Source organism: Cyprinodon tularosa, unplaced genomic scaffold, assembly GCF_016077235.1.
Source record: "Cyprinodon tularosa strain WSP-4 unplaced genomic scaffold, ASM1607723v1 ctg102, whole genome shotgun sequence".
Classification (NCBI taxonomy): domain Eukaryota; kingdom Metazoa; phylum Chordata; class Actinopteri; order Cyprinodontiformes; family Cyprinodontidae; genus Cyprinodon; species Cyprinodon tularosa.
The window spans coordinates 1,707,048-1,779,136 of NW_024037805.1; the positions used below are offsets into that span (position 1 = coordinate 1,707,048).

General features: G+C 40.8%; 1 protein-coding gene across 1 annotated transcript; it reads left to right on the forward strand.

The window, feature by feature from the left end:
• Positions 1 to 26,523: 26,523 nt before the first annotated feature.
• Positions 26,524 to 60,414, forward strand: LOC119779937 (transmembrane protease serine 9-like). Its single transcript, XM_038279804.1, has 23 exons — positions 26,524 to 26,616; positions 33,715 to 33,735; positions 33,818 to 33,977; positions 34,543 to 34,811; positions 34,922 to 35,067; positions 35,151 to 35,388; positions 36,391 to 36,411; positions 38,377 to 38,536; positions 38,810 to 39,081; positions 50,777 to 50,931; positions 51,022 to 51,283; positions 51,649 to 51,808; positions 53,260 to 53,534; positions 53,751 to 53,905; positions 53,996 to 54,257; positions 54,623 to 54,782; positions 55,388 to 55,662; positions 55,861 to 56,015; positions 56,100 to 56,358; positions 57,064 to 57,235; positions 57,995 to 58,248; positions 58,368 to 58,465; positions 59,529 to 60,414. Exons 1-23 carry the CDS (start codon positions 26,562 to 26,564, stop codon positions 59,856 to 59,858), a joined length of 4,314 nt encoding a protein of 1,437 aa, XP_038135732.1. The 5' UTR covers positions 26,524 to 26,561; the 3' UTR covers positions 59,859 to 60,414.
• The last annotated feature ends 11,675 nt before the right edge of the window (positions 60,415 to 72,089 follow it).

Sequence of the window (72,089 nt, forward strand, 5' to 3'; positions counted from 1 at the left end):
TATTTATTGTATTTTATGCACTTTTGGTAGAATCCTCGTGATATATGAATGACACAGCTGGTTGAATTGTTAGTTTCTTCACAATTCCTCTGCATTTTTTATATGTGTTTATGACTAGTTATTTTTGATGGTTAGTAAAGTTCTTAACATTTACTGTATGTTTAAAAATTTTTTATTTCTTAATAAATATGCAATTGACTAAAACTGATTTTACATTTTTTGGGGTGAGTAAGGGGTAAAGACTGTAAAATCACAGCAAATGTATTCTTTTATGGTTGCACTGGAGCACAGTTATCCTTCCAACCAATTAATATGCTCCAGGTCTAAATTCACTGTCGACAAATGTCATCTATGTGAGCAAGAAGAGAAATGAACATCTTTTTTTGTTATTGTAATAAAACCCAAACATTTTTATTCTCATTTCCTAACTGGTTTAATTTGTTAATCCTTAAACATAAGTTTTCTCTCCTTCTCAGCAATGACATTTGATATTAATGAACAAGATAAATAAATAGATTTTATAATTAATAATAAAATAAAAATGGTCAAAATGTTTCAAAAGTCGTCTTACATTAGCTCTCCCTACAATCATGGCATTTAAAAATGAAATAAATATATGCTCACTTTGTCCTTAAAGAAAATGTCTATCACCAGATTATGTTTTTCTGTCCAAATGTCATTCTTAATTACCCCTTACATCTTATATTCTTTTTTGTTTCCAGTGATTGTTCCTTGTCAATATTTATATCTTTATTTGATGATCTAATTCACTATGAAATAGATTTTATTTTATTTTTATTAATTATATTTTAGGTTTTTAATTGCTTAACTATTTTTTGCTGTTGAAAATAAGAGATTTTGCAGATGTATTTTTATACATACATCGTTTAGATTTACGTATATCTTTCTACCCCTTTCATATTATTACATTTGCTTTATTATTTCATGCTCCTGGTGGTTATCACCTTTATTGCACTCCGTATTATCATGAGTGTAGTCTTTGTTCACCCTACAATGAATAAAGAAAAGAAATAAAAAGAAACAGCAGTGAGAAGTTTGGTATTAATTCTTTTCCTGCTTTTTATTTCAGCTATCACGGTTGCTAGGCAACAGAGCATACAGTCAGTGAAAGATAGGGAAGGCTGGAACAGTTTGAATCCACAGCCAAAACTCTTTCGGTCTCCTTATTCTCACAGACCACAAAGGATCCAGACCAGGTGCTTGGAGGATGCAGCCTCTGAAATCGAGCACACACGTTGTATTAACGCATAACCTGAGCAATTCAAATATATGCTCTGCTGGAGGCTTGACTGCCGCGCCTGCACCAGCATGTTCTAGGTAACAAGTACTGGCTGTTAGTTTTAATACAATGAGGTATGTTTAAGTTTTCGGGCAGCAAACATGTGTTTTGGTCTCCAAAAAGGCGGGGTGCCCAATATTTGACTCTGTCTTTTCCTCTGAAGATGTAGATTATATATCTTTATATTTCCACCATGGCATCTGTGTATTTGAGTCTCTGTCTGTTGTAGATCTATGTGTATCTAACTATTCTAAATTAATTCTACACTTCATATTACAATATAACAAGTCAGATATTTATTTAAGTTCTTCATATTATCTTTAGCAACACCCTTATTATGGATTAAACTACTTCTGGCATGAATTAATGTGGACATTAGGATACCTGTTCAGATGTAGTTCTCACAGCAATCCAGCAGATGTCACAACTCTAAACTGTAATAAGTCATTCTAGCATGCTGTCTAGTTTTGGCCAGTTATGTCAAATTGGTTCAGTGGTTCACAGACCTTTACTATTAGCACCAGTTGCTTATCCAGTTATCCAAGCCTGTTTTATTAGTTTATTTTTTAATAAACTAATAATGTTGAAGCATGGTTGAAAATTTAGATATATATAATAAGTAAATACATTTTTTAAAATAATTATATATATATATATATATATATATATATATATATATATATATATATATATATATATATATATATATATATATATATATATATATATATATATATATATATATATATATATTTTACAAAAGTATGGACACTGTTAGAATTTGTATTATAGCAAGAAAAAAGCAGCTAAGTGATGAAAAACGAGCAGCCATCATTACTTTAAGAAATGAAGGTCAGTCAGTACGAAAAATTGGAGAACTTTGAAAGTGTTTCCAAGTGCAGTCGCAAAAACCATCAAGCGCCTCAAAGAAACTGGCTCACATGAAGACCGCCCCAGTAAAGGAAGACCAAGAGTCCTGCCTGCTGCGGAGGATAAGTTAATCTGAGTCACCAGCAGAAATTCCAGGTTAACAGCAGCTCAGATTAGAGACCAGGTCAATGCCACACAGAGTTCTAGCAGCAGACAGATCTCTAGAACAACTTTTAGGAGGAGACTGTGTGAATCAGGCCTTCATGGTAAAATAGCTGCTAGGAAACCACTGCTAAGGACAGGCAACAAGCATAAGAGACTAAAGAACACAAGGAATGAACATTAAACCAGTGGAAATCTGTGCTTTGGTCTGATGAGACAAAATTTGAGATCTTTGGTTCCAACTATCGTTTCTTTGTGTAATGCAGAAAAGGTGAATGGATGGACACATGCCTGGTTCCCATCGTGAAGCATAGAGGAGGAGGTGTGAAGGTGCGGAAGGGGGTTTGCTGGTGACACTGTTGAGGATTTATTAAAAATTGAAGGCATACTGAATCAGCATGTCTACCACAGAATCTTGAAGCTGCATGCTATTCCATCCGGTTTGCCTTTAGTTGGACCATCATTTATATTTCAACTGGACAATGACCCCAAACACACCTCCGGTCTGTGTAAGGGCTATTTGACCAAGGAGAGTGATAGTTTAGTTTAGTTTTATTAGGATTCCATTAGCTGCGAAATAAATGGCCACTAATTTTCCTGGGGTCCTCACATAAAGAAATGACATTAAATTATAAACAAACCTTTAAAAAATCACATTAGGAAATAATAGTAACATGAAAAAGAGTAAAAATATACAACATATATACACAGGTCAGTTCATCATTTCATCTGCAGTAGTTCTGAAGAGAGTATCTTTTTGAAGCTTGTTCTGTTCTGGACTCTTCGCATGGTTATTGGCAGTTGGTTCCAGTGACATATGGCTCTATAATACACTGTGGATTTTAGATAATTTGTTCTGGGTCGAGGGAGTTTAATGTCTCCACCTAGTGCCCGCCTTGTTAAATAATTATGACTTTTTTCAAGAAGGACTAAATGTTCAACAAAAAGTGAAGGCTGTTTTTTTAAAGAAAACATTCCATATAAATAGGAGAAGTCTTAATTTAAGTTTATAAGTAACTGTTAAACATGAAAGCCATCTATGCATTGAAGCCACATTTGTTCTTTGTGAGCACTGAGGGACCACTCTAGCCGCCCTGTTTTGTGCCAGTTGAAGCTTGTGAAGCTCACTCCGTGAAACAGATGACCATATCACCGGGCAATACTCCAGATAACTCAAGACAAGAGACTGTACAACCTGTTTAGCAATAGCAGCGGGTATGAATGAAACACATTTCTTCACCATCATAATGCCTTTACCCATTTTAGTCACAATACCATCTATATGAGCAGCCCAAGACAGGTGTGAGATGACTCCCAATAATTTAGTTTCCTTTACTTGCTTCAGTTTTAGCCCGTTGACTAACAAACATAGTAAGGTTTCATTTTTTAATTTATGATTACTTCTAAAAGTCATGTTTTTTTTTCTATATTTAATTCCAATTTATTTTCTTTAACCAACCTGTTCACTTTTTCTAAATCATAATTAAGTAAGTTTGACACACGGTCAGATGTTTGTGCTGCACAATACAATGTGGAGTCATCTACATACATAACTATAGTTGTATTCTCCAGTGTGCAGGGCAGATCATTTGTAAAAACAGAGTACAAGAGGGGAGAAAGGCAGGTTCCTTGTGGTAATCCGCAAAGAAGTGTTTTACTGGACGAGTATTCATCATTGAAAAATACTCTCTGCGTCCTCTCTGAGAGGTAGCTGCCCATCCATGACAGAGCAGAGGGAGAAAATCCATAGCATTCTAGTTTTTTCAACAATATTGGATGGACAATCAGATCGAAAGCAGCACTGAAATCTAACATTACTGCCCCTACTAACCTGTTCGAGTCTATTTCTTCCAGTCTGTCATGTGAGTTAAAGCAGTGCATGTGGAATAACCCTCTCTAAAATTAGTAATTAGCCCATTGGTGGTGAAATATTTTTGCATCTGTTGGAATGCAATTTTTTCCATAATCTTGCTCATTAGAGGAAGTACACTAATAGGTCGACAGTTTGGTCCTGTAAAAGCAGCTTTTTTATTTTTAGGTTATGGTGTAATTTTGGACTCCTTTCATTTACCTGGAAATATGGAATATGCAAAGCTCTGTTTGAATATATGAGAAATTGGACAGGACAAAGTTTTAGCAGGTAATCTGAACAATCTTGAATCTAAATAATCAATTCCTGATGATTTTCTATCTGGCAAAGATTTTAGAATATTTTCAACAGAAACTGTATCCACTTGATGAAATGTAAAAGAACAATTCTTTTTGTTCATAATTTTGTCTAAGATTACATTATATAACTCAGACCCACTAACAACAGGAGTCATAATAGCCAGTGGCGGCCGGCCCAAAGGGAGCGCTGGGGCACCGCCCTCCCTCATAAGAAGAGAGAAATGTAAAATATATTTTTAGAAATTAACTCATAAATGTCAGTTTTACTCTCTAGAGCAGGGGTGCTCAAGTCCAGTCCTCAAGAGCTACTATCCTGCAACTATTTCATGCAACCATTTTTAACACACCTGAATCAAATGAGTGGCTCGTTACCATTCCTCTGATGAGCTAATTGGGGGGATTGAGGCTTTAGATGCAGGTGTGCTAGAGAAGAGATGCATCTAAAAGTTACAGGATGGTAGCTCTTGAGGACTGGACTTGGGCACCCCTGCTCTAGAGTGTGTACCTATAAGCAAAACAAATTGTATAAACTACATTTCCCTACCTACTGTCATTCATTTGTGGATTTCCACAGACAGACTCCTACCGTCTCTGTCTTGGGGCTGTGATTAGACTGCACCACATTTGCATAGAATCTGCCAATCATGCACTATTGCTAGGTCAATTTAATAATTTAATGGCCAATCAGCGTCTCAGAATTTTATGGTCTTGGGGCTCTGAAAATACTGCCCTTTAACAGGCTTCTGAACCCAAGCGCAGGTGCAGACAATTAGAGGGACGATGGCGAACGTAACGAACGAGATGCAGCTTCCACCAAATTCGGTGAGATCCTTATTTATCTACCCGTTTGCCAGAAGAACATCCCTGTTGTAGGATATGAAAATTTCCTGTCATGGTTATTGTGACTGTGACGAATCCACCTCGTCACTTAAAATAACCTCTCTAACTTTGCGTGCCACACACACATTCCTGTCATACTGTGCTTGTGAGGACCAATACACTCGCGCTGAGCCCAGTAGCTCCATTAACTTAAAACACACAAGCTGTTCCTGGTTACCTGCTGGCGTATTGAGGGTGCACACTTAATATTTCAGTGGGGTTAATGGTGTGTGTGTGTGTGTGTGTATGTGTGTGTGGGTGTGGGGGGTGTTTGTGTGTGTGTGTGTACGTGTTTATGCTACGGGGACTTGTCATCTTCAGTCTGGCAGTGTCTTTGCTGGGTTCAAACCCGAGGTAACGCTCAGTAAGCGGTTAAAACGCCACAGTTGTTGGAATGCGGAAGTGACGTCACCAACACTTGACTCGCTAAATGTTTGTGAGATTATATATTTTTTTTTTATTTTATGTTTAAAAGTTTGGTGTAATTGAATAAGTCAATGAATCTGTGTAAAGGAATTAAGTTGTAAAAATAATTAGTTTTTTTATATCAATTGTTTGTGCAGGACCTCCACAAGGTCATGGAGGTAATATATGGACAAAACTGATTTATGAGAAGAAATCAAAAATAAGAGAGCCTGAGGGGAGGGGCTTAAACTATTTAATGAGGGCTGTGGGAAGAAGAGCGGCCATTTTTGTTTCCTGTTTCTTTGTTACATTGCTGGTAACTGGAGGGAGGCTGAGGCCCAGAGGATCTTGTATATGTTTAGTTTCTTTTGCACCCTGTTTTGAGTTTTTGAGCACAATAAATCACCAACACCGGTAACCCGACTGAGCCTGGATTCTTGGAGGCCAAAGAACCCCGTCACAGTGACCAAAATCATCACTGTTACTGTTATTATATAGTAAATTAAATCATTACTGTTAAATTGTATTTCATTTCCATTGTTTATTGGAATTCTTATTCTGGATTAGTTGGAGACATACACTAGGCTATATCAGCCCCACCAAAAATATTTTTCACCAGCCGCCACTGATAGTAGCTCTTAAATTCTCAACTTTGCTGGTAAAATAATTATTAAAATAATTTGCATTTTTTTGGGTTTTGGTAATAAAAAGTCCATTATGTTCTACATATGACTTAACTGAATGTAGGCTTCTACCCATAATTTCATTTAAAGTGCTCCATAACCTATTACTATCGTTTTTTGCTTCCTTAATCTTGTTTAGAAAGTATTCTTTTTTCTTTCTTTTTTATTTGCTTAACTACATTAATTCTTAAACCTTTGTAGTGTTCTTTATCTACTGATTCACCTGAACTATCTGCTTTTGTCTTAGCACTATCCCTATTATGCATCAATTCCTTCAATTCATCATCCAGCCATGGTGTACTTCTATTCTTAACTGTACTTTTCCTCAACGGGTCATGTTTATCACCAATTTTCATTAATATTTCCATAAATCTGTTTAGAGATGAGTCTGGGTTAACATCAGTGCACACTCCTGACCAGTCAGCAGCTTGAATGTCATTGATATACTGCTCCTGATTGAAATATTTAAATGATCTTCTTTGGATTACTCTTCTGCCATCTTTAGGTAATTTTGTTTTCCTTTTGACCCCTATAATGTTATGGTCACTACAACCAATTGATGCTGAAACTGCCTTTGAGCACTGGTCTGAAACATTTGTGAATATATGGTCTATACAGGTCGAAGATTTACCCAGTGTAGTCGTGCAGACTCTAGTTGGCTGAGTTATCATCTGTTTAAGGCCACATAATGCGGACAAAAAATTTGTTTACCAGGTTGCTACAAAATCTACTTAGTTCAATTGTAGATAGCAAGTTGATGTACTAAATGGGATTTCACAGATATTTGCTAGATTTAATCTTGACAAAATAGGGTGCTGCACCAGATTACCTGGCCTCCGCAATCACTGCACTGGAAAAATGATCTGGAAATAAGTAAAAATATCCTAAATTAAGTATATTTCGCCTTAATTTGAGTAGGTAAATAAGATAGTTTGCCAACGGAATGAGTAATTTTACTCTTAAAATAAGATCAATAGATAACATGCTCTTGAAATAAGACAACGTCATTATGTTTTCTTATTTTAAGTGTAAATTGTCTTGTTCCATTGGCAAAGTGTTTTTTTTAACCTCCTCAATCCAAGAACAAATGCACTTATTTTATGAAAAAATGACGTATGTAGATTTTGAGTTTTTCCAGTGTGGACCTGAACCCAATCAAGATGGTTTGGGTTGAGCTGGACTGCAGAGTGAAGGCAAAGGGGCCAAAAAGTGCTAAACATATCTGGGAACTCCTCCCAAGATGTCTACTCCAAGACTGTTGGAAGACCATTTCAGGTTACTACCTCTTGAAGCTCATCAGGAGAATGCCAAGAATGTGCGAAGCAACAATCAAAGCAATAGGTGGCTACTTTGAAGAACCTAGGATATAAGGCCTATTATCAGTTGTTTTACACTTTTTTGTTGAGTACAGTATATCATTCCACATGTGTTAATTCATAGTTTTGATGTGAAGATTCTGTGAATCTTCAATTTTCATACTCATGAAAACAAAGAAAACTCTTTGAATAAGAAGCTGTGTCCAAACTTTTGGTCTGTACTGTATATATTGTGACAACCTGCTTGCTGCCAGAGCTAGCTGCTGTTTTTTCTTAACCCTCCTGTACGTTGACAGCTCAAGGCAGGCTTTGATTATGCCCCTTCATCTCATGCACTTACCTGATTGGTAAAATGTCAGTTTCCCAGCAGACAACATCACAGAAACAACCGCTGCTACCACTTTTGTGTTTTCCAGTTATTCAAACAGAAACAAAGTACATCCGAGGCTGTTTAATCCCTCATGCTTTCACTCCATTACCTCTGTTCTGGTAAATCAGGCCCCTAACGATTAGAAATGTGTAGTTAGGAATGAAAATCCAATGATAAAAAATATCATACCAAAAAAAGACATCAGCTGTATTTAGTCCCAGGTTATATATAATTATTATATAGCATAATATATCAGCCGGAAATAAATCAGAAGATGGATTCACAGCTTTCTAACTACTTCCAGCAACTGTTTGGAGAACAAAGTGTTTTACACTCTTCACTCATAAGTGTAATGTTGTGCACATGAATCTGCATTGCAGTTACTAGTGTCTTAGACTGCGCATAGACCTTCACCCGCTTGAGGAAAGAAATTAACCCTATTTCTGATATAAACATTATCATCAACCAGGGAGATTGATGAGACATAGAGTGATAGCAGAACACCTTGCTTAAAGCAGCAGCCCCAGTAGTGACGCATGTAAGATGTTTCGTAGAATCCCCCTTTATTGTTCAGCCATTAGCAGACACCGAAAAAACAATGGGTCTCATGCAACGACACATTCTTATTGTAACTTTTTCTTATATTTCCCCCACCTACCTACGAGCGTCACATCAAATTCAAAGACTGTTTACTTTAGATCAATGCCTGATCCTCGTAAACATGATACTGTCCACCTGTGCCTAAGAGAGCATGTATTCATGACAATTGCAACTATGTCAAAACATTTACCTTTACAATTGATATCTTACATTGTCATTTACCAGTGTTAATGAGAAGGGTTGAAAACTAGAATATTGACTCTACTTCTGAAATATGTCATTTCTTGTGTACTTCCTGTTTAGCTGAGTAGGGTTTTGTATTCTTCTTTTTCACACAGTATTGTATCACTACAAATTTGCTAGCACAAAGGTGAAAAAAATGGAAGAAATTTGTCATTTCCCTGTTGTGTTCCTTTTATTTTGAAGTTCGATATCTTTTTTCTCTGTACCTTTCTTCTGATGACCTATCATCTTCCTGCGCTGTCATGTTATTTCTAAGGGATCTGACCTACATGCAGGAAACCACTCAGAGAACCAGAGAAAAGGTTTAACAGGTTTATTGAAAGCACGATGAGTTGGATCCAGTGTTACTCAGAACGCTGGTGAACCGGAACTGGAAGTGAGAAGGGAAGTTCAGGGTTTAGTTCAGGTTCAGTGGGAAACTTGAGCGACGACTTGCAAAAACAAGATTGAAACGGGACTCACGTTTCCAGAAAAAAGGTGTCCTTCCCAGAATCCAGTCGGTGTGGGTTATTCCAGAATTTGGTTGACTCGTTGGAGGGCGGACAGGGTTTACTCAGGTTTGGTTGGTTGCTTGAGGAGCAATGGAGCTGACTGCCACCTACATTTCCTGAAGTACTTGAATGGTTTGTGTGGATATTTATCCCCTGTTCAGTGTGAAGCTCAAACAATTCTTTCAGGGGGAGAAGGTCCAAACATCCAGTTTGCATCCCCTGCTCAGTGTGAAGCTCAAACGATCCTTCCAGGGGGAGAAGGCCCAAACATCCAGTTTGCAGAATGACTTCCTGCCAAGAGGCTAAGACAAAAACAACAAGGTTTGGGCTCAGGGAGGCAAAGACTCAGTTAGACTCTGCTAAACTCAGCTTGGCTAGAGTACCCAAAACTGGCAAACACTCTGTTGTCGAGGTAGTGGCAGTCAGCAGCTTAAGAGTCCTTAGATAATGAGCCAACCATCCACAGGTGTGTGGAAGGGCCAATGAGAACCGGGGGGAGAAAACACACACAACCCACACAAACTGGATTCCTAACAGTACCCCCCCCCCCCCCCCATCCCCCCCCTCCCCCGCCTCAAGTCTCCATTCTTCCAGGGCAAATTTTATGGCTAATAGCTCACAGTCACCGACGTCATAATTTCTTTCTGCAGGGGAGAGTCTGCGAGAGAAGAAGGCACAGTGGTGTAATATGTCATCAGCATCAGAAACTTGGGAGAGAACGGCTCCAACTCCCTAATTGCAGGTGTCAACCTCCACCACAAACTGTTTGGAGAGGTCCTTAGTTTAAGTAAGGGCAGTTAGGGGTAGAACAGTTTGGCTGTAGTTTCGAATGAATCTGCGGTAAAAATTAGCAAAGCCCAGAAAACGTTGGAGCTGCTTCCGGGTCTCAGGTGTGGGCCAGTCCAGAACAGCCTTAATTTTTTCCTTAGTGGGTCTTACCTGTCCGCCCTCAGGAATAAATCCAAGGAAGGAAACTGAAGGTTTGTGGAGCTCACATTTCTCAGCCTTGACAAAAAGCTTGTTTTCAAGCAGAAGCTGTAGAACTTGGCGGACGCGGATCCTGTGCTCAGAGAGGTCTGTGGAAAAAATTTGGATATCATCAATGTACACAAAAACGAAGATATTCAGAAAATCTCTCAGGACGTCGTTGACCAGGGCCTGGAAACAAGCAGGAGCGTTAGTTAGACCAAAAAGCATCACCAGATACTCGAAGTGTCCAATGGGAGTTTTGAAGGCAGTTTTCCATTTCTCTCCCTCCCTAACGCGGAGCAGGTGATATGCATTTCTGAGGTCCAGTTAAGTGAAGACTGTGGCACCTTGAACAGGTTCAAAAGCAGATGACAACAGAGGCAACGGATATTTGTTTTTGACAGTTATCAGAATCAAACCTCTGTAGTCTATACAGGGTCGAAGTGAGCCATCCTTCCTTCCCACAAAGAAGAATCCTGCTCCAAAAGGTGATGATGAGGGGTGGATTATGCCTGAAGCCAGGGATTCTTTTATATACTTCTCCATTGCTTCCCTTTCTGGCTTGGAGATATTGAAAAGACGAATGCTGGGCAAAGGAGCTCCAGCATGCAGGTAAATGGCACAGTCGTATGGTCTGTGGGGAGGCAGAGAACAGGCTTTAGATTTGCTAAATACCTGGGAGAGGTCATGGTTAGCTGGAACGGAAGAGAGATCAATGGCATCTGCCTCACTTAACTCAGGCGGTTGAAAACCTGAGGGAATAGCAGATCGTAGATAGAGAGAGTGACAATTAACAGACCGGGAATCAACATGTCTCTTTGTCCAATTAATAGTGGGATTATGAGACTGGAGCGAATCAAAACCTAAAATTAAGGCTGAGTTAGCTGTGGGAAAAACGTAGAACGAGGTGTATTCCATGTGATCACCAGAAACAGTAAGTTGAATGGGGATAGTCTGATGGGTTATCTGAGGCAAATTTCTGCCACCCAGGGGTTCTGTAGAGGAATAAGTTCAATACCCATCAGTTGAGCAAAAACAGTGTCAATAACGTTCTAAAGGCAACATGCGCCTTGTTTGCTTTTGCATTTACCCTAAATCTAAATCATTGTTTCCCCATTATCTTTTGTGAATTTGTTCAAACAAACTCACAAACATGCACAATTTTAAACAGTGCATTTAAAAAAGCACTATTTCAATGTTGCCGATTTATTTTGAATTAATATTAGTTCAGTTTGTTCTATTTCTGAAACACTGCCTACCTGTACATCAGCAAGACACTTCCGATTCACTTTCGAGTCCTTATAGCTGTTACTATAAGCACTGTGACAGAAATGCGGGACTATTTTCCTGTTGAGTTTGTGTATGTCGTCTTAATAAAATTAAATAAAATATTGAATTTTATGTTTTACTAAGGTATTGTATTGTATTGTTTGTGTAGTTAAATATTAATATAGTTATAAAGGGTTCACTACCGAAACGTTGTTATTCATTGCCGACATATGTTTTTTCATTACCGCTATGTTAACTTTATCAGGAGTTATTTAGATTAGTTACATGAAATACTTTTATATTTTATATCCTTGATAAAATGTGCCAAACCTTTTGTACAATGGTTATATTGTTTTTTCAATGTAATGATTTGATACAAAATCACAATCAAAATTGACTTTGAAATTTGCATCACTGTGACGGTGATGAAATGATTTTTTGCAGAAAAATAAAACAGTTGGTTAAAAATAGCTATTTTTGTGTATATCTTTCTCTCTGTGCACACTGAAGTCGCAGTGACATTCAAACAGCCATTGATGAAATGACAAAACTGAACAATGAATGATGAAATCAAGGTTCTGCTGACTGAGAGCTGAGCAGCAGAATTAAAGGACCAGTTAAAGCCAAGACCTGGCAGATAAATCACAAGCACTCTAAATGCTGTGTCACCTGCTGGCTGCATTACAGAAGTAAAAATAAAAATCATTTGACCTGAAATGGTGTCAAAAACATGTCAACATTTGAAGTAGATGGTTATCATGAGTTCACCAACATGACTCAGCATTTTGAAAAAATCTTAGTTTAATACTTTCCATCTCTCTGATATAACGTATATATAGAATGTTTCTGGCGAAACTCTAATTTGAGGAATTCAGACAGACCCAAGTACTCCACATTTTGTGTAATGACAAAGAATAACCAAGTCAAGGTGTCATCTGAATGCATGTCTTACCCTTACGATTGGAAGAGGGCTAAGCAGGAACACAGTGCTGAAGCTCCTTTCTAAACTTTCTATCCACAGTTTTTTTTAGTTTATTTCAATACTAGCTGGATCTCACATAGAGCTTGCTGATTGTTCTTCTTTTGATGAAATAAGAACAAATAACCAGTGTCTCTTGGAACTGACATGCCAGCTACAGGCGTACAGCAGCAGCCATTCAAAATGGCCCTTCCCAGTGATACACCAGCCGAATAGCAGCAGACTTCCCTGCAACTCCCAGCAAAATCCCCTCAAACTTCCAGCCACTGGAGTGAACCCCTCCTTCTCCTGGGCATCCTCAAGGCACACTGCTCAGCATGTTTTGGATGTTTCTGAGCTTCAGCATACCTGATTCAGATGATTGCGGTTCAGCGAAGCCTGATAATCTGCTATCAATTGTTAACAGGTGTGTGAAAGCAGGGAAACATCTAAAACATGCAGGGCAGTGTGCCTTAAGGAACAGGGTTGAAAAACACTGACTTAACCCCATAACAGTATATATATCATGAGTAATATTTGAAGCAATCATAGTTTTGTGAATAAGCAAGTTTCAATGAAGTCTGTGTTCACTTGGAGTAATACTCCCTAAAACACATCTTGCTCAGGTACCTTCTTTTTCATTTCTGACAAAGTTGTTTACACAGTGTATTGACCTCGATAGAGATTGGAATCTGATGCAGATCACCACATCTGGAACAGAGCTGCACAGTTTGTCTGTATCAGGTACATGCTAATCAAAGTTCCACAACATTAAATCAATACTGTCTTGCTGGCCCTTTATGCTCTCTACTTCTCATATTAAAAGGAACACATGCATCCCCTACTGCAATTACATGTGCACATTCAAGACCATTCGCACCTGTTTCAGTAATGAAACCGGCATCACCCCCAACAACAGCAGGACATACAGAACCTGTTTTTTTAATTTTTTTTTTTACTTATTTTTTATTGAACATTTCTGAACATATACAGTGGAGAGGCAATCATACATTCAACTTCATAAACAATGTTAAACAGCTGTGACCATATTTATCTGGGTACAAGAGTGGTATTCTCCTTGCGCCTGTAGTCGCTCCATTTTTCCCATTTAACAACGAACTTGTCCTCCTGCAATCTCAGTCTATGTGTGATTTTCTCCATTAGAAAAATCTCTTCCACGATGCTCAGCCACTGCTCCGCCGCAGGGGGGTCCTGTCTATACCATAGTTTTGTGATGGTTTTCCTAGATGCTGAAAGTAAAATTTTTACCAAGTATTCATCATCCTTGTGAATTACCTCGTGTGTCAGGCATCCTAGATAAAGTATTTTACAAGATCTGGGTATTCCATAACCCAGTATTTTTTTCAGAATAAGGCAAACATTGCGCCAGTATATAGTTAGCTTTTGACAAGTCCAGAAAATGTGCGTGTGGCCTACATCAGTCTGACCACAGAGTCTCCAGCATGGCTGTGGACTGGATAGCATCCTGGACCTGACCTTTGGTGTTATAAAAAATCTAATCATGTTTTTCCAATTAAATTCCCTCCACCCACGAGAGCAGGTGGCCGTGCACTGCATTTTACTAATTTTAAACCATTCCTCTGCGCTTATATGTTCCTTTAATTCGTCCTCCCATTTTTTTTAATGTAGATAGTAGATGTCTTCCTGCCTGCCATCAGACCCTGGTACAGTGCTGAAATAATTCGTAATTTATTCTCCTCATAGGCTTTATGAAATATCTCTATTATTTTACTTACGTTGGTTTTTATCTCTTTCTCATAATAATCTTTTATTTGCAGGTATCTATACTGGTCTTGATCCTCTAGTTCATATTTTCCCTTTAAGTTATTGAAGTTCAGCAGTTTGCCCTTTTCAGTCAATTTACATATTGCTGTGGCGCCTTTATTTGCCCATTTTTTGAAACCTGTGTCGTAAATACCTGGTTTAAACCTCGGATCCCAAGCAAACATGCTCAAACTCCTAGTTTCTCTCTCTAACTTGTATTTATCAATTACTGTGTTCCATATTTCAATTGTAGTTTTAGTTATTGAATCTATCTTATTGCTTAGTTTGCCTAAGAGTGTTTTATGTGCTATTAAATTTTTTACTTCTATGGCTTTTCTACCCAATTCCAAATTTTTCCATTTTGAAACATAGTCATCATTGCACCAACATACCAGAGGTCTAATTTGTGCGGCCCAAAAATATGGCAAGCCCAGACCTCCCTTATCTATTGGGAGCTGAAGTGTTTTATATCTAACCCTAGGTTTCTTCCCGTTCCATATAAACCTTGAAATCCATCTGTCCCATTCTACAAATTGTTTTTGCGGGACAGTCAGTGGCAGGGACTGAAATAGGTACAACAGTCGTGGTAAAATATTTATTTTAATTATCTCCACTCTAGAGCTGAGATCCAAGCCAATGTCCATCCATCGCCCTAGGTCCTTCTTAATATTGTGGTTTATTTCTAGATAATTTGCATCATAGAGTTTGTCAATTGTTTTGGTTATGTTTACCCCCAAATATTTTATAGATTTTTCGTTCCACTTAAGTTTGTACGTATCTCTTATTTTCTGCTGCGGGGAGTAATTTATTGTTAGGATCTGTGTTTTTTCCACCTTAATTTTGTATCCCGAGAGTTTCCCATAATCGTCGAGCAACCTTATTGTTTTTAAAAACATTTCATTTGGGTTTTTTAAATAAATCAAAATGTCATCTGCAAACAACCCTATTTTATGTTCTTCCCCTCCTATTTCCACTCATTTTATTTTCACTTCCTGCCTAATCATCTGAGCTAATGGCTCTATGAACAGTGCAAAAAGACTAGGTGAGAGGCAGCATCCCTGTCTTGTTCCTCTCTCCAGTGTAAATCTTCCTGACAGGTTGCCATTTATTTTAATCCGTTCAGTTGGCTCTTGATAAATTGATTTAATACAGTTTACAAATGTCTCATTAAATCCAAATTTTTCTAAGACCTTATACAAAAAGTTCCAATTGACACTGTTGAAGGCTTTTTCCGCATCTTTACTAATTAGAACTGCCCCCTCCCCACTTCCCTGTTGATGGTCTATGATATGAAGAGTTCTCCTTATATTGTCTTGTGTTTGTCTTTCTTTTATAAAACCAGTTTGATCCTCATTGGTTAAATCCTGCATTAAATTTTCCATTCTTTTAGCTATGATGGAGGAAAACAGTTTATAGTCTACATTTAGTACCGATATCGGTCTGTAGTTTTGGCAGTATTCTTGGTCTTTACCTTGCTTTGGGATTACGGAAATAATGGCTTCCTTCCAAGAAGGAGGCATCTTGCCGGTCCTGAGACTATAGTTAAACGAATCATATAGTAGTGGTGTTAATTCTTCTTTGAAGGTTTTATAAAAAGAGGCCCCTAAACCATCTGACCCTGGTGACTTTCCTGTTTTAGTTCTGCCAATTGCCTTTGTGATCTCTTCTTCTGTAATTTGAGAGGTCAGTGTCGCATTTTGTTTTGTGCCTATCACTGGTAGATCCAGTTTTTCCAGAAAATTACTCAACTCCTCTTCCCCAGCCGATGGTGGTTGTGCATATAGATTTTTGTAGTATTGCTCATATGTTCTTTGTATTTCTTCCTGTTCATATAGAATTATATTAGAAAGTGGATCTCTTATTTTATGTATGTTACCTAATGTTTGTTGTTTCTTAATGCGCCTAGCCAAATTTTTGGTGGCTTTCGGTCCCCCCTCATACAGTAGTACTTTTGTTTAGTAAATCTAGCCTTCTTTTCCACCTCCTCCCATAGATTCTCATCCATTTCTTTCCTGGTTTCTTTAATCAGGTTAAGTATGTCTGTTTAATTTGTTTGGTTATGTTGTTGTTCTAAATCTCTTAGCTTCCTTATTTGTTTATTGTATTTTTCTAATCTTGCTTTTTTCATAAATGCTGTGTAAGAAATCATCTTCCCCCGTATTACTGCCTTAAGGGCATCCCAAAGAATTACTGGGTCTACTTCATCATTATCATTTTCCTCTTTATATCGGATTATCTCCTCTTTTACTTCACCAACTAAAGCCTTGTTATTTAATATTCCTTCATTTAGTCTCCATAGAGTATTATTCTTTTGGCTGTCCAGATGGATCACAAGATAGATTGCGTTATGATCGGAGACATCTGAAACTCCAATCCTACATTCTTTCACTCTGTGCAGTTCTCTCTTATTCATTAGTATATAGTCAATTCTGGAATAAGTACCATGTGGTATTGAGTAATGAGTATAATCTCGGTCTAAGGGGTGAAATTCTCTCCACACATCTACAATTGCCGTTTCTGAAATCATAGCATTCATATACCTACTGATTCGTTTTTTACAGTTTTTCTTGCTTGTAGTATCCATCTTATAATTTAACACAGCATTAAAATCCCCGCTACATATCAATATTCCCTCTGCTTCCAAGATAATGAGGTCAAATATTTTCTTATAAAGTGCTTTGTCACTTTCAGGAGGGGCATACTGTATACATTGAGTAGTGTGATTAACTGATTTTCCAATTTGGCCTTTATCATTAAATATCTTCCTTCTTTATCCCCCATTTCCTGCAACAATTCAAACTTTACACTATTTGAGATTAATGTCATAACTCCTCGTTTATGCCTTTCTCCAAAAGAGGAGGAAAATGAGTTTCCATAGCCTAATTTTTTGTACTTTCCATGCTCTTTTTTTGTTAGGTGTGTCTCTTGTAAGAGAATGACTTGTACTTTTTCTTTTCTAAATTTGTTTAGGACCTTATCTCTCTTTTTAATATTATTTAAACCATTGACATTCAGTGATACCACAGTTATAACCTTAGACATTGTTTGTAAATCCTGGTTTGAATCTCAGCCTCTCCACTTGAACTATGAACAAGAACAAAATTAACAAAAAATCTGAACTCCCGACTGAATATGGGCCTTATTCCCAAGAGGCCCTGTCCCCCTGCTGGAAGGGGAGGGGGGTGTCCTTTTATGAAGAGGCCCCCCCCCTAGTGGTTTTGGGCGAACCTATATTGGGTTCCCCCGACCTGCTAGGCGAGTCCAACAGTCCCTTATTTGGTGGGTCTCCCTGTCGTTGTTTAGTCAAACTTTAGATAAGACTATAGTCTCTCCCATCCCCCTTCTTTAATGGGCAATTAAAGCCCCCGTTACCTCCACGGATTCAGTGTCCTCCTCTTTGAAACTCCTGCAGCCGTTCCCTCGCTCGGCTACTCGCATTCTGATCAGAGCCCGTAGCGGTGGTTCCGTCGTCAGTCCCATGCTTCTTCCCGATGCGCTGCCAGGGTGCCGCCGTCCGGATCCTCTCCTCGGGCGCAGGTCCGGTGTCGCTCTTGTTCTCCGTCTCCAGCCCTCGTCTCCTCAGGTCCATTGCAGCTTCCTCGGCGCTGTTGTAGATCTTGGTCCCGTCTGACCAGTGAATCCGTATTTTAGTCATTGGCGTCTGGAAGCGGATCTTTCGGTCTTTTTAATCTGGGAGTAGGTTTTGCGTTTTTCTATTACCTCGGTGGCGTAATCATGGTCGAAAAATATCTGCTTCCCCTCGACTTGGATTCTCTTTTTCCATGCTTTTGTCAGGATTTCTTCTTTGGTTTTGTAATTAAGGAAGCTAACCACTATGGATCTGGGATTAGCTTCGGGTGGAGGTTTCTTTCCGAAGCTCCTATGAGCCCGCTGGATCTGCAACTCGGTTCCGACCGGAAGTGCTAGCTCACGGTGTAGTAGCTTCTCCACCATTTCTTGCACTAGTTCGCCGTCTTGTTCAGCCACGTTGTAAATTCTCATGTTGCAGCGTCTGCTGTGTCCTTCCAATTCCGTTAGCTTCTCTTGTAGTTTTCTTTGCTGTTTTAAAAGGTTCAGAATGGCGTCCTTCGCTTCTGTGTTGCACTCTTCCAGCTCTGCTATGCGGCCCTGCGCCTCAGTCATGTCCTTTTGTTGTTTCTGTATTTCCGCATCATTCTGTGCCACTTTTTTCTTAATTTCTTCTTTAAAGCCCATAAATTCTCGCTTCACCTCCTCTTTAAACTCGTCTCTGAATTTTGTGAGGTTCTCCTTCATCTCCTTTTTAAAGTCTCGGATTTCTGCCCTGATATTATGTAGCCCCTCCAACACGGCCTGTAGCTGGTTGGAGTCGCCGCTTTCTTCTTCCATTTGCTCAGCATCGGGGTCGTATTCTTCTGCCATTTTCTTCTTTACGCTTCTCTGCTTACGTCCTCCACTCATTTCGTGTCTGGATACAATTGTATTTTGACCAATTTCCTTGAGTCAGGGAGGTTTTTTTTGTTTCTTCGACAAGGGAGCTAGAACTTATGCTGCCATCTTGCTCCGCGTCCCCGGAAGTCCCAGAACCTGTTTTTAATCTCTTAATGCTACTAACTACTGCTTTGGCAACACTGAGAAAATAATGTCTCAGGATGATAAATTGGATAAAAAATATTGAATATGATCCATACACACTAAGGAAACATGTTTCAATAATTGTTGTGGGACTTTCCTGGTATGAGGCCGTCGACATTACAAATGACCACCTCCACCACACCTGCAAATATTCCGCTAACCAAATGAAGGTGTAGAGGAGTCTGGAGGCGTATAACTCCTTTGTGTGTGGTTGGATCAGCGATTTCGGATCCAAAGCAGCACTGAATGACTGCCTTTTTATTTTTACATGGGTGAATAAATGTGATGTACCCTTTACGTTGCTGTTTCATCACTAATAGGACATTACATGAATGCACCACTGGCATTAGGCTACAGCTACCTTGGTAATTGTAAATACTAAATTGTAAAAATGAAATTAATATAAATTAAATACTAAATTGGAAAACACTAGTTTCTACCTAATGGGTCATTCTCAGTGGTCTAATTAGGATTTTGAAAACATGGGTGGTGGTTAAATAAAACAAAGACATTGTCACAGCACATTCTGACTGCATGACTGGATAACTCGTAATAAACACCACATAAACATCTAATCATTCAAAATTAGGCCACCTCTCCCCTTGCTTTAGTCAAATGTTCAGTATTAACATGAAAGCAATCATGAGTCATCCAATCTAAAGAATACGACTTTGTAACTGCCCCACAGGCCGCTTCCGAGAGCAACACATTTGTCACTGACCCGAAAGGGTAACTTTACCGTAACCAATCAAAAACAGGAAAATGTTTACACTGTTTTGAAATTCTCAGCCTTTGAAACAAATCAGTTTGTTCATAATAAAAATATGTTTAGAGACTTTCAGGTTTCGAAATGAGATTGTGCTTTGACTGAAACCAACAGGTCATAAACAATGTGCTAGTTTATTAAAAACATTCTTTGTTGACAAGCATTAGCTAAGTAATGTCAAGAATGAGAGCTTGGATGAAATCCAAAGTCAGATTAAATCTTAGACGTTGACATCTTAGAGGTCTACTTGACATCTAGGTGCTTTATGACCCTGTTGTATCGCGAGCTCAGAATTCTTATTGTCACAGAGGAGGATTGAAAGAAGCCAAATGCAGACACAAAAGATTGAGGTTGTTACTTGAAGGTTTAATTAACCAAAAGTTCAACAAAAGCAAAAATCCAAAACAAATCCACAGAAATCTAAAATATAGCTGAAAACCAGGAATACTCCCAATAAGAAGCGGACAAAGTAATGAAGACAAACCAGCCAAGAGTGACATAGGCTACGTTCACACTGCAGCCTGAAGTGACCCAAATCCGATTTTTGTTGCCGATATTGCGACCTGGATCTGATCTTTTCATGGCTGTCTAAACAACACAGATCCGATATTTTTAGCCACTTGGCTATGTGGTCCTGAATCCGATATGAATCTGATCTTTTCAAATGCGACCTGTGTGTGCCAGGTCAGATTAATCCGACCTGAACGGCATTAATACCCGACAAAAGTCACTATTCTGTGAAGCGGCAAGAAAAACAACAACCATGGCAGCTGATGAAGCGGAGAGCATTATTTATGTTTAAACATATTGAAAATAATGAGTTTTTATGGTTGGAAAAGACCACTAGATGCATGTCGGCACTACACTTCCGTAACATGGAGCACGCTGGCCTGTGACGTCACTGCGTCCTCTACTGCGCATGCGGGACACTTGCGTTGTATGACTGCAGTTCACACAGGAGATCACATACAAGTCGCATATATTCTGAAATATGAACAGCAACGCAAAAAAAATCAGATTTTACAAAAAAATCGGAATTGAGCATCAAGGCCTGCAGTGTGAACATAGTCTAAGCAGGAGGAGAATAAATGGGAGAGAGAAACAAAGACCGGACTAATTAGCAGATTGGGAGCAGGTGTGAACACAGGTGAGAAGGGAGCTAGGGAAAAGGAGACTGACACAAGAGGGCAAACAGGAAATATCCAAGAACTCAAATGTCTCTGTTGTTTGTGAGAGACTCACTTTAGCTTCCTTTCTGCACGAAATTGTTTCTTTTCTCATCAAAACTAAAAAGTTTTGGTGTCAGAATTGTGTTATCTTTAAAGTTTTCCAGTCAGTGTCTCCTCTAGTTGTATGATTCATTTTATGATTTTGCAAGATTAACACTATATTACTGTCTCTCCAGACTAAAGATAAGAAAACTGCTGACTAGTCTTCAGTAACTTAAGACCTTACTTTAATTTAAGCTTCTGGCTGTTTTTTTTTTTTTTTTGGAAAGTCTTTCAAAATGTCACCAAGTGTGAAGTTTTAGGATTTTTTTTTTTTCTCTTGGACTTGTTTGCCAGGATAATCTTGTTAGTAAGGTAGTGTTGGGAAATGTTTAGTTGTGCAGATAAACAATCCTGCCTTTTCAAAAGACAGAAACGCCTTTTAATTTTGCCCTCAGGGCTTCATGCAAGTGTGAATGCCTAACAAAAAAGTGCATAAAGGCTTAATTTTTTGGCACGTATTCAAATGATTGTCTTAAGCTTTTGATGTTTATTGCTTTGTCCTTGGTTTTAAATCTTTGATCAAGGGTGTATACTGTATAAAAACCGTGTCTCCATTATTAGAATATGCTTAGTATCCTATAAAATCAGTATCCATATAAAACTGTCGGGGTGTAGGCGTGATCTCCTGCTGTTGGGGTAACACACAGGACTGACAGATGGTCACACACTAACACCTAAATCTAGAATTACTAATAAACCAAGAATTCATATTTTTGCAAGGAAAAGCTAGAGTACCTGAAAAAACCCATGCATACAGGAGACCAAGCAAAACTATCACAGAAAAGCTGCAAAAGGAAAGACAAGAGCTTAAGGCCAGGCGAGAGTGAAAATTTCAAAAAATTATTGAACATTTATTTGGTTTGTGTCATGTTTGGCTTAATATGTTTGGCCCACATGCAGAAACACACTCGGCAGCAAGGATCAGATTCAACAGTTTATTTTATCAGGGACGCTCGGAGAAGACAAGGAAGCGCCGGATCGGAACCCCCAACCAATCAAGTAAAACGAGCTAAGGAATGCAGGCTTACCACCGGGTGCGGCAACCGGACTAGGGAAGGACGGAAGGTCTCAGCATACTGTGGTGTTGGCGGCAGGTGATCCAGAGACCGGTGGGTTGGGGCGGAGGGCGGTCCAAGAAGCTCAGCTGATCCAAAGATATGGGGCAGCAGGAGGAACCAGACAGACTCTGGGAGGAAGGAGAGCTCGAGAGGAGGACTCAGTTTGGAGGTTGCTCGGGAGAGCTGGCTAGTGAGGACAGGCTATATTTGGGACACATGGAAGGTTGGATGGGTTCTGGAGTGGGACGGGAAACGGAGTCGGACGGTCATGGACCTGAGGACAGAGATTAGCTCGTAGGTGCCAGTGAAGCGTGAAGACAACTTCCAACTAGAGGATCTGGACGGGAGGTCTCAGGTGGATAACCAGACCTTTTGACCGGGGCGATAGGTGGTACTGGCGGGACAGAGCGTCCGACTTTAGGTTCTTGGAACCCGGGCGGTATGAGATGTTTAGGTTGAAGCGTGATAAGAAAAGGGACCACCAAGCCTGTCTGGGGTTTAGCCGTTTGGCTGCTTGTAAATAGGCCAAGTTCTTGTGGTTTGTCCATATCTGTACTGGCTTCTCGGCCCCCTCAAGCCAATGGCGGCGCTCCTCCAGGGCGAGTTTTATGGCTAAGAGCTCTCTGTTGCCCACATCGTAGTTTCGTTCTGCTGGGGAAAGAGGACAGGAGAAGAAAGCGCATGGGTGAAGCTTGTGGTCCTGGTCTGAGTTCTGTGATAAAACTGCTCCAACGCCTGTGTCTGAGGCGTCCATCTGTACTATGAACTGTTTAGAGTGGTCTGGGTGCACAAGAATCGGTGCACTGGGAAACCTGTCCTTAAGGACATTGAAGGCTGCTTCTGCTTCTATGTTCCACCTGAACGGGGTATTAACTGACGTGAGAGCCTGAAGGGGGGCGGCGATCTGACTGTACCCATGGATGAAGCGGTGGTAGAAGTTTGCAAAGAGAATCCGCTGAAGATCTCTACGGTTTTTGGGCACAGGCCACTCCAGGATGGCTTTGATCTTATCAAGGTCAGACCGGACCCAGCCCCCTTCCAGGATGAGACCCAGGAAGGTGACGGATGCCTGGTGAAACTCACACTTTTCTGCCTTAACGAAAAGTCTATTTTCCAGGAGCCGCTGGAGGACTAAGCGGACATGATGCTGGTGCTCGGAGAGGTTGCGTGAGTAAATCAGAATGTCATCCAGGTACACGAGATGAAGATGTTTAGGAAATCACGGAGGACATCAATCACTAGGGACTGGAAAACAGCTGGAGCATTGCTAAGACCAAAAGGCATCACTAAATATTTGAAATGGCCCAGGGGTGTCTTGAACGCTGTTTTCCACTCGTCCCCCCGGCGGATCCGGACCAGTTGTAAGCATTTTAGCAGATCTAACTTAGAAAAGATCGTAGCAGATTGGACCGGTTTCAGAGCGGAGGAAAGGAGTGGAAGGAGGTACTTATTCTTAACTGTTATGGCATTAAGCCTGTGGTAGTCGATACATGGACGAAGGGAGCCATCTTTCTTAGCCACGATAAAGAAACCAGCCCCGAGAGGGAAGGAAGATGGTCTAATCAACCCCGTGGCAAGGGACTCTTTAATATATTTTTCCAGCGCATGTCGTTCCGAAAATATATAAATAATAAACATTAGCTGTTCTCAATTTGTTGTGGATTTTAATTTGGAAAATGAGTGAACGACCGATATAGGGATTCAAAATGCTGCAGGAAACAAAAACATTTCTGGTCTAATCAAATTGCAGCTTATGTTGGATTTTATTTTATGCACTACATAGGCATTCTTGTGTGCTAAAAAAGTCAGCAGTGAGCAAGCTTGGAGGGAACATTGGTGTCAGGGGATTTATGTCCTAAAACAGAAGGAGGAAAAAGAGGTAGATGACGTTCCAGAAGGTGACGTGAAAACTAAGTTGGGTACAGATCTGGAGCAGGCTACCTTTAGCCCAACAGGAAGGACCCCAGCTGGCTGCAGCAGCGACAACCTCACAATGGATTTATCAGTTGTGTCACACACCTGTTGTCCTTTGTCCTCTCTTGTAAGAGATGGTACAAAAAACTAGAGTAAATGAGATCTACTTAAACAAGAGAGGAAGCACTTGAAGGGAGGCGGGTCCTAGAAACCAGCCGTGGTTCTAGACTACATTGCCAGAGGGGCAGTGTGGTTTCATAGTGGCACTGGGGAGCATGTAACAAAAACATACTAATAGTTTATCATTTATATTGAGAAAGCCTTGCAGAACCTGAATGAATTGAAAATTCCACGTTACCTCTTTTATTTAAATTTTATGCTGTTCCACCTGAAAATATATGGGTTATTTTTGGTATGAAAATTAGATCTAATAAAAACGTAAAAAATATATATTTACTTAAAAGTAAAAGCAATGACTTACCATCAAAGAAAGCAACAAAAAAGCCACAAAAAAAAGACTATGAAAATAAAAAAAGCTATTCTTTGGAATATTAGGTCAATTTATATTCATAAGTCAGGGTCATTACCTATTTATATTTTTAATGAAAATAATAATAATAATCATAATACGATTCAGCAGATGAAAAATTTGATCCTATCTCCATAACACTGAAGCTATTACCTTGATTTTCAAATCCTATTAAAACAGACCTGTAAAGAAAAAAAAATAAACGGGTCCAAGGGACCTATCAGTCACTATGACTGTTCCAGCACATATCATCATTAAATCATTTTTTTAAGTATTTCGTCTTCAGTCCAGTGGCCATAACAGCGGCCAGCATCAGTTCTATGGGTCCCCTGGACACTTTACTCTTAAGCCCTGGCGCTACAAAAAATAAACTTTTTTCCAGTGTCAAATCAGTCAACCTTTGTGAGTCTGTCTACATTTAGCTTTCAAACATGTTTTTTTCCACTTAAACGTCCCAATCTAATGCTGCACAGTTAATATTCAGCTAGGCCCAAACAGAAGCTGTTTATTGTGGTGAAAGATTCATAAGGAACCTGATTTGAAGATAGGGTTTGTTGGTTTAATGTTTCACTGTTTATGGTGGGGGTAAAAGAAACCGATTTGTTTTTCTACCACTTCCATTGCTCATATTTTTTCATGTTCATTGTTCTTTGTTTTCCTGCTGTTATTTGATAGTGACCTTCAAAATGTCCTTCTGGATGTTTTCCAACTAGTATAATTCCCACACTGGTATATGTGTGTCAGTGTTTTTTTTTTTTTGTGCATAGTTCCTTCCCATACATAAGCATTCTGTACCTGAAAACATAGCATGTCTTACAGGAATAGCTCATTGTTTTCAAAGATGATGAACATCTCAAGCATTCAAGGAAATGAAGAAATGTGAGGGTGCTGCTGGATCCTGTCCAACCATACACTATGTATTAAATGAAAAATAACTATTCAATTAAAATTAATACTGCTGACACCATGCTTTATATGAAAATATAAACTTTGTTTAAAAGTGGGTAGTCATGAACAGTATTATCTCTTACAGGAGTAGCTCATTGTTTTCAGAGATGATGAACATTCCAAGCCTTTATTATTTCTATGCATCTATAGGTAAATGAGCAGCACTTATATACCACCTTTTCAAGTCAGTTGGCTCCTAAGTTCTCTACACAGCACTGAGTCATCCGTTCACACACATTCACATTCTGATTGAGGAAAAACTACACTTTAGCCAGGGGGCTATAGCAAACCTCAGAGAGAAATGAGAACGCAGAAATAAAAACTGTCCAAAGGCAGAGTATGATTAAAAGGAAAGATAACTATTCAAATAAAACTGATACTGCTGAACCAAGCTAAGAACATTTTAACGTCACTGTCTGTTGTGGCAAATTTAAATTTTTGAAATGATTAACGAACTCCTGAAATACAATTTGATGACATAAAAATGTATGTTATTAGAATCAATCAGTGGATTTAAATGTAATTTGATTCGTTTGTATTAAATAAGGAGAATTTTTAGGGTCAAAGTTAAAAATATCTACATATATTGTAGGAGAAAAAGAAGTGTTGCAGAAAGCAAACTCTCATAACAAAGTTACTCAATAATTTCATATTATACAGTAACTTTTTTAATACAGCGGGTAAAATAATTATTAAACACACCACAATCTCTTCTCTCAGCAAAGATATTTTTAGAGTTGCTACTGACACATTTTAACCAGATATCGGTAACAATACATGCAATCCACACATAAAAAGATCCTTATTTCCCCTGATATATGTGATTAGTTTAACAAACTGTCTTAAAATACAAACCAATTCATAAACAGTAGAGTACAGTATACTAGTTTAGGAGTTGGAATGTTGTAGAGCAGGATGCTCTGTGGGCGTAATAACAAGCTGTATGCAGGCTATTTAAACCTGCACCTTAGAGCTGGAAGAAACTAACAGTGATGGCCTTCAAACATCTGATCTGTGTGGCGGCTGTACTGGCTCTGCTGATGAAAGGTAAGAATACCTGCAGATAAAGAAAAATAAGTGAACCTGTCTTCTGCCTTAGGTGTAGTTCATTCTTATCTGTATTAAACAGAATCAACCAAAGTAGGTGTTTTTTTTTTTTTTTTACTGTGTAGCTGTTTTTTTTCTTTTTTAACAAATAACTACCAACTATGTCAGTTACCATGCTGAAGCTGGGGGTGGGTTATTTCCACTCTTCGTTGGGTCTTCCTTATGACGTGTTGGTCGCTTTGTACCTAAATCTGAAAAAGGAATTTTGATACTAAACTTGCATAAATTTATAGGCGATAATCTACCCACTTTACACATGATCTAAAAAATTATATATTCTGCTCATTCAATCCACCTGCAGGAGACCAAAAATTTATTGAATTAAGGATCATTATCTAATTTCATAGGAGTTCATTTGTCCAAAATGGGATTAGAGCTATTGTTGCACCGATAACAATACCAGTATTGGGCGGGGCCCTGATACAGTATTAAAATGATGGTATTGGTATCGGCTAGTACCAACAAATAGGGCACCGTTTTGTGAGCCAAAAGTTTATTCAACAATTGTTGCCCGCAGGTAGGCAATAAAAAGTTCTACTGGATCCACTTTGTATTAGTGTTTTTCCTGCTTCACAAAGGTAGGCAGCAGCTTGACAAAGCCATGATGGCAATTATTTTACATCCAAGTAGTTTGCAGTTCTTCATATATACACACACACATCAATTTCAAACAGATGATATTGGTATGGTATCGGCCAGTGCTGCACAGCCAGGTATTGGGTATCGGTATCAAGGCCAAAAAATGGCATCGGCACAACACTAATTAGAACCTTAATCATTAGAAAGCAGGAATGAAAGTACAGTTAAATTCTTACCAGTATTCTATAGAAAATGTTTATTGGCCTCTCTCTCTCATTTACATCGTATTTGAATAGAAAGAAGCAGGAACTATAGGAGAGACATAGTCAAAGAACATCTATGTGTCTTTTCATCGGGGGCTTTATCAAAAAATTGTAATGACTAACCAACAAAATATTTACTCTGGTTATATGGTAGAAATAAACGAAGGTATTGCATCACATCTTGTGATCTGGAAGTAATAAAATTTCCAGGGCTAAAAAAAAAAAAACCTTTTTTGCTCTAAGCAGATGGTGTTTATCAACTAAATATAGTTTATTAAGTAGTGAGAACAGAGTCGGCCGTGCAATTAGCTGCTGAGCGGATCAGGGTGGGGCTCGGGTGCAGATAAGGGTCTGCTTCCGTCTCCTTGAACCCCAGTCGGCCTCGGCAGATGGCTGCTCACACTGAGCCTGGTTCTGCTGGAGGTTTCTTCCTGTTGAAAGGGAGTTTTTCCTCTCCACTGTCGCTACAAGCATGCTTAGTGTGAGGGATTTTAAGAAAGAATAATTTTTTTATATTTTACATTTATGATTTAAATAAACCCTAGTTGTACCTTACCTACCACAAATCTCCTCATCATGAGCTTCTACTCAATTGTAAGAACCAATCATGTCCTTATAACAGATGTTGTTTCTAGGTATATTTTTGCAACAAAAAATAAATAAATAATTAAAAATAGGTTTGGCTCAATTTCCTTCTATAAGCTTTTCTTTAAAACAGCTGCAGGTCTTTTTTGTTCCCTTTAGGTACCAGTGTTTCTGTAGAAATGAACCGGTATAGCAGGAAGCTTTTCTTTGTTTATGGGAAACGCTTTAGATTGCTTGACAAGTAAGAAAGCCAGTTTAACAAGGCCAATTAAAACTGACAGAGAAATGAAAATAATTTTAAATGACAGTAGAATTGCTAATATTACTATTTGAAGAGCTCTCCATCCATCCATCCATCCATCCATCCATCCATCCATCCATCCACCACTACATCCATCCATCCATCCATCCCTACATCCAACCATCCATCCATCCACCCCTACATCCATCCATCCCTACATCCAACCATCCATCCACCCCTACATCCATCCATCCCTACATCCAACCATCCATCCATCCACCCCTACATCCATCCATCAATCCATCCATCATCCATCCACCCATCCATCCATCATCCATCCACCCAACCATCCATCCCTACATCCAACCATCCATCCATCCACCCCTACATCCAACCATACATCCATCCATCCATCCACCCATACATCCATCCCTACATCCAACAATCCATCCATCCAACCATACATCCATCCAACCATACATCCATCCAACCATCAACCATCATCATCCATTCCCAAACCTTATCCCACATCCATCCATCCACCATCCATCCACCTTATCCATCCATCCACCCTCTACCATCCAACTCCACCATCCATCCATCCACCCTACATCTTCCTTCCACCCATCCATCCACCCCTACCCTCCATCATCCATCCATCCATCCCTCCATCAATACCATACCATCCATCCAACCACCTACCCTCCAAACACCTCCATCCATCACCTACATCCAACACCATCCATCCACCATCCATCCATCCATCCCCCTACTCCATCCATTTCCATCCATCCCTACATCCTACCATCCATCCACCCTTACATCAAACCATCCATCCATCCATCCACACATCCCCTCCAATCCACCCATCCTTCATCCAATCCTCCACCCACATCCATCATCCATTCCATCCATCCCATCCCTCCATCCAACCACCTCATCCATCCTTACATCCACCATTCCCCTCCCCATCCATCCATCCATCCATCCATCCATCCTTTCCCCAATCCTTCATCCATCCATCCACCCCTACATCCAATCACCCATCCATCCATCCACCCTTACATCAAACCATCCATCCATCCATCCATCCATCCATCCATCCATCCATCCATCCATTTCCCATCCCATTTCCCTCCACCCTACATCCAAACCCCTCCATCCATCCACCCTACATCAACCTCCATCCATCCATCCAAACCTCCATCCATCCATCCATCCATCCATCCATCCATCCATCCCTACATCCATACATCCATCCATCCCCTACATCCTCCATCCCTCCATCCATCCATCACCCTATCATCAATCATCCATCCAACATCCTTCCCATCTTCATCCATCATCCACCTTCAATCACCCATACCATACCATTCCATCCATCCATCCATCCATCCATCCATCCACACACCCCTACATCAAACCATCCACCCCTACATCCAACCACCCACCCATCCATCCATCCATCCACCCCTACATCCATCCAACCATCCTTTCCCCAATCCTTCATCCATCCATCCATCCATCCATCCACATCTACATCCATCCATTTATCCATCCATCCATCCCTACATCCAACCATCCATCCATCCAACCCTGCATCCCTCCATCCATCCATCCATCCATCCATCCATCCAACCATCCCCCATCCCTTCATCCATCCATCCACCCCTACATCCAACCATCCATCCATCCATCCATCCATCCATACCATCCTCCATCCATCCATCCATCCTAATCCATCATCAACCCATCCAACCCATAGTTTTTTAAATCCTGTTGCACAAGGAAATAAGTTAATTATTTAATTTTATTTTTCAGAACTCCAGCTCTCATAAGTCAAACCTGTGTTACTTTAACTATGGCTTATAGAGCAGTCAGCATCATTGAGGAATGCCTATTTTTTTTAATGTTAAACCATCACTAACACCAAGGACTAGTTTGAGGACGGCAGTCCTCCGCACCCATAGTCCACACACCCCACTTCATTGAGGATCTCATCCACCCATTGCACCCACCTCCATTCGTCCAGGTAGCCACTAGGTATGCACAGTCCTCACTTCCCAGCTAATCATTTGATGAACATTGCCTTCCTCAAATCAAATCTCTTTATCATTTTATTGCAAAAACCACACCAAAAAAAAATTAACCCACTGGTACCATTTGGTCATCTCGCTCAATACTATGGACAAGCATTTTTTAATCAAGCCATATAAGATATTAAGCAAAGAGGTCATAATGAGCGCATGGAAAATGTTGTAATATTTTATCCAGTTCAAATTAAAAATACTTTTTAATCCAACAATGTATTATCATAAATCATAAACTACTTAATCATAATGACTGCATATTTTCACTAATACAATCCATTTCTACACAAAATCCATCAATAACCAACATCCCACCCACATCCAAAATTTCAACAATCCATTCCACCCCTACATCCCTACTATCCACCTCCATCCCACCCCCCTTTTCCACCATCCATCCCCCACCAAACCCCCATCCATCCCCCCACCCTTCAACCACCCCACCAAACCACACCACCCCAAAAAAAACCACCCCAATCCATCCAAACCACCACCCTTCCCCCCAACCCCATCCAACAACCCCCCACCCCCTACCCCCAACCCCCCCAACCCCCCACCTTACCCACCATCCACCCCCCCCCAAACCCCCCAACCCCCCCCCCCCCCCCCCACACCACACCCCCCCCCCATCCCCCCCACCACCCCCAACCACCACCACCCCCCCCCACCCCACCAAACCAACCCCCACCACCCCACCCCCCACCACCACCCCACCACCCCCCCCCCAACCTTTCCCACCACCACCCCACATCCAACCCCCCCCCAACCCCACCTCCACCAACACCCACCCCCCCAACCCACCCCCCCCACCCCCCCCCCCCCCCCCCCCCCCCCCCCCCCCCCCCCCCCCCCCCCCCCCCCCCCCCCCCCCCCCCCCCCCCCCCCCCCCCCCCCCCCCCCCACCCCCCACCACCCCCCCCCCAACCCAACCCCCAACCACCCCCCCCCACCAAATAACCCCCACCACCCACCCCCCCCACCCAAAACCCCCCTCAACCACATTTAACCCCCCAACCCCCACCCATCCCCCCTTCCATCCACCACCATCCCCACCCCCACCTTTCCCTCCAAACCATCCACCCCATTCCCAAACAACCATCCACCCCAACCAACCCCCACCCCATCCTCCTCCCCTCCTCCCTCCCCCATCCATCCAACCCCCCCTCCTTTCCCAATCCCAAAACCATCCACCCCTACATCCAACCACCCACCCATCCACCCTACTAAAAAACCCCCATCCATCCACCTAATTCCTCCCACCCCACCTCATCCCCACCCTCCCCCCCCATCCTCCCTCCATCCCAAAACCACCATCCATCCACCACCCCTACTTCCACCCCTCCCCAACCCAATCCTACCCAACCCCAAAACCCCCATTTAAAAAAACCACCACCCACCACCAAACCTACCCCCCCCAACCACCATCCAAACCCCCCCCCACATCCAACCAACCCCTCCACCACCCCCCTCATCCACCCCCCCTACACCATCCAACCTCCTCCCCCCCCCCCCCCCATCCACCCCAAAATCCACCCCATCCAAAAACCCCCCATCCTCCAAACCAAACCCCCCCCCATCCACCCAAACCCACTCCAAACCCCCCCCCACACCAATCCACCCACCAAACCCCCCCTCCCCCAACCTCCCCCCATCCACCATCCTCCATCCCCCCCCAACCCCCCCCCACCCCCCACCATATTCCCCCCCCTCACCACCACCAAAACATCCCCAACCATCCAAACCCCCCATCCCCCCCAAAACCCCCAAAACCCCTCCATCCCCTCCACCACCCCCATCCATCCCAAACCCCCCTTTCCCCAAACCTTTTATCCATCCATCCACCCCCTTCCAATCCCCCCATTCCAACCCCCCCACCATACCCCAACCCTCCCCCATCCATTTCCCCCCCCTCCCCTTCCCCCCATCCACCACCCACCCTAACATCAAACCCCAACCCCCCCCCCCCCCTTTCCCCCTCCTTCATCCATCCATCCTCCCCATCCATCCACCCCACATCAACCATTTATCCATCCATCCCCCCCTCTCACCAACCCCCCCCCCAACCACCCATCCACCAACCATCCATCCATCCACCCCCCCCAATCCCAACCATCCCCCCACCCCACATCCAATCAACCTCCATCCATCCCCCCCCAACCCTCAAACCCTCCACCATCCATCCCCCCAATCAACCACCATCCCTCCAACCCTCCCTCCCCCCACCCCCTTTTTCCCCCCAACCCCCCCCCTAAACCACCACCACCATAACATCCATCCCCCCCACATCAAAAAAACCCCTCCTCCCCAACCTCATCCACCCAAACCCATCCATCCCAACCCTCCCCTCCCCCCAAAAAATTTCCCTCCACCACCCCTCACCAACCCCATCCTCCCCCATCTTTCCATTCCCATCCATCCACCACCCCTAAAATCCATAAACCATCCATCCCACATCCCAACACCATCCCTCCAAACCCCACATCCCATCCATCCACCACCTACCATCCACCACCACCACCATCCAACCTCCCCCAAATAACCATCCACCCTCCCTCCCCCATTCCATCCATCCACCATCATCCAACCCCCCTCCCTCCCAAACCCCTCCCCCCCCCCACTCCAACACCCCTCCATTCCACCCCTTAAAAAATCCAAATCCATCCCCCAAAAAATCCTCCCCCAAAATACTCAAAATCCCCCTAAATCCAACCCCCCACCCCCAAACCATCCATACCCCACATCCATAAAAACTTTTCCCCAAAATTCATCCATATCCCCATCCAATCCACATTTCATCCATCCCCTTTTTAAAACCTTCCACATAAACCCCTTCCCAATAATAAAAAACCCCCTTTTCCCCCAAACCCTTTTCCATCCTCCCCCCTAATCCAATCCCCCCAAACCCAAACCTCCCATCCATCCTACCCTCATCCCATCCTTTCCCCAATCCTTCATCCATCCATCCATCCATCCATCCATCCACATCTACATCCATCCATTTATCCATCCATCCATCCCTACATCCAACCATCCATCCATCCAACCCTGCATCCCTCCATCCATCCATCCATCCATCCATCCATCCAACCATCCTTTCCCCAATCCTTCATCCATCCATCCATCCATCCATCCATCCATCCATCCATCCATCCATCCATCCATCCATCCATCCATCCATCCATCCATCCATCCATTCATCAACCCATACCCAACCCATAGTTTTTTAAATGCCTGTAGCACAAGGAAAATAATGTTAATTTATTTATTTTTTATTTTTCAGAGAGTGACTCACAGCTCTCAGGTAAGTCAAACCTGTTGTTACTGTTGTAACTAGTGGCTTATAGAGCAGTCAGATAATTGGAGGAATGGTCTATTTTTTTTAGTATGTGGTAAACCATCACTTAACACCAGGATAGTTGGAGGAGAGGCAGCTCCTCCAGGCAGCTGGCCCTGGCAGGTCAGTCTGCACACATCTACTCACTTCTGTGGAGGATCTCTGATCAACGACCAGTGGGTGCTGACTGCTGCTCATTGCGTCTCAGGGTAAGCCACTAGGGTATGCACAGTTCCTCACTTCCCAGCTAGATCAATTGTTTGATGAACATTTGCCTTCCTCTAAAACTACTAAGATTCTTTTTTATGTCAGTTTTATTGCAAAAACCAAGAAAAAAAAATTAACTAACCTGGTAGAGCATTTGGTCATTCTACGCTAAGTGACTAATGGACAAGCATTTTTTAATCAAGCCATAGCTGAAGATATTTGAAGCAAAGAGTGGTCATAATGAGCTGCATGGAAACTGTGTGATATATTTTATTCAGTTCAATTAAAAAATACTTTATTAATCCCAAAGGACAATAATTGTATGTATGCAATAAAGAATTCATTAAAAACTAAACTTAACATAAAGACGTGCACTATTTGTCACTAGAGTTGCTCCATTTCAGCAACAATCCAAATTAACCAAGATACCAGCCAAACTACATAAGAGCATAGTTCAGAAATCTCTTGTTTATTATAAATTTAGCCCATAGCAGATATATCTGCAATAACATCAATTTTATGTTATTTTCAACATAAAATGTTTTTTTTTACTGACTCTCTTCTCAGGTCACCAACTGGTATAACAGCATATCTGGGTCGGCAGAGTCAGGAGGGATCCAACCCACATGAAGTCAGCCGAACAGTGTCACAGATCACTATTCACCCTGAGTACAATTATGGAACTTCATGGAACAATGACATTGCACTACTAAGACTCTCTGAACCAGTAATTTTCACCAGTTACATCTCACCAGTCTGCCTAGCTGCCCTGAACAGCACCTTCTACAGCAGGGTTGAATCCTGGATCACAGGCTGGGGAAGAATCGGAAGTGGAGGTGGGTAGAAAACCAACAATATAAAGCAAACTGAAGAAAGAACCTGCCAAGGTTTAACTCTAACAGTTGAATAAATCTTTGTATTATCAAATCTGTATTTTTCTCTACAGTTCCTCTACCATCTCCTAAAAACCTGATGGAGGTGACGGTGCCGGTTGTTGGGAACAGACAGTGCAAGTGTAACTATGGGGAGAGGATGATCACTGAAAACATGATATGTGCTGGGTTACAAGAGGGAGGCAAGGATTCCTGTCAGGTTATCTTCTAATTACATCACTTTATCATTGTCTGCAGACAGTAATTTTCCTTTTGACTAATAGAACATTTTCAAACTTTAAGGGGGATTCAGGAGGTCCGATGGTGAGCAAACAGGGTGACCGCTGGATTCAAGCAGGAATTGTAAGTTTTGGAGAAGGATGCGCTAAGCCAGATTTCCCAGGAGTCTACACCAGAGTATCCCAGTATGAGAGCTGGATCAACAGTATCATATTCACCAATCAGCCAGGGTTCCTTACCTTTATATCTGAAGGGACTGACAGTGACCTAAGTGTTTCCTGTACAACACCTGAACCTAATGGTGAGTACCTGTTCTAATGTAAAAAAGCAAAATTAACAAAAAACACAAATAAAAAAACAAAGGATACATGTTTAATCCAATTCCAGAACAGTACAAACAAACTAAATTGTACCACTTCCCCATATATTTATGACCAAAACAAAAAAGACATACAGCCTATGTCTTCTGTCTGCAACTAATACTGTAAATCACAACTAAATCTCTGTGATACTGTTTGGATCTATTCCAGTTAAGCAAAGGTTCCAGGTGGGTTAATTGTTTTGTTTCACGGACTCTCTGGACTTAGTTCTCGTCCTGTCATTAGATGCTTCTAGAGGAGGAGTTGATAGGAGGCATGATTTACGAATCATCAAAGGACTTGAGGTCACACTGCATTAAAACACTTTGCAAAACTATGTGGATATATCTTTAAACAAGGCAGTAAAGGCCGAGATTTACTTGCACGTCGGGTCGCCACGCCAAACTGTGTGTGCCGTAGGCGAGCCACTGCAAGTAATGTCCTGGTAGATGTAAGATAAATGATTTAAGAATGCTGGAGATTTGTTGCATTGTTGTAGATTAATGTTAATCAATTTCTGACCACATTATTTCCCATTTCAAATAGCTGCAAATCAAACTCTTTTTCTGACAGTATATCCTGTCAAGTTCTGGTCACAGTAAAGGCTATGGAACAACAAAATGATGTATCCCATTATGCTAATTACTGACACGCTTTAAAGATGCAGCCCAAATAGTAAGTTTATTTATCATTGATAGTGTATAATCAGACTATGATACCAAAGTCTTTCAGTTTAGAAATGGATTGTGTTTGCCTTCTTTCATTTCAGACCTTTGATGTTTGACACAGCTTACTACTTTGAGCTTACTGAGTTTTATGTTATCTTAATGCATACTAAGTCGACTGTCTTAACACTGTCTAAACACAAACTGTCTAAAAACTAATATTGTGAATATTACTAAATTTACACTTCTTAACATTTTTCTTCGTAATTCATTTTTCAGAAAATGTGACATACCTGTCTGGTAAGTTAAAGCATATCTGCCTTTTCTTAAATACCAGTATCATATTTTTAAAATCAGGACATTTTAAATAATTCAGATGTTTGTTGTTCTGGCAGCACAAAAAGCATGCATATTATATATTACGGGGTATTATTTTCATTTTTAGTTTAATGATTTATTTTTGATGGTCAAAGGTGGATTTAGGAAATTTGGGTTCCTAGGCAAAAACAGGCAAAAACAGGTTGTCTTCTCTGAAATGAGAACACATAAAACAGACCCGTTATACAGCTACAGAAATTTTAATAGAATAGACATACATGATTTGTTCTATTTTTTCTCTCTCTCTTCTTGTCCCTTTTCTTCTTGTTTTCCTCTCTATGTTTTGTACTCAGCTGACTTTTCATGCTGTCTCAAAAGAAATGAAAGATTTTTTCCATGCACTAAGCTCACTTAGCTGATTGCTCCTTCCTGTGTTTCCAAAAAGGCGACGGCAAACGTAAATAACAGTCTTTCTTTTCACTGTAGACAAGCCATGATCTGCTTATCTGTTCTCCATTTCTTATTTCTATATAATACTAGCTGCATGAATCATGACAGCATTTAAGATAGGGGAGAGCAGGAGGCGGGGTTACCAATCTACTTGCTCTGGAGAGCAGAGTTCGCTGCTTTTATATGTTGTCGCCAAAGTCTCCAGTAGCAGGAAAAAGTTACTAGATTTGGTGCTAGGCACATTTTTTTTTAAATAAAAGCACTAGAGGGGCCTGGAAAAGCATTAAGTTGGCAACACTGCTCTTGGCACCGTTTTCAAATGGTTGGCTGCTGTTTGTTTGGACCTTTCATCCAAAGGTGGTGGGGGGTGGCTGAAACACACATAATACTATAAGCGTTCTAATGACATTTTAGCAAAAGGATTTTTATCAAAAACATAATTATTGTGCACAAATAAGGAATAGTTGTATTAACTACAAATAAACAAAGTTTTATGGGGCCCCCGGGATCTTGGGGCCCTAGGCAATTGCCCAGTATTGCCTAATGGCAAATCTCCCCCTGGTAATTGTAAAGGACATTTAACATTGCTGATCAATTGTTTATACACCTGTTATTAAATGTTTCCACATTTATTTTATCAAAGAATATCACTCTGTCATGATGGGTTTGGTTCCTAGCCCATATGCAGAAACACTCGGAAACAGGACAAAAAGTTCAAAGGTTTATTGAATAAACAGGTCAGGGGGTTATCAGATTCAGGACTGGTCACGACTGGTTTCTCTGTTCAGAGATTCAGGCTGAGCGGCGGAGGAGGGGAACCAGGAGGGTCCAGAGGCTGAAGGCAGGCAGAGGCAGGGCAGAGCAGTTACTCTTACTGAGCAGGTTCAGAGCTTCTCTCTCAGCTCTTACTGAGAGCAGGCAGGCAGGTTTCAGACTGAGTTGGATTTCCAGGGTTCTCCTGAGAACAGACTGCTTGGTTTCTCGCTTGAGAAACTCTTCCAGGTTTCAGGTTTCCAGGCAGGTTCTTCCTGAGAAGCAGAGAGGACAAAAACTGATTAGGTTCAGGTTCAGGCTTCAGGGAAGTCAGAGATTCAGACAGGCTGGTCGGCTAAGATTTGCTAACCATAACTGGCTTAACACTCTGGCGTCAGAGTGTTGCTCTGCCCCTCCTTAAATGCCGGTCTCCTGATGAACTCACGCGCCGCAGGTGTGGTAGTCAGCTCCAGCTCCAGGAGACCTAGAACGCCCTCTGTTGGAGAAAGGTGGACAGACCACCAGATCCCAACACACACACACACCTCCACTTTTTTCAATTTGTGTGCTATTCCATTGATAATTTCATAAATTCATTGTATGAATGGGGAACAAAACTGTTCTTTCTACAAATAAATTGGGAAATCAAATAATTGTACTGCTGTTATTCCTATCAAGGTTTGTTTTCCTGAGAGCACCTGGAATCGACATATAACTCAGGGTTTTATTTGCATCTTTTGTCAGAGTGCGGTCTGGCTCCACTCAACAACAGGATAGTTGGAGGAGAAGCAGCTCCTCCAGGCAGCTGGCCCTGGCAGGTCAGTCTGCACACATTCACACACATCTGTGGAGGATCTCTGATCAACGACCAGTGGGTGCTGACTGCTGCTCATTGCGTCTCATGGTAAGACTCAAGGACATATTGAGCTCTTCACATTTGAAAAATGACTTTTTCTTCTATGGAAATATGATAAAATGCAAGTAGAAAAGCATATGCTGTAATTTAATAACAGGATGAAATAAATATCATCAAAATTTCTCCCCAGAAATGACATAAAATAAACTGAAATGTGTTCAGATCTCAATAACAACTGAATCAAAGTGCACTAGAAGTAATGTGTTACCTTCAGTTAAGAAGCAAGTAATTTAGTGATCTCTTTTCTGCCCTACAATAAAGGTTTAGCAGCACTGCTGGTCTAACAGTGTATCTGGGTCGTCAGAATCAGAGTGAATCTAACCCAAATGAAGTCTCTCGGACAGTAACAAGGATCATTATTCATCCTGGATACAACATACCACATTTTAACAATGACATTGCGCTTCTGAAGATGTCTGAACCAGTGGTTTTCAGCAATTACATCTCACCCGTCTGCCTGGCAGCCTTCAACAGCACCTTTAACATTGGGGAAGACACCTGGGTTACTGGCTGGGGCAACATTGGATATAATGGTGAGTTTTAAAACCATTTATATGCAAAGAAAGCATTAATTTATACAATACCAACATTTTTATTTTAGATGGGAAAGGGCAGAAGTCTTTCTGTCTTTTTTTCAGACTATGAAAAAAGATCTACAATAAAACCTTAACATTAAATAAATACTTTTTTCTCTAATGTTGCAGTGGTTTGTCTGGGTTTGCAGTTGGTCGTAAACAGACCTGCTGTTTATAGGGCATGAATCACATAGTTATTGCACAGCCAGGGGTGGACTGGGACAAAAAATTGGCCCTGGCATTTTGGCTAGACTGGCCCACCACATTTTTTTTTTTTTTTTTTGGTGTACTGAATGTGTATACCAACTGTGCAACACCTTGAGGCCAGTTAATGGAAATTAGTGAGAGTGGACACTTAAAATACTTCCAAAATCTTAATTTATTAACACTGTAAAATGTAAACTCCACCACAGCAACAATTCTTAGACGAGAGAGAGAGAGAGAGGTCACAGTCAATCACACATATTATTTGCACATGATGCATTAATTATTGTATTGCCTGCTCGCTCTCACTGGCATTAAAAAACTCCACCTCCCATAGTCTAAAATCCGGGATAATTTATCTGACTCGCGGGCATCCTTGAACAACTATCGATATCAGGGAGACTCCCGGGAACTTCCGGGAGACTTGGGATGTCTGCATTACATAGTTTGGGCCTTTAAAAACTGTCCAGCTTACCGCAGGTTCTACTACTGCAGCAGCCGCACTGACATGTTCACTGCTCGGTTCGCCGTCGCCTCCACTACAACCACCACCACCATCATATTATACATAAGACACCGAAACAGATGACGGGCCTGCTGTTGGAAACATGTCAGTCTGTTTGACACATTTCGCAGCGTCCGTTTTAAGAACTCGTTTCTTTTTTCGCGCAGTTTCTCTGCGCCTCCCTTGCGTTTCTTATCCATTACTACTGTGACACCGCTGCACAAAGTTCCAATGGAGAGTGAAGGTGTTTTTCTACTTTCTGATTGGGCTAGCCCTTTAGACTGTCAGGGATGATAACCAATGGGCTGCAGTAGCCTGTGGCAAGGGCCGGATGATCGGAACAGACTCTTGCGCTGCTGATTTTATTTTTCTTCATGCATTATGCAAATATAACGAGGCCGATATAATAATAATAATAATAATAATAATAATAATATTATAATAATACATTTTATTAATATACATGTCGGGTCTGCCGCCTCAAACAACACGTCGGCCCACCAGGCAAATGCCCGGTACGCCCGATTACCAGTCCATGCCTGTGCACAGTAGATTATGAAAAGTCAAAGATATAGAACCATTCAACATATTCTCATTATGAGTTCGTATGAAATCGTACGAAAAGTTATGCACACTATTTTGTACGTTTTGGACGTTTTTCCTAAAAAAACTACATCAGTGCGCATGCGCTGGCAGACAGAAAAAAAAAAGCAGATCCGCGGACGGACGTAAAACAGGGAAAAACAGTGCAATAATCACTTATTCATGTCTCTAACTACGTTGCTTGCTGTTTTATATCTTAGGGTTAGGGTTAGGGTCAGGGCTAATTGTAATTTATATTCTATATTCGTGAATGGTGCGTCAGATGCGCATACGACGAAAGAAACATCCAAAACGTACGAAATTATGGTGCATAACTTTTTGTACGATTACATGCAAACTCATAATGAGAATACACTGAACCAATGTACAGAAACTCATACTCCACCGCATACTTCATCCAAATATCTTTAGCAATGTGGCAAACTAAAGCAATATAGGCAGCACCTCTTCCCTATGAGTGATTTAGAAATAGACCAAACAGGTATGTTTCTGGGGCTGATGGAGGAAGCAGAGTATGTGAAGTAAAAATAATGCCCAGACCATAAAACATCACACAGAGAGATCTCAGGCAAGGATTCAAACCCAGAACCTTTTTCCTGCAAAGCAATGATGCAACTAACTGCTCTTCTCTGCAGCTAAAACTGAGTTGAGTTGTTGTTAATCTGTATCAACTGCAAAAACCTAGGTATAGCACTATATCATATATACAGCAAAGTTGTCTTTTAGCCTATGTAGCATCTAGCAAGTCTGTTTGTTTGTTTGTTTACACACTTAAAGACTTCATCATAGTGCTAATACTAACCTACCAATGAAAAACTGTCAAAATCAGAATTTGAAAGTCAAATCTTTGAGGACCGATGTCCAACACAGTGTTGTATAAAGTACTGAAATCTCTGAGTCAAGTAAAAGTATAAGTACCTGTCCAAAATATGACTTTGGTAAAAGTCCAAGTCACTGACTGAAATGTTATTTGAGTAAAAGCCTTAAAGTATCAGAAATGACTTGTACTTAAGTATAAGAATTATTGTAAAAATAGATGTACTCAAGTAATGTAGTGAAAAGTATAAGTAAAAAGTAGTGCAGTTTGAATGACATTTTGTTACATTTTGGTAAACTTTGAAGGTTAAATTCACTTAAAATAATATAAACCAAGTGTAGGATAAATTTAGACCGGCTTTGCGAAACAGGCGTATCCTATTGGTGTTGATGAACAAGCCCAGGCAAGACCCGACTTTGTAGTCAGTAGGTGGGGTCAAAACACTTGCATTTCTCTCGCTCTCGCTGTTTTTTTTTTTTTTTTACTTAGTAACTAAACCATACTTTTACGGAGTAAAAGTATGCAATTAAGTTCGTAAATGTAGTGAAGTAAAAGTGAAATTTCTCAAAAAAATGTATACTCTTGGAAAGTATGAAGTACTCCAAAATATACTTAAGTACAGTAGTGAAGTATTTTTACTTCGTTACTATACAACACTGGTCCTACAGCACAGCTTTTAGATGTGTCTCTGCTTCGACCCAGCTGACTTCAATGTAAGCTCATTAACAGAGATGGACTGGTCTTAGTAAGGTAGTAAAAGCCGTAGGGAAGCGGCTGTTCCAACGGTTGCATTTCTGAGTTATCCTGAGTGGTGCCCGACTTTACACGGGTAAATAAAGTGATTGTGATGGGTCGTTTATCAATCACATTCATGTTGCGGCGGAAGGTTAGCAAGCTTTTTGGTTGTGGCTGGTTTGTACGAAGCATCTTGCTAACCAGTTAGCAACATAGTGCTAGTAGGTTCCCAATTGGAAATTCCATTGGGACCAAGTAGCACTAAATTGGTGACTTAGAAACGACACTGTCAAGGAACGCTATGGACAGTGGAAACATGCAAGAGGAGGAGAGTTTAGTGTCGGAGGTCGTGGATGAGTCTCCTCCATGATATATCTTTTATTTAGAGGACGGAAGCAGGGATGAAGATGTTGTGGAAGAGGACACCAGGACGGCAGAAGCTTGGTTTGTTGTAGAAGGCTTACAGCCGTACATGTTTAAGCCCTTGCCTCGTAACGCTGCCAGTTCTGTTAGCTCTACGCCTACTGAAGACACAGACGTCCATCCCCGTGAACACTGGGACGGAACTCAATGGGAAAGGAAATGATTCGGATTTCTTATTTCAACCGTTGTATATTAGCTGCGACATATGAATCAAGATGCTATGACCGAAAAAATTAGATTGACAGATGACCGTTGATATATGATTGGCTGAATTTAGGTGTACAAGCTGATGATAACAGAAAATACCAGATTTTAAGACAGGATTTTTTTAAATTGAAATTTTCTAACTTTTGGGACAATATGGTCTGATAAAGAGTCCATTTATATACATCTTTAACCCAGAATGATTTTAAATTAAAGTTAGTTTCATTTAAGTTTCATTTTAATACATTATTCCTGCTTGGAGCATAAAACATAGAGTTACAGTATATTCAGCATTAACTTACAATTAATGGCCATTATGCAATGAAAATATGTTGCAACTTATTTTATTTAATCAAGTGATTTTCTGACTGTCATATGTTGTCTGCGAACACAGACCATGTCTGTGTATTATGACAACAAACAACAAATATCGATTCAAGCTCAAATCAAAGTCAAATTGTTAACTATACACACATATGGAATAAATTTACATTCAAAATATAGGAGTTCATTAGCAGAAATCATTCAACTTGAGTCAAATGTATGTCATTTAAAAAATATTGACTACACTATGTGACTATTTACACATAGCAAAGTAAAGAAAATGGTTAAATTCAATTCAATTCAATTCAGTTTATTTATATAGCGCCAATTCAAAACACATGTCATCTCAAGGCACTTTACAGTTCAACCAGATTATACAGTCAAATTGATCCAAAGTTTTCTTTCTAAGGAAAACTAGTTGATTGCATTGACTCATTGACTCGAATGCAATCCCTCACACTAAGTATGCTTGTAGCAACAGTGGAGAGGAAAAACTCCCCTTTAACAGGAACTAAACTGCAGCAGAACCAGGCTCTGTGTGAGCGGCCATCTGCCGAGGCCGACTGGGGTTCAAGGAGACAGAAGCAGAGATACAAAAAGCAGCTGTAAAAGGCGGCCCCGTCCAGGAAACACACAGCCAGGCAGACAAGCTCCAAGAAAGCTCCCATGTTTAAAATCCTCCTTCTCGCATATAAAGCCTTAAATGGCCAAGCTCCATCTTATATCAGAGATCTGATTGTTCCTTATGTTCCTAACAGAGCACTTCGCTCTCAATCTGCAGGTTTACTAGTGGTTCCTAGAATTTCTAAAATTTTTAAATCCATATTCAATGAAATAATGTAACTTTATCAGAAGGATTTTTATGTTTGAGAACCATAGTTTACATAGAAGAGTTTGGATATTAGGTCTTTTCTAATTTAATGCAATTAAAAAACCAATTCACAATATCCAGCAGTTGATAAGAAATCATTTTGTGAAGTAATGTTTTTAAAATTATTTGATACTTAACCATCTGTAATTTTTCAATTCAATGCAATTCAGTTTATTTATATAACGAAAATGCACAACACGTCATCTCAAGGAACTTTACAATTCAACCGGATTGTACACTCAAATTGCTTCAAAGTTTTCTATCTAAGGAAAACCAGTTGCATCGACTTTTTGACTCAAGGGCAATCCCTCACACTAAGCATGCTTGTAGCGACGGTGGAGAGGAAAAACTCCCTTTTAACAGGAAGAAACCTCCAGCAGAACCAGCTCAATGTGAGCAGCCATCTGCTGAGGCCGACTGGGGTTCAAGGAGACAGAAGCAGACTTACAGTAAGAAGCAGAGATACAAAAGGCAACTGTCAATCAGCTCCACAGGAAACACACAGCTAGGCAGACGAGCTCCAAGCCAGCCCCAAAGCTCGATTTTTCGACTATTTCTAAAAATTCTCTGAAATAGGGCCAAGGATGAGGGAGGTCTTGTTGGTCTCCATCTGCCAATACGCTCTCACCTGTGTCCGACCTTTCAGACATTGCTCTTCTGAAATTGTCTTTACCAGTGAATTTCACCAGCTACATCTCACCAGTCTGCAGGGGCGGATTAAGAAATTTTGGCCCCCTGGGCCTGACATGGTCTTGGCCCCTCAACCCCCCGCGCGTGCGGGCGCACACACACGCACGCACTATGCAAGAAATACTGTATACTGTGAACAGATATGCACACTGTCCTGTACAGAAGAGTGCACATACTGCACACACAATATTAGGTATACCACACAGACACTGACAAGCACAGGTTTCACACAGACACAGGGGGAGGGGATAAATGGCCTAAAAATAAACATTTTGGAAAATGATTATGCCCACTTCAGTGATGGTGCATTGGGTCATTTGAGAGATATTATGTATTGGAAGTTGGTAGCTATCATGAAATAAACCCCCCACCCCACCCAAAAAACTAAATCGGACATGATTTTTGCCCCCTTTTCCTCCCTTCTATCATTAAAAATAAAATAATATCTTAGGAAAACACTTTGGCATAATGGCAGCTGTGCAGCAAATTGAGGCTCAAAGTCTGTATCTATTTGTGGTTAAGCTTGAGGAGAAGGAGAAAGGTAAAATGATAACATGCATCGGAGAGCACCACAAAGAAAGGTGTAGGCCAGTTCATGGTACAAGGGCTGCATGCAGGTCAAGATAGCCCATTTCCAAGAATGCTATAGTGGCTGGACAGGCACTGGACATGTCCTGAACTCAGTGTCAGACGTGGCTGCCGAATACTTGGATGAAGTGAAGCAGCTGACAGATCTCATGCTGCCCCATCTGAAGACTGTCCTGGCCAGGCAGAGGATGGATGAGGAGACCTTCCCAATGGACCCTGTCAGTGAACAGGCTAGTAACATTGATGGCACCCCTGTGCACAACATTGGGATGGAGAGACGATGTGGCAAGGTGGACTACAAACTGAAGAAGTTGGGCACACTGAACGCAGTCAATAGGTCAATAATTTTACAGAAGTGCCAGGAGCTTCAGAGGTTTCAAGGCAGCAGCACAAGCAAAAAGGGAGGTTGAACTCAACTGGAGTAAATTCATGAAGGCAAAATTCGAGAGTAGGGCAGATGAGAAACAAGAGATGGCTCAAAGAAAGGAGAGTAAGAGACTAGACATGCTGGACACACTGAAATCTTTTTATGGCCCCTTCACGATAGTGGGGAAGTTGAAAAGTTCCTTGTGGATGAAAGTCTGCACAAGAATGCAAAGCTGCAGAGAATGAAGCTTGAGGTTCAGTTTGCCAGAGAAAGCACCAAGCTTCTGCCTAAAGTCAATCCTATCTTCACAATCCAGGTGACACTTCCCAGAAATGGCGAAAGTGCAATTCTCCAAGTCATAATGGATACTTAGAATTTTATGGTGGTGGTAAGTATTCATGAAAACAGGTAGCCTAACATTAGTGAATGGGTGAATTCTGGAAATAACCTAAAAATCTTACACAGTGCACCTTTAAGCAAGGGGTTTCTTTCGTGCTTTCAATTTTGCAAAATCATCCCCCACATCATTGAAGTCCAACTCTCTTGTCAGCTCACTCTCAATTGCCATTAGAGATAACGCATTTAATCTTTTCTGAGTCATTCTTGTGCGCAGCTCATTTTTTACTCTTGACAAAAGAGAGAATGAGCGTTCTCCCTCACAGTTACTGACCGGTAGAGTGAGAAAAATCTGTAGCGCAATGTATGTATTAGGAAACGTAGGCTGTAGTCCAAAATGTATTATTGGTTTGAGCAGTCCTGAAAGGGTCCTCTCCTCATCAGTGTTGTTGAGCTGTATAAAAGATTTGAACTGTATAAGCTCCTGTCCAAGACTTTCATTGAGGTCAGATGGGTATGATTCAGTGAGAATCTTGGCCTTGTGAAGGACTGAAGCATTGGACTCTGTATCCAAAGAGAAAAGGACACTGAACAAATTGTTCAGATGTTTGCAGGCCTCCAGACGGTGATTAAGGCTTGAACTCAGTTGATCAATAGAGGCAATAAATGTCTCTATTTGAAACAGTTGCCTTCCCTCAAGCACAACATCTGGGGATGCTGATTCATCAGCAAACTTTTTACGTTTCCTCGTCCGTTCAGCCCTGTAAGATGGGGTGCCACCCAACATGTTTAAGGCTTTCTGCTCAAAATGATCAAATAGATCTCTTTGGGAGAGAACAAAGGTGCGCAGAGATTCCAGCAATCTAACTGCTGTACCAAGGTCCATGTCTGCTTTTTGAAGTTGCAGACTTGTGGCCTGAAATCTGGACAGAACAGTGTCCCAAAAGCCTGCCTTGAAGGCCATCTCAAGTGAATCCAGCTTCCGCACTAGACTGTCAGCTTCAGTTCGTGTGTCTCGTTTCTCTGTGTCATCAGTGGAAATAACCTGTAGTGCTGCTTTTATTTTACTGTAGTTCTGCCACAGTGCTTTGGTAGATTCTGCACGGCAACTCCAACGCGTGTTGGATAAAGCTTTAAGTGTGAGATCTATGTTGGAATTGCCAAATACCCTGTCCCATCGGTGTGTGGATGCAGTTGTGAAGTTGTAAATAGACTGAATCAAGTCAAAATACTTAGAGACTTCATTTCCACATCTGTCAATGCTGTTGACTCCCACCAAATTCAAAGAGTGAGCTGCACATGGAATATAGTGTATTAATGGGTTGCTTTTCTTTAAGTGAGCCTGCAACCCATTATACCTCCCTGACATGTTGCTGGCATTATCATAAGCCTGCCCCCTGCAATTTGACAGCTCTAACCCTAGATTTTCCAACACAGACATGACACAGTTAGCCAAACTTTCACCTGTATGGCTAGTAATGGGCTCAAAACCCACAAAGCGTTCAACAACACTGCCCTCTTTGCTAACAAAACGGAATATGAATGTCAATTGGTCCACATGAGATAAATCTGGGGTTGAATCCACAATGATAGAGTAGTATTTGCTTGCTTGCAGTTCATCTGCTATAGCCTGTTTGGTTTTTGCACCCATCAATTCAATGAATTCCTCACAAATGGTGGAGGACAGATATGAGGTATTACCTCGACCCATCTGCCCAAACTTTCTGATGTGATCCTTTAGAAAGGGATCAAATTCAGCCAGGACCTCCAGAATACCAAGGTAGTTCCCATTGAGAGGAGACCCTAACGATTCATTTTTACCCCTAAATGCAAGGCCCCTTTCTGCAAGGAATTTAATGACTGCAACAACTCTTTGTAACACCTGCCTCCAATAGCTGCTCTCTGCCTGAAACTGTTTGAACAGGTCTGCATCAACTGTGGCACCTTTGGCGCGGTTCAAGACTGCTTGCATGCAGGTTATGTGCTCAGCACTTCGCTCATGTTCACCAAATCTTTCTGAGTGTTTCCAATCACAATAGCCTGTCACAAAAGAATGCGTTTTTGGGGAAAACAGTTTGCATGCAAAGCAGTAAACATTACCAGTAGAGGGAGAGTACATCAGCCACTCTCTTTGTACTCGTTGTCCATTGGGCAAGTGTGAAGTAAAATGTTCATTGTTTAGGCATCGGGTTTTGCCTCCTAGCCCACTGTTCCTCACAGAAACTGGATAATGGCTGTGACGGTTGTGAAATGATTTTGCACCTCTTTGAATAAGAACTTCCTTCATTGACTCAGTGAGGGTCTCAGCCCATTTAGCGGGATCACTAGGTAGAGTTGTCACTGTAGATGGTGTTGAAGAAAGATTCAGCTCATTTTCTATGCTGTCCAGAGGTGCAGTGACCTCACATTCATCCGAGCAACTGGCTACTGCTGAATTGGTTGAATCATAAGCATCAGAAGCATTTGGTTCAGTGTCTACACTTGTAGTGGTCTCAGGATCTTGGGAGCTACATGCTAGCTCAGGTGCATTGCTAACCTTAGCTGAATTTGCAGTAGCATTTATAGAATTGCTTTCAGCAGATGTCTTTGTACTGAAGAAGCTGGAGATATTTGGAACACTCTCAAGTAAAACTGATTCCTTTTTTTTCTTTTCTTGCTGAATTTTTTTTCTAGCTCCTCCACTTAAACGTTTATGATCCATATTTCCCTTCTTTCTTTGCACATTGGCTCTTTGCCTATCACAACAGATAAACCAACTATGTGTGTGTGTGTGTGTGTGTGTGTGTGTGAGTTTGTTTGTGTGTTTATGATCGATGCTGCTTCCTTCAAGTGTGTGAGGTGATTTAGAAAACTAGCAACCCAGCATCAACACTCCAAAGCAGAGAATAACAGCTTACTAGCATAGACAATTGAGAGCAGAGAATCAACTGATTCGTCTGATAGACAGCAGGAGAGCAGAGTGGTCAGTGATGATCGAATGAAGAAAATGTCTAAATGGCAAGGGAACAGACTGATTTGTACTGAGGAGAAAGAGAGAGAGAGCCAATTACAGTGAAATATATTCCAAAAGAGCCAAGTGACTAGCTGAAGGCAGGGACAAATGCCTTGGAGTGACCAACAAGAGTGCAAAGTACCAAATGGCAAAATGTGGGAAGACCAACAGGCAGATCTGCTTTTACCACTTATCTTCACAACCAAAAAGTCGCTAAATGATGTTTTTAGTCGCTAGCCAGGTATGGCCAAAAGACACGAAATCTAGCGGCAAAGTCGGTCAATCACACTGACAGTGAAACAAATATTTTGAAAAGATAATAATTGTACAACTTTGTGCACTTTTTTCTTCTATCTAAATATTTTCACAAAGGACACCAAAATGTTGCTATCTGCAGGCAGCTTGCTAGCTATGATGGCAGCAACGATGTCTGCCAGACAGGAGAGAGTGGTCAGTGACGATCGAATCGAGAAAATGACAAAATGGGTCAAAGACCAAAAAGTTATTACCTGACAGCAGTGACAAATGTCAGACTGTAAACTTTTTCGAAAGAAAAGGACAAAATGGGAAGATGCTGATAGTAACAGCAAAATGGAAAATATAAGAATTTCCAAGTAATGCTCAACTCAAGTGTGTGTGTGTGTGTGTGTGTGTGCGCGCGTTAAACTTCTTGTTGAATGATTTCAAATTATCTCTGAGTCTGAACTGAGGGAAAGGAAACCAAATTTTGAGCAGTCTCACGAGTTCAAAATACCAAATGAGGAGATTCTAAAAGAACAGACCGGTTTATGAAAGACTCGATGGGGGAGGGGCACAGCTAAGAATACTTGAGTGAGATTCTGTGATCCAAATTCGAGATAGAGCTTTTTGATAATGATAATTTGTCAGAGTAAGGTTGTGTAATCAAAATTTGAGAATGAGCTTTGTCAATCAATCAAGAATATTTGCATTAAGTTCTGTGATCAAAATTCAGAAACAACCTTTAATAATTGATAAAGAATATGTGAGTGAGGTTGTGTGATCCATCCAATTTGAGAATTAGCTTTGATAATAATGATTGAGAGCCTCTGGCCCTTTGGGGCCTCTGGCCTTCTGTGGGTCGTGGCCGCGGGGCCAAGTTGGCCTGGCCCCTTGGGGCCTCTGACCATCTATGGATCGTGGCCGCGGGGCCAAGTTGACCTGGCCCCCTGGGGCCTCTGACCCTCTATGGATCGTGGCCGCGGGGCCAAGTTGGCCTGGCCCCTTGGGGCCTCTGACCGTCTATGGATCGTGGCCGCGGGGCCAAGTTGGCCTGGCCCCTTGGGGCCTCTGACCGTCTATGGATCATGGCCGCGGGGCCATGTTGGCCTGACCCCTTGGGGCCTCTTACCCTCTATGGATCATGGCCGCGGGGCCAAGTTGGCCTGACCCCTTAGGACCTCAGGCCCTCTGTGGGTCGTGGCCGCGGGGCCAAGTTGACCTGGCCTCTTGGGGCCTCTTACCCTCTATGGATCATGGCCCCTTGGGGCCTCTTACCCTCTATGGATCGTGGCCGTGGGGCCAAGTTGGCCTGGCCCCTTGGGGCCTAAGATTATTATTTTTGCAAAAGTAGTTTTGCTTGGGTCGCGGCCGCGGGGCCAAGTTGGCCTGGCCCCTTGGGGCCTCTGGCCCCCTGGGCCTGGGCCCGGTAGGCCCGGTCATTAATCCACCTATGCCAGTCTGTCTAGCTGCCTCAGACAGCACCTTCTACAGCGGGGTTGAGTCCTGAGTAACTGGCTGGGGAAACATTGGAATTTTTCGTAATTAAAACACAACTAACTTTATTTTAAAATCAGAAAGGCATCAACACAGTGCTGATATTAGTGTCCTTGATTTAAATCATCACAAAACTGAATAATCTCTTGTCATTTCAAAACTACTGATAGTTCCATGATATTGTGGCACAATAATTTTATTCTCTTAATTTCTTTAGAATTTCATTCTAAGTTAACCAACTGAATTTGTGATTTTTCTAGATCCCCTTCCATCACCTGGAAACCTTTTGGAAGTGGAGGCTCAGATTGTGGGAAATGGTCAATGCAGCTGTGACTATAGTGACCTAGGTTATATAAGTATTACAGACAACATGATATGTGCTGGGTTTCAAGAAGGAGGGAAAGGACCCTGTTTTGTAAGTCTTAACTATTTTCTATTATTTTTTATTTTCTGCTCTTATTCCTTCTTCTGACCTGCTGTAAACAATTTGTTTCTGCTCTTAAAGGGAGATTCTGGAGGTCCACTGGTTAGTAAGCAGGGTGATCGCTGGATTCAGGCTGGAGTTGTGAGTTTCGGTGTTGGTTGTGCTAAGCCATTTTTCCCAGCAGTCTATGCAAGAGTGTCCCAGTACAATGAGTGGATAAACAGCCACGTCACCAGAAACCAGCCGGGCTTTATCACCTTTACATCCAACGGGAGTGAAAGTGATTTAAATGTTTCCTGTACAAAACCAACCTTTGACCCAGTGATAGTAAACATATCTGAAGGTACGAAAAAACACAATCTCATAAGCCCCCTTTCCACTGGCTTCACTTTGCCTTAATCAACTCCAGCAATTATTAAATGTCTATTGCTGCTTTTTCCGTACCACTGATGGCTTTATTTGGCCCTGCGCATAAGTAGGTACGATCAGAAAAAGAAATAATTACTAAAACATTTAGTCATTTGATGGGTTTGACCAGGCTAAAAGGAGTTAGTAAAAAAGGGGCAATTGTTAACAACTTTATCGTTGTTTATTTATTATTCAAACAAGCAGTTAGTATTAATGATAATGAAGGATTCCAGTTTAGCATACTGGTCTTTGATCAGTTTTACTGATTTATAATCAGTTGTTTAATCTATTTTTTCTCAGTGTGTGGTCAACCATCACTCAACACCAGGATTGTTGGAGGACAGGCAGCTCCTCCAGGCAGCTGGCCTTGGCAGGTCAGTCTGCACATCTACGACCACTTCTGTGGAGGATCTCTGATTAGCGACCAGTGGGTGCTGACTGCGGCTCATTGTGTCCAAGGGTAAGCAAAAGCACAAGAGTCAACACCTCACTCAAGAGCCAGGTTGCTTATGGGTTTGAAATGTAGTAGTAAAGTAGGAGATTTGTTTGATGGAGAATCTTACCCTGTGAAAAATATCACCATTTCACATTTATCTTGACAAATAAACATAAATGTAAGATAAATAAATTTATTTTGAGCATTGATGAAAACTATAGGAAAGATAAAGAACTGCCTTATTATACTATAGTTGCATCTGGTAAACACGTTCAACAAAAATAAAGCCTTAAAATTTGGTAGTAGACCTGCTCGACTTTAACAACAAACCAAAACTATGTGAAATAGCAATGGTGAAGAAAACAAACAGCCAAACATACAAGCTGAGTTTAGAAACGGCTCTGGAGCTGAGAATAGATGTTGATGTAAAAGAGATGAACTGTGCCCTAATCTTTTTAGACAGATGCATATCATGTTTAGCATAATGGAGCAGAAAGTTATCAAAACAACTGTTCTATAGCAGAAACAAAGATGCAAACAGTAATAATCTGCTACAATACGGGTCTCTATTAGGGGTGGGTATTGGCAAAGAAGTCATGATTCGATTCGAATCACGATTCACATGCCACGATGCGATTCTATCACGGTGCATCACGATACTTGAAATATTGCGATGCATTGCGATATTTTCACTGAACACTCTAGGAAAAAGATACAGCCCTTACCAGTGGCTGACTGGCTGGGTGTGATCTGGATAGTGTCTTCAATTGATACATAACTGAAAGTAACTGCATTCATACATAGCTGTATTTATTGAAATGACTTTTGGAGATGTTGCCATGAAAACAAATACTGGACACAAATATTACTATTACTGGCGTGGACACACTGACAAAAAGATCTTAGGATTCATAAAACTTAAAATAAAAAAATAGGGATAATCAGTGCCGTTTACATGGCCTCAGTGTTCCTTTAAACCAATTAAATGAAAACATTCAAATGTATATTTCTCCTTTTGCAAATTACCTGCATCATATAAATTTCCTTTTTTACCTTCTTTATTTTTAAAGCCAAAATGCATCCAAGCATCTGACTTGAAATGTGATGAAGCCGTGGGGCGAATTTTCATAGTGTCCTCCATGTTTTATTTCATATGACTCGTCTCAGTATCCCACGGCCAGACATGCTTGTGACACAAGGCAGCGGGGGTCAACACATCCGCAGCGACATCTGCTGGACTGGAAGTTGTATTCCACTTGATTTGGCTGATGTGTGCCAACCATTCATGTATTTTATTTGTTCATTTTTTTTTTATTAAGAATCGATTCTTGCCTTCAAGAATCGATGCAGTAGATCACAAAAATTAGAATCGCGATGCATCAATATGACGAATATTTTGCACACCCTTAGTCTCTATCATCGCACTGGTTGGAATATGAAATAATCATGATTTTGGTTTTTCATTCTTTTATCAGGTGGGATACGGTGCCGTCTCTTGTAACAGTTTACCTTGGTCGCCAGCGTCAGGAGGAATCCAACCCAAACGAAGTCGTTCGGAAAGCAACACAGATCACTATTCATCCTGGCTTCAATTATTCTACTCTAGACAATGACATTGCTCTTATAAGGCTTTCTGGACCAGTGAATTTCACCAGCTACATCTCACCAGTCTGTCTAGCTGCCTCAGACAGCACCTTCTACAGCGGGGTTGAGTCCTGGGTAACCGGCTGGGGAAACATTGGAATTTTTGGTAATTAAAACACAACTAACTTTATTTTAAAACCAGAAAGGCATCAACACAGTGCTGATATTAGTGTCCTTGATTTAAATAATCACAAAACTGAATAATCTCTTGTCATTTCAAAACTACTGACAGTTCCATGATATTGTGGCACAATAATTTTATTCTCTTAATTTCTTTAGAATTTCATTCTAAGTTAACCAACTGAATTTGTTGTTTATCTAGATCCCCTTCCATCACCTGGAAACCTTTTGGAAGTGGAGGCTCAGATTGTGGGAAATGGTCAATGCAGGTGTGACTATAGTGACCTAGGTGATATAAGTATTACAGACAACATGATATGTGCTGGGTTTCAAGAAGGAGGGAAGGGACCCTGTTTTGTAAGTCTTAACTATTTTCTATTATTTTTTATTTTCTGCTCTTATTCCTTCTTCTGACCTGCTGTAAACAATTTGTTTGTTCTCTTAAAGGGAGATTCTGGAGGTCCACTGATTAGTAAGCAGGGTGATCGCTGGATTCAGGCTGGAGTTGTGAGTTTCGGTGTTGGTTGTGCTAAGCCATTTTTCCCAGCAGTCTATGCAAGAGTGTCCCAGTACAATGAGTGGATAAACAGCCACATCACCAGAAACCAGCCGGGCTTTATCACCTTTACATCCAACGGGAGTGAAAGTGATTTCAATGTTTCCTGTACAAAACCAACCTTTGACCCAGTGATAGTAAACATATCTGAAGGTACGAAAAAACACAATCTCATAAGCCCCCTTTCCACTGGCTTCACTTGGCCTTAATCAACTCCAGCAATTATTAAATGTCTATTGCTGCTTCTTCCGTACCACTGATGGCTTTATTTGGCCCTGCGCATAAGTAGGTACGATCAGAAAAAGAAATAATTACTAAAACATTTAGTCATTTGATGGGTTTGACCAGGCTAAAAGGAGTTAGTAGAAAAGGGGCAATTGTTAACAACTTTATCGTTGTTTATTTATTATTCAAACAAGCAGTTAGTATTAATGATAATGAAGGATTCCAGTTTAGCATACTGGTCTTTGATCAGTTTTACTGATTTATAATCAGTTGTTTAATCTATTTTTTCTCAGTGTGTGGTCAACCATCACTCAACACCAGGATTGTTGGAGGACAGGCAGCTCCTCCAGGCAGCTGGCCTTGGCAGGTCAGTCTGCACATCTACGACCACTTCTGTGGAGGATCTCTGATTAGCGACCAGTGGGTGCTGACTGCTGCTCATTGTGTCCAAGGGTAAGCAAAAGCACAAGAGTCAACACCTCACTCAAGAGCCAGGTTGCTTATGGGTTTGAAATGTAGTAGTAAAGTAAGAGATTTGTTTGATGGAGAATCTTACCCTGTGAAAAATATCACCATTTCACATTTATCTTGACAAATAAACATAAATGTAAGATAAATAAATTTATTTTGAGAATTGATGAAAACTATAGAAAAGATAAAGAACTGCCTTATTATACTATAGTTGCATTTGGTAAAACACATTCAACAAAAATCAAGCCTTAAAATTTGGTAGTAGACCTGCTCCATTATAACAACAAACCAAAACTATGTGAAATAGCAATGGTGAAGAAAACAAACAGCCAAACAAATGAGCTGAGTTCAGAAACGGCTCTGGAGCTGAGAGTAGATGTTGATGTAAAAGAGATGAACTGTGTCCTAATCTTTTTAGACAGATGCATATTATGTTTAGCATAATGGAGCAGAAAGTTATCAAAACAACTGTTCTATAGCAGAAACAAAGATGCAAACAGTAATAATCTGCTACAATACAGGTCTCTATCATCCCACTGGTTGGAATATGAAATAATCATGATTTTGTTTCTTCATTCTTTTGTCAGGTGGGATAAGGTGCCGTCTCTTGTAACAGTTTACCTTGGTCGCCAGCGTCAGGAGGAATCCAACCCAAACGAAGTCGTTCGGAAAGCAACACAGATCACTATTCATCCTGGCTTCAAATATTCTACTGCAGACAATGACATTGCTCTTATAAGGCTTTCTGGACCAGTGAATTTCACCAATTACATCTCACCAGTCTGTCTAGCTGCCTCAGACAGCACCTTCTACAGCGGGGTTGAGTCCTGGGTAACCGGCTGGGGAAACATTGGAATTTTTGGTAATTAAAACACAACTAACTTTATTTTAAAATCAGAAAGGCATCAACACAGTGCTGATATTAGTGTCCTTGATTTAAATCATCACAAAACTGCATAATCTCTTGTCATTTCAAAACTACTGACAGTTCCATGATATTGTGGCACAATTGTTTTCTTGTCTGTTTTTGGTTTAAAAACTGAATTTGTGATTCTTCTAGATCCCCTTCCATCACCTGGAAACCTCTCGGAAGTGGAGGCTCAGATTGTGGGAAATGGTCAATGCAGGTGTGACTATAGTGACCTGGGTTATATAAGTATTACAGACAACATGATATGTGCTGGGTTTCAAGAAGGAGGGAAGGGACCCTGTTTTGTAAGTCTTAACTATTTGTATTTTTTTTTCTGCTCTTATTCCTTCCTCTGACCTGCTGTAAACAATTTGTTTCTTCTCTTAAAGGGAGATTCTGGAGGTCCACTGGTTAGTAAGCAGGGTGATCGCTGGATTCAGGCTGGAGTTGTTTCATTGAGTCTCAGTGTTGGTTGTGCTGAGCCCAAATTCCCAGCAGTCTATGCCAGAGTATCCCAGTATGAGAGCTGGATTAACAGTTTGATCAGCATCAACCAGCCAGGCTTCATTACTTTCACATCTGAAGGGACTGACACTGACCTCAGCATTTCCTGCACAACCCCAACAACAACACCAACTAAACCTAAACGTAGGTACCTATTTCCAAAAATTGTGTAAAAATAAAAAATCTATGTTTGCAACATATGGGAGTAGAGGCCTAGTATTAGAGCATTGCGATTAGGTCTCTGAGGTTCTGAGTTAGAGCCCCACTCCCACGGACTGCCACTCTGAGCGAGACCTTTAACCCCAGATAACTCCCTGGGGATGGGTTAAATGCTGGGGTAAATTTACACTGTCTTCTCACCAAACCGTTAGTCTGGTGTCTAAAGGAGACCGTACTGGTGTGATTCCAATTTGGATCTAATAAATACAACTACTAATTATAATTACAACTACTGGTGTCTACATAGTTTTCCAATTCATTGGGTGGTTGGCTTTGGTGTAAATGTCTTCCAGGTTAGCATATCAAAAGTAAAGAGATTATTATTATTAAAATTTTGGATTTGAGTAAAAGAAGTTAGAATACACAATCCATATATGGGGTCCTTTTTGCAATAACGGCAGCTTTACAATGTGTATCTTCTCCATCTTTTAATGTTATATATTCTGTTTTCTATCAAATAAAGACTACTGTAGCCATAGAAAACAGAAAGCAAGGAGGTATTTTATGGTCACTCGTGAAAATTTGTACGCATAAATTATCGCTCTGCATTGTAAAGTTAATGTGTTTTACTGAAATGCGTCTGTAAATTATTTGTCAAAAATTTCCCCCTTCCTTTCTATTTTTTTACAGCTGTAGTCTGTGGACAAGCCCCACTGGGTTCTCGTTTTTTGGGAGGTGTTTCAGTGACGTCAGCTGGCGAGTGGCCATGGATGGCGAGCTTGCAGAGAAATGGCCAGCATGTCTGTGGAGGGACGCTAGTGTCTGAGAACTCTGTGCTGACCAATGCTGACTGCTTCTCAGAGTAAGTTAAAGCTGAGGATGACAGGTTTCCATAAGTAATATTAACTTAAGCACATCACGGACTTTGTGACCTAAAGAGTTGATGCATATGAGTTATTTTAAATAATTCTTCAGGCCACTATACAGCGCTTGATGCTATCAATGCTACAAGCGCGCCCCGCTTTTGAAATACGACTATGTAAGTTGGGAGATGACGGACCTTCTTTGGCCAGGTCATGTAACCTGGAAGAATGTATCGCTTTATGGCTGCAGGCTCTTTCGTGGTCATGGAGCTAAGGCTTTTGCTCTACTATTTTTCTGCCTGCTCTAAAACTGGTTATGGCTTAAGATAAGAAAAAAAGTTTAAACCTTCTGAGGAGGCTTAAGAGAGAAATGTGAGAGGGATCAGCCTTTAGTGCTGTTCTTCTCATTGAACACATACTCCCATTAACTCTCGCTCTCTGTTGCATTGTGCTTCACGTTCCTTCTTTTCCAGATGCCCTAAAGAAACTCCACCTGTTTTTTTCTTGTTAGTTTTTTTTTTTTTTTTTATAAACAATCTTAAATCTGCCCTACCTGTCTTCTCGCTGTGTTCTGCATGTGGGTCAGAAAACAAAGGGCCATGACAGATGTTTAGTAGAGCAAAATATGGGCATTAACAGGTCAAGTGCCCCTAGTGGCCAAACATTACACTGTGTGCCTCTAACTCAATAGCTATTTAAACTGGTAAGATGCTAAAATACACTTTTAGCCTTTATTTAGTCCTTCTTCTATTCACCAGCTCGAATGAGGCGTCTGAGTGGACAGTCATGTTGGGTTGTCTGAAGCAGAACGGATCTAACAAATTTGAGGTGTCACTGAATGTGATAAATATCAGTATGAGCAACCTGACAGGAAGCAACATCGCAGTGCTAAAGCTGTCATCCCCGCCCCCCCTGAACGACTACATCCAGCCAATCTGCTTGGACAATGGAAGAACTTTCCCAGTAGGGTCAGCTTGTTGGGCTGCTGGCTGGAGCTCTGAAAGAGGAGGAGGTGAGACTAATACACAAAGGCTGAGAGTATTGTTAATATTTATACAATGATCAATCAGGAACACTGCAACTAAGGACTGTGAACCAGGAATTAAAGTTTATTTATTTCCTGACCATCAGACGAACAAGCTCTGCAGCAGTTCGAGACAACAGTACTTGATTGTGGGGATTCATCTTCATCTGACAGCATCTGCACACAATCATTCACCCTGGAGAAGGTACACATGCCAATATTTCTCACCCACTGTTTGGTTATGTATATTGCTGAATTAGGGTTTTAAAGTCAAACTTAGCATGACTTCAGTAAAATAAAAAATAAAAGAACATAATTTGAATTATTTTAATTGGGTCATTTTTGTGAACACAAGTATTATTAAAAACTTAAATTCAACTTAAATTTACTGCAGTAATTCATTTTACATTCAAATTTCTTTTTTACTTATCATTGATTACATAGGGCTAGTCACTCTGAAAATCCCTCCTTAGCTCAACCTTGCCTAGGTCCAGGCATGAGACACGTATTCACTTTAGTTAGATAAGTGACATGTTTTCAACCTATGTAAGTGCGAAGTCGGACCTTGAAGCTGACAGAAGCTTAGAAAAAAAATAATTAATGTTTTATTAGACAAAGGGTGGAGGTCAATGAGGTCAAGGAATGCTGTAGAGTCACAGAAACAATAAAGGGGAGAGAAAGAGGAGAATCCTGCAGAGAACGACAACCAAGATAACTTGAATATTGAAGACACTATGGAGACTGACTTGCTGCAGATGTGATAATTAGATGATGGCAAAAGGCAAGCAGGGAGACTAAGGAGGAGTGGCTAATTAGTACAGTAAAAAATAAACAAAATAAAGAAATAAATCCAGGAAAATATTAGCTTAAGTAAAAGAAAAAAGAATATGAAGGGAGTTAAATGCAGGAGTCAGCAAAGAAACTATGATGATGCAAACTTATAAGGCAAGAATATAAAAAAGAAAAAAGGGGTGAGATGCAAAGAAATCTAAACCAGACATCTGATGATCATAATTAATATCTGGCTCAAGATAAATCTGAAATATGAAAACTAGATTCCAAAACCCTTTTTTGTTGGTGTACAGGTTTTACTGTTGAGTTTTCTAAAGTTTATGATTGTGAGAATAAACACTTAATGTTTTTTTTCTGTTAGTCATCAGACTTGGTAACTGAGACTTACTGCATTTTCTTATATGATTCATTCCTCCTTGCTCAGTCTGTCTTAATGTCTGAATCTGTAGCAGATAATAAGCTTCTCTCTGTTTCAGACTGACTCTGGTGGTCCGCTCATGTGTAAGCAGGATGGCTCTTGGTTCCAGGTAGTTGTGCTAACATCTCCAAGCACCTCCAACAGAAGTAAACGAGCCGAGCCTATGATGGTCTTTGAAAAACTGGACCGCTTTAAGTCCTTTCTGGCTCGTACACTGGGACAATTCTTGTCTCCTGCTGTGACTGCCAATAACAGCAGCACCAATAGCACAAACTCCACCACAACCCCCTCCAGCATGACAACCAGTGGGGTTTCAGTTTCCTACTCTCCATTTTCCCTTTTAGGCCATCTTCTTCTCTTTGCTTTATGCCTCCAAACCTTCAAATAGACTGATTGTCAGGATATCAAACACACATAAAAATATGGTGAAGGTGTTTTTATTTTAGTCAATAATACTCTGATATGATTTAAAAGTTGTTTCTGCCTTTGGTTGATCAAAAGGATCATAGTTAACACCATGTTACCATTTACCTGAAAACAACATAAATTCTGAACACGATATCAACCTTACAGTAAAAAAAACTTGGAAATGCAAGGATTAATGAACAGATAACAGATGATAAAGAAAAAGGGGCTGATATATAAATTGTAATTATATCTATAATAAGTATCAAAGTTAGATTTTTCTCTTTCTGATTATTGTTACTGATTAGAGACATTGTTAATTTTTTCATCTTTTGAACAAATGATTCATTGATTTACATTAGAATATCAAGCAAACTGCCAGGTAGAGTGTTTAGATACAATACTATGTTATAATGTTACGATATTTTAATGTAAATATAATGTTACTATTTACTGAGGGATTATGATTGCTTAATTTCTTTCACCCAATTGAAAATTACTTTGAATAAACACATTTAATAAAATTATAAAGTACAGCATTTAAATATTTTTTCTTCCATTCAACTCTCTCTGCATATTAGTGCCTTTTTTTAAGTGTGTCCAGATAAGCAAATATAGCTCTGGGAATTGATGTCCCACAGCTAGCTGATATTAGCCTGACGTAGTCCTACTCAATTCTAGTCAGAATATGAGTCTGATACTGCTCCATAGAGCTGTGATTATGGGGCGTGTTTCGAACGAACCAGGAAAAAAAATGCCTCTGCACTCAATTGGATAGACCTACAACCAATAAGAGCAACGGAATGGCTCTCAGGCTAAGCTGATATAGCCTGGGTGCCATTCTGAACTTAGTCCCGCCCACAACGTTTGAGGTCGGGAAGTTCAGTCTGGCATTGCTCAATAGTAGCGCGAGTATGCTCGCACAATATCTGGCGGGCCAATCAAATTGTCAGGGCGGGCTTTATACGATGATGGACAGATGATCAACAGTAACGTAATCAACCATGTCACCAAAGCACGCTTGGGTGACAACAACAATTGCTGCCGCTGGAGAGTTGAGGTGTATAGATTCTGCTATTAGGTCTGTTCTAGAAGATATCGACAGCAAATTTTAAAAGAGGAACAGAGAAACGCGATCAAGGCTCATCTTCTTATTCTAGGCGTGCAACTGCACGCTTTGATTTTTGTTGACAACAACTATGCCTCGCTTAACATACGTCACGCACTCCGTTGCTCTTATTGGTTGTAGGTCTATCCAATTGAGTGCAGAGGCATTTTTTTTCCTGGTTCGTTCGAAACACGCCCCATAATCACAGCTCTATGGAGCAGTATCAGACTAGGACTACGTCAGGCTAAAGCTGATAGCCCAGCAACTTTGCCTTCAAGCAGCCCTTATGGCAACAGTCATATTGGTATTCTTGAAAGCAAAGTTATATTTGCATATCAAACTTTTTTGAACTTTCTTTGGGGAGTAAAATTATAAACAACGGATACGGAAAGGGAGGTGAGAGAGAAAGAGAGGATAAGAACTTAAGGGAGAGCTAGAGATATAGAAGTAGGAAAGAGTTCATGAAAAGAGAGAAAATGAATAAAAACAGCTAATTTACAACCAAAGAAAACTTAAAAAGAAAAAGCTTCAAGAGCACCGGATAGCCTTCCCATGTGTGTTTGAGTAAGAACCTACGGTGATTACACAATCTTAATTAGGATGGTATATATCTGTAGCTGCAGCTTAGTCTTTAATATAAGTTTTTATCCCTGAACACCTGGAAAGAAACGCATGAGCATTTTTTTGTAAAAGGATTCATAAAGCTTGTTAAGTAGGAATTACCCAAACCCGCACCTATAGAACCTTCACTATGCCAACAGACACTGCAACTTGTCCGTGGCGGGGAGCATAAAAGTGTTTGGGGGTTTAGGTGGGGGTTTAGGAGTTTCCGTGTGTAGAGGCTAAGCCAAAGCTTTAAGCCCCTGAGGTGGTACACCAGGGTAAAGTTGACACACCGATTACTTAGCCGCTTAATTGAAATGAGAGCCGTCCTTGATGTTAGTGCAGGTAATCCATTTATTTCCATGACTCTGCAATGTTGACAATAACACCGCATACATTGTTTCTGCGATCCACATAGCTTTCACTTCAATATAAGTAGTATTGCGTTGCGTTGCGTTGCGGTCAAAAACCGTTTCCCCCTTTCGGGTGGAACACACCTGTCCTCATCAACACCGGATCATACATATATAGACAGCTGACAGATCATGTGGCCCAAACCATTTGGAATACAGAAATTCATAATCTGCTCCTACACACCGGCCCCTAATTGTTATGGCAGGCAGACGTAACAATTATATACAATAACAATAGGAGCAAATGAATACATAACTGTTGATTTACACCCCCTGTATCAAACAAAGTTTGGTAACAGGTCTTTCAATGATATTGTTCTTTGTCTGCAGTTTTACAGATCGCACCATGCCTTTTTTATCAGAGAAAACCGATATTACTTTAGCAAGAGGCCAGGAGCCACGTGGGGCAGATGAATCCGTGATGACGACGACATCTCCAGATTTCAAATTTTGCTTCTGTTGATTCCACTTCTGTCTTTCTTGCAATAGGGGCAAATACTCCTTGATCCAGCGTTTCCAAAATAAATCTGAGATGTATTGAACTTGTCTCCAACGACGCTTCACATACATATCTGACGGTTCAAACAGCCCAGGTGGTAAGGCAGGTTTTCCTTTTAGTAGCAGTAGATGATTTGGTGTGAGAGGTTCCAAGTCATTTGGCTCATCTGATAGTCTTGTTATTGGACGATCATTCAATATGGCCTCTATTTCACACATAACAGTATGAAGTCCATCGTCATCCAATCGTTGCTGTCTTAAAACGGAGTTGAGGATGCGCCTAACAAGGCGTATCATACGTTCCCAGACTCCACCATGATGGGATCCTGCTGGTGGATTGAAACTCCATTCAACACCAGATGGAGTAAGAGCATCTTGAATCCGTTTTTGATCCAATGAAGCGAGAGCTTGCCTCAACTCCCGTTCGGCTCCAACAAAATTTGTCCCATTGTCCGACCTGATGTCAACAGCTTGACCCCTTCTGCTGATAAAACGACGTATTGCATTGATGCAGGCATCTGTTTCGAGGGAGTTTGCTTTTTCCAAGTCTATTGCTCTGCTCATCATACAGGTGAATATCACACCATATCGTTTGCATTGTTTTCTGCCTTGCTTGATTTCAACAGGTCCAAAATAATCCACTCCAACATTTGTAAATGGAGGCAAATCAGGAACAAGTCTCTCTTTTGGAAGATCCGCCATCTTCTGCTCCAAAGCTTTCCCATTAAAACGTCTGCAATTGCGGCATTCAGATATGATTTTTCTCACTGCTGCATTTGCATTGGTGATCCAATATTTCCTCCTAAGAGTTGACAGAGTATGGTTTCGTCCACTATGTCCCAACAACTGATGAATATGTTTAAGAATGAGCCTGGAGATATGCTGATCTTTAGAGAGAATAAGAGGGTGTTTTTCCTCCATGGGCATTGCTCCTTTACTTAACCTTCCTCCAACTCTCAACAGCCCATTATCCAACATAGGGTCCAGTTTATAGATGGAACTCTGTCTGCTTACTGTTTCAGTCTTGGACAGCAAGCAGGAAATTTCATTTTCAAACCTCTGCTGCTGACAATAGCGTACAATGGCCAACTCAGCTTCCAACAGATCCTTGGGCTTTAAGGCGTTGCCCTTTGATGTCACTGCAGCCTTTTTTCCTTTCACTCGCCCATTATTAAGATCAGGGTATTTCAGATGAGCTGTTTGTCGAATGAGCTGCAACAAATGGGTTTTCAGTCTGAGAAACCAGGCAACGGAAATCTTGAGTTTCCTCCATTCGGAAAAGTAGTTAATAAGAAAATCAGTGGGCTTAATTGAATCAGTGGCAGCACAGTTCACAAGAGCATCCCCTTTGAGCTCTGGATCATTGGAGTCCATCTTATTATCAACAGGATTCTCTGGCCAGAATCCCTCAGGCTTCCAAAGAAAGCTGGGGCCCTCAATCCAAATGTGGTTAGTCAGAAAACGGGTCACTTTCATTCCCCTTGATGCAGCATCGGCTGGGTTGTCAGTGGAACCAACATGCCTCCATTGGGAAGGGCTTGAAATCTCTCTTATTGTTGAGATCCGATTTGCCACAAAGGTTTGGAAACGTTTATCCTCATTGTTGATGTATTTCAGAACTGATGTACTGTCTTTAGCATCACGTCCACTCTGGCAGCCAAAGCTGCGGCTGTAAGTTCCAGTCTTGGGATCGTCACAGTTTTTAAAAGCGCCACTCTGGCCTTTCCTAGTAAGAAAGCTACATTAATATGATCCTTGTTGTCTTTCAACCGGATGTATGTTACAGTTCCATAGCCATCTTTACTGGCATCAGCAAAATGATGTAACTGGCAGTATTTGAGGTTCCCAAAATCTTTTGGTTTCATACATTTTGCTACTTTGAATGAAGCAAGTAACTTGACCTCCTCCAACCACTGTTCCCACCGTTTTAAAATATCCAGTGGGATGACATCATCCCATCCACAGCTCCTCCTACAGAGCTCTTGCTGCATCATCTTAGCAGGTAGGATGGCTGGAGACAGAAAACCCAAAGGATCGTATACTGAACTGGTGATGTACAGCATGCCACGTCTGGTTGGAGACTGACGTTTCATCTCCATCTTAAATCTGAAGTAGTCTGACTCAACACACCACAGTAGACCTAAAGCTCTTTCAGCTGGGAGGTCATCGCGATCCAAATTGAGCTCTTTTAAATCCTTTGCCCAGTGTTCTTCTGGGATAGACTGCAACACTGCTTGACTGTTACTGATCCATTTCTCCAACTGAAATCCACCTCTTTTACAGAGAGCATTTAGTTCATTCACCATTTTTATGGCCTCTTCCTCTGAACCCAAACTCATCAGGCAGTCATCAACATAAAAGTTTTGCTTGACAGCAAGAACAGCTTGATCAGAAAAATCATCTTTGTTGTCATCTGCAGTTTTCTTTAGCGCATAGCTAGCGCAACTTGGAGAGGAAACGGCTCCAAACAAGTGCACAGTCATTCTGTAGACTTTCAGTTCTCTGCTGATGTCTCCTTCTGGCCACCAGAGAAAGCGCAGAAAGTCTCTGTCTTGTTCTGCAACCTTCACCTGATGGAACATGACCTGAATGTCACCCATAAATGCTACAGGCTCCTGCCTGAAGCGAAGGAGTACTCCAAGCAAGGAACTGGTAAGGTTCGGTCCTTGTAGCAGTTCTTTATTTAATGATGTTCCTTGATAAGTGGCTCCACAATCAAACACCACTCTTAACAAACCTTTTTTTTGGGTGAAAAACACCATGGTGAGGAATGTACCATACTTTCCCAACTGTACCTTTCAACTGTTGATCTGGTACTTGCTCGGCATAACCCTTTTTAATGACATCCTGGAGGCAACTTGAATATTCCTTATGAAGTCGAGAGTCATTTATAAACCTCCTTCTTAATCCAAGTATCCTCTGCTTGGCTACAGAGTAGCTATTTGGTAGCATAGCATCTGTGTTCTTAAAGGGCAGTTTTAGACAATATTTCTTATCCTGTAAAGTTGAAGAGATTCCATGATTTCCATAAAACGAATGTCTTCTCTTGACATTTCACTTTTCTCTGAGGTTTTTTCATTGAAGTCATGGTCATACTGATTGTTGAGCAGGAACTCCAAGTTAGATACAGAGATCTTGTTCACTAGAGCAGAACGCGGCTTCACTTCAGTGCTGCTGTTATTTCCATCTTCATTCAATGGACCATTTATCACCCAGCCCAACACTGTCCTTAGAGCATATGGGCCCTCTCCACAACTGTTGACCACTTCCCAAGGCTCTAATATCTTGGGAGCGTTGGTTCCTATCAACAAGTCAAGATTGGCCTTTATGGTGGGGATTTGAACCTTTGACAAATAGGGCCATCTTTCTATTTCTGCAGCAGTAACAATATTATCTGAAGTGACTGGCATTTGCTTCTGCGTAAGGACTTCTGGCAGAGGATAAAAGTTGTTTCCATTCAACCCTGATACCTCAATGCCAGACAATGAATAAGCAGTAACAACCTTTTCCTGCCCCATTGTTTTTAAGAGAAAGTTAGTCCTTTTCCCTGTGATGTTTAATCTTTGCATAAGCTGTTCTGAACAAAATGTAGCCGTACTACCAGGATCTAAAAGAGCGTATGTCTGTATGACATTCACTCCCTTGGCTGACTTTACTTGTATTGGAATGATTGACAGAATACAGCGACTCTTTCCGGCCCCTGTATGTCCACATGTCTGGGGAAGAGTTGATGATTTAACTCCTGTTGGCTCTTTTATTGGTTCAGGCTCACAGTTGGGTGTAGTTGATCACAAATTTCATAGATTAAACATTTATTACAATCTCTGCTGATGTGACCAGTACACAAGCATCCAAAACAAATCCCTTTGTCCTTCAAAAGACGGATTTTCTGTTGGCATTTATTTATAATGTGAGCACATGAACAACAATGACAGTATGGCTTTTGTGTCTTTGATCCATCTTCAGAGTAATCCACTGATGTTGCTGTGGTAGAAAAACTACTCCCTTTACTTCTGATCCTTGACTGTAGCTTGAAGCTGCTGGAAGACCTCAGGCCAGCTGTATGTTGTGGTGCATACACTTCAATGTCACCAAAAATTGGATCAGACAGGATCCTCACATGTTTCTCCAGAAATACAACCAGATCAATAAAATGAGCTCTGTGGTCATATGATTCCAAAATATCATGAGCAACAGCTTTCCATCTCTCTCTGAGTTTGTATGGAAGCTTGGAAAGGACCATTTTCATGTTATTTGGCATATCCAACTCCTGCATATAATGAAGTTCTTCCATCACATTGCAACATCCTCGTAGAAACAAAGCATAGGCTTGTAGAGCTTTAACATCCTCTGATTTTATTGATGGCCAGTTCAGAGCTTTGTTTATATAAGCAGTTGCTATTTTGTATTCATTTCCAAAATGGTCCTGCAGAAGACCTTTTGCTACAATGTAGCCACGTTCAGGATCCATATGTTGGCAGCTGCGGACCAGTTCCTTAGGCTGTCCTGCAGTGAATTGCTCCAAATAATACAGACAGTCAGCTTTACTGGCTTTGTTTTCCACTCCATGTTCAAAGGCTTTAATGAAAGCTTTATATTGAAATGGATCTCCTTCAAACACTGGAATGTCTCGTGGTGGTAAAGACAGTAGACGCTGTTGATGCACAAGTGCAGCAGTTATTTCATTTTGCTTATGCATAATAGTGACAACATCTCCATTTTGAACTTGATCAGTTTGATGACTTATTCTTTGTCTGGTTTGATTTTCACAAGAAGTTTTTACATCATGTTGTAAAACATATGATTTTTCTAAGTCCATTTGATCATGTGCATCAAAATGCTGATTGCTCACAGAACTTTTCATTTCAGTCCGTTTTGGTCGCACATCCTTTGTTTCCAGTTTGGTTGGTGTTGGTACTGCATTTCTTTGCTGCATCACTTTGCATGCTGCAGGATAATAATCATTTGCCATGGCATTAAGGGTTTTATCTGATGTGAGTTTCATTTTTTGCCTTTCAAAATAAGAGGTCATTCCGTCAGTTGGTGCACGGGAAAGACACTGTTCATCAGAAGCCTGCAGAACTGCCAACTTTGCAGTAGACGCAGCTAGCTCAGTTTCTAGCTCAAGCTGTTCCTTTTTCCTTTTTATCAGTTGCTCCTGTTCTTCCAGTGCATGACGTTCCTTCAAAACAGCCATTCTTGCAACCAGTGCAGCGCGCTCTGCTGCAGCTTTTATTTGTGCAGAGGAAGTTGTACTTGACCGATTGCTGGTAACACTTTTACTATAATGTTTACACACATTAGAAACACTATCATTAGGCCTAATATCATCGTTATCCAACCCATCATGATTAATATCAGCACCAATATTTTAATGACCAACACTTTCATTTTTAAGTTCATCATCTTCTTTTGATTTAACCCACCTTTTCACCTTTTCAGCAAATTCATCAGTGAACAACATTTTTGCTTTAAACCATATTTCATGTTTTTCTTTCTCCTCAACCGGCAATAAATTCATTAATGAATCATGTATGCATCTTATTTCAACACACAAGTCAATGTAACCATCAAGAAACGTTCGAACTTCTGATACCAAACCATTTTGCATCAACTCTTGTATCTTTTCCTTTAAATTGCTAGCTTTATTTAGATTAGCCTTTCTATCAGCTTGCAACCGATCTAACCGATTGGCAATTGCTTTAGCAGAAAGTTTAACCACTCGTTTGCCTATTTGTGTGTCACAACTGCTGGTCAGAAAGTCCTGTTTGTCAGCAGTAGATGGCGCACTAGCACCTGCTGGTAAATCCATGTCCGCTATGCAATCCTCCATAATAAAAGTCCGTCAGTCAATAGATTGCAACCAGTTAATTGATACAAAGTTAATTGTTCCTCCACTTCAGCAACCAATGCATTGGATTTATGCCATTATGTGTGCACACATTTAGATTTAGATTCAGATGGCCATCTTACTAATTGTAGCGCTACACATACCTATTTGATGCGTGGATTTCAACTCCAGCAACGAGGAAATCCCAGGTGTCCTCCTGAACGCCGATCCTGTCCGACGTCACCCCAGGCTGCAGATGAGCTGATGCCAATCAGTTGACGCTCCGTTCCCAACACACAGGCTCCATCTGCGTCCCTCGTCGTAGACAAACGCCATCCAAAGTTCCTTCTCCACGATCAGTTCTTGTCATAAACAGTTTTTGACTTTTGTGTAGAGGCTAAGCCAAAGCTTTAAGCCCCTGAGGTGGTACACCAGGGTAAAGTTGACACGCCGATTACTTAGCCGCTTAATTGAAATGAGAGCCGTCCTTGATGTTAGTGCAGGTAATCAATTTATTTCCATGACTCTGCAATGTTGACAATAACACCGCATACATTGTTTCTGCGATCCACATAGCTTTCACTTCAATATAAGTAGTATTGCGTTGCATTGCGTTGCGTTCAAAAACTGTTTCCCCTTTTCGGGTGGAACACACCTGTCCTCATCAACACCGGATCATACATATATAGACAGCTGACAGATCATGTGACCCAAACCATTTGGAATACAGAAATTCATAATCTGCGCCTACACAGTGGGTGCTACGGGGGAGCCAAACACCCAACCTGACAAGTAGACAGAAAAAACCTTCCAGTCACATTCACACAATCCCACCCTTGCACAGAGAGACAGAGTCAAACTTTTCTTACAATCCTCAAACAGACACTATCCTCCTGGGTATATATATATATATATATATATATATATATATATATATATATATATATATATATATATATATATATATATATATATATATATTAGTGCTGTCAAAATTATCGCGTTTTTATCGCGTTAACGCGAGGCCATTTTAACGGCGATTATTTTTTTAACGTTAGATTAACGCTATGTGGTTTTATGGTACAATTTTCCAAGTACATCCCGCTGCAGCCTGCGAGAAGGCGGGGCTATTTCCCCCCAGTCTATGCATTTCTCATAGGCTTCGAGAGCGGAGCCTCTCAAGGGAAAAAGACGCTCATACACTGGGGTAGCGCTAGTGCCTTTTCTTTAAGCCCCACCACCAACAAACAAGTTGAGTGTCTGGTGCCTAGTAGCAACCTGAAATACGCTGAGAAAACAGATTACTGAGGTGAAATGGAATCTGCTACGGCACTCTTGCTGTCTGTGTACGACACAGGTCAGTATCGTGTGTGTGTGTGTGTGTGTGTGTCTGTGTGGGTGTGTGTGTGTGTGTTCTCATTTTTGTTAAGAGGCTGAAAAGTAACTTTCTAGAGCATAGACTACCTCCATCTAGTGATGTCGGTCTATTGATTTTGATGTATTGATTGAAAATTGTTAATTATTATCTTGGTTAATTAACATCTAATGTTAACTCTACTACATTTTATAGCAGTAGGGTAAAATGCTTGTCTTTGTTCAAAAGACTGTATTGACTGTAAAGACTGTCTTTTACATCAGCCTGTTTTCAGGGCCTTTTTTTTGGCTACATATTTGTTATTTTTTGCTACATGCCTCCCCATCTTCTTGCCATATGTTTCTATGGCATAAATCAGTGTCTGTGACCTGTTTTCATTTAAAAAAAAGAACATTGGCACAAACCTAGCCTGTATGTATTTTTTGTATGTCATCGAGAGTATTTAAACGATTTTCAATCAGAAAAAAAATGTCCGATTGAAATGCGATTAATCGCGAGTTAACTCAGGCATTGATGCGATTAATCGCGATTAAAAAATTTTTATCGATTGACAGCACTAATATATATATATATATATATATATATATATATATATATATATATATATATATATATATATATATATATATATATATATATATATATATACACACATACTATAGCAACATAGGGAGGAGAGTGTCGTCTATTATTGTCTTCTTGACGACTTAAAATTGAAGCTAAGTTTTGTAAAATTCAAAGTTCTTAAAAAGCAGAAAAAGTCTCAAACAAAGATCCAAAAATTCAGGCAGAGGCAGCTGAGTCCAGGTCCAGGGTCTTTATTGCCAAAAACAGCACATTCACACTGAGCTGGTCACCGGTGAGCATCAACTAACAACTGGTGAAAACAGCTCCCTTTTATACATTTCTTATCAATGGGAAACCCCCTTCAGAACATATTTTTTATATATTTAAACAACAGTCTTTGGTAAAGGTCACATTATCATTTATCTGCATATCACGATGACATTCGTAGCCACATCACATTCTTGTGAGAGCAGTCTCTCAGGCCATGAGGACATCTGATGCACTTAAATCAGAAACTTATGACAGTTCAATCACAAACATGTTGAAACTAATCCTTTCCCTACTTCAAGCCATGTCAGTCTGGCCTAGTGTTCCCCCTTTGTGTCCCTAGTCAAAGCATCACCCTTTCTGGGACCAGTACTTGCACAGTGTGCCTTGAAAATAACAACTCTATTTATCACAAGTTGTATGGCCAAATTTTGCTGAGCTGGGCAACCTTGACATGTCAAATATTTCATTTTTATGAGTATGCTCTCTTATCACTAAGGGGCCTCAACCCTGCGTTTTCCTGCAGCTAGAGCCAGGTGCAACAGTTACACACACTCATTGCTCTGTTTTTCTCCTCTTGGCCTTGAATGGCGCTTATAACAGTATTTGTGAAAACAACTTTAAACTTATAAAACATTAACTTTATTTTATTCTTATGATTAGTGCAGATTAATACACAACATTCCCCCCTTTGATCCTAAAAGGATAAACTAAGTGATTATGCAGGTGATGACTAATCTAAAACACCTTAAATGTGAACTCACACAAGTGACAAAAGTTTATATATATATATATTGTGCACACCAAACCAAACGTGAGATTAAACACACACCATATAGTTGAAGTGAGTAATATAAAACATGGTGGAGAATGTGTAAATGTTAAACTGATAGAATGCAGAAAACGGAATATACAAAAACAAAGAGGGATCCCCCTCTTGGCTCCCTTAAGAGGACCCGTCCTCGTTCCTTACTTTTTTTTTTTTTTTTAGCAAGATTTTCTAATTCTGTTTTCTCAGCAGAGGCAAATACCAATGCCCAAGCAGCATCTTGTGTTACGAGGTCACTGCATTTATCCCCTACATAGGTGGTCTTTCACACCCATAAATACACACACAAACAAAAAGCTTCATCAGGCCCGGACTATGCCAGGCAAACACATCTTCTAGTGGTCAAAGGACCGTCATTACAACCAACATAGGAGTAACCATGTGGCACTCTCCTGCACAGTACTTGTACTGTCACATAAAGTATACAATTCTACCAATATTTTTAACATAGGTATGCTTAATCATCAATAATCAGCATTGTCCTTATATCCAGTATGGCGTTGAAGTTGATATTAATAATAATAATGGCCTTCATAATTCTGTCCATAATTCTGCCCTCCGTTCGGGCCCCCCTGGGTATACGGAGCCATACGCTGCAGATCAGCGGTCAGCTGCATCACCTGCTCTTGTAGGTTGATAATGGTCTGCTGTGCATCCCGAAGTTGCTGCCTCAGTTCCAGATTGTCTCGGGTCAACTGCCGATTCCCAGCCTTTACTTTGCGTT

Coding starts and splice junctions, on each gene's coding strand:
- LOC119779937 (XM_038279804.1), top strand. CDS start 26,562: ATGGCCTTCAAACATCTGATCTGTGTGGCGGCTGTACTGGCTCTGCTG. Junction 26,617..33,714: donor ACTGGCTCTGCTGATGAAAG/GTAAGAATACCT, acceptor TTTATTTTTCAG/AGAGTGACTCACAGCTCTCA. Junction 56,016..56,099: donor GAGGGAAGGGACCCTGTTTT/GTAAGTCTTAAC, acceptor CTTCTCTTAAAG/GGAGATTCTGGAGGTCCACT.